We start from the raw sequence: 72,089 nt of genomic DNA on the forward strand, positions 1-72,089 counted from the left end.
TTTTTGTAGCTAAAAGATATATGTGAGGCCTTAGATATTGTTAAATCACTTAAAAAGAGAAATGCTTTAATTTATAAATATAAAAAGGATACAAGAGTGAGTGAGAAATATTAAGAATAGTCAAAGAAGATCCAATATACATAAAAGTCCCTGAAGAAGGAAACCAAAACAAGGAAATAGAAAAAAATATTAAATGCTATAACTCAAAAAGGCTTTTCTAAAATTAAAAAAAAAAAGACTTGAAACTACAGATTGAAAGAGTACTCTTGTATCTGAGGATATCAACTTGGAGAACAATCAACACTAGGCACATTTAGTGATTATGGAACATTCTAATTATGTCATTCTCTCTGTCCTTAAGAACCAGGATTCTCAGTGCAGAAGAAATACAGATGTAAGATAAAGAGTCTAAGTAAAAATCTTTTAAAAGTTCTAAATTTGAATGGGAAGTATCACTATAAATTCAAGAGGTATTTAAAGTTTAAGGGCACACACACACATTCCCTAGATCTGTCTACTGAAAAGCTCTAGAAACAGTGATCAACCCAGAAGCAGCGACACCTCGAAAGCCCAGACTCTGCCCGCAGCATACCATTTCCCTCTAATGGAAACTGTGACTGCTTAGACAAATGGCTAATTTCAGGTCAAGGAGAGTGAATGTACAAGGTTGGCCTAGAACATCTTGATATACCAGATATCAAGAAAATTATCAAAGACTGCAAGGGTGATATACATATATATACACACACACATATATATCAATAGACAGATAGATACAGCTGTATGTAGATATATAACCTAGAAGACAACTTGAAAGGAAAAGCCAATGGTCCAAAACAGGAAAAACTTGAGCTTTAATAAGGATAAGTTTACAGGGATTGAAATCCATAAATTATGCTTAAATCCATGAGTTTATAATATTTACAAACAAAAAAAAATTGGTCATCTTCTGATAATGACCAGAAATCAATTCATTATTTTGAAGATTGAACAAATAAAAAGAAAATACCAAGAATTAATTCTGTCTTCCTAAATGATCTGCATCAATAATAGATTAGACAATAATAGATGAGAGGAAATATCTCCTTATAAAATTATTACAGCTAGTAAATAAAAATACCCTGGCAGAATTAGAACGTCAACATTTTACAACCCCCACTGAATAGATCCAGGTACTGGGCATCAAAGGCATTAACAACCAGCTACAAAAAGAGCAAAAACTGGATATCATGTGCCTCCTGATAAAAAAACATAATACTACCTATGATATTGCTAAAGGATCAAACCTAAATCTCATGCTGCCTCTTGATCCAGCTGCCAGTTTTTAGGAAATACAGAAGACAAGGAAGCATGTAGAAATGCTTCTTGAGTATATAATAGTCAGGAAAATCCAGACTGTGGAAAGCTTTACAAGTCAAATGCCAGTTTCTTTGATAGATAAATTATAAATAAAAGAATGGTAAATTGTAAAATGTTAATTGTAGCTTAAAAGAGACTTGAAAGACTTTCAATTTTTTTAATATGTAAGGCTAAACTATAGTGTCTAGGGAAATGATGAATCCAATAATAAGTTCAAAGAAGTGGCCACAGCAGTCAGTAATGGTCACTTCTGGAAGGAGGGAGAGACCGTGATGTGGCACTGGGATGGCTGGAAAATTCTATTTCTTGTTTCAGATGGTGATTGCGATGGTTTTCACCTCATAATAACTTACTAGCTTTACATTTAGGTGTGATTTCTTGTACTTGCCTTTTATTTTACAATACAAAGTTTAAAAATGTAAATGTAGTATCAAAGAATACAGGCAACTGAGAAATAGAGAAGCAACTTCTTTCTCCCTGAGCTGGTCACAGGTATAGACAGAAATAAATGCTCAGGAGATTCAGAGTAGTAGAGTCAACAGTAGAATTAATTTAGAAAAGATGTTTTAATTCTTACAAAAATATGCTTAAAGAATGAAAATAAAGTCAGATTCACCAAGACAGTAAAATTCTTGAGAGCTTAATCATTTTTCCCCCATAACTGTAGCATGATTACAGGAATCAGCGGTTGGGACCTGGGAGGGAAGTGGCTATGATAATTTGTGATTGACTGACAAAATCACAAACAGCTACAACTTTCCATTAACATTTTAATCTGCACCATGGAAAATATGAGAATTTAGGCTTTTTTTTTTTAACCTTAATAATAACATTTCCGAGGTTCAGCTGAGACTAGGGGTTAAAATAACAAATCAACTATTTGAACTGAACCCCATCCTATTTAAGTAAATAAAGAAATAATAGTTAAACCCTTTCAAATAATTATTAATAATTTTATATGCTTATTTGAAATTATTTTAGTTCCAAAAACATCAGAAAATTGAGATTCTTCTCAAAACTGAATTTCCAAAATACATACAGGATCAATACTCTCACTAAATACAATCCATAAACAATTTAGACCCAACTGCTATGAAGTGAAATAAAATTGGGTATTGCCCTGAAAATATATTAAAATTAATAGAGACAGAAAGTAGATTAGTGGTTGCCAGGACCTGGGAGGAGGAGGGAATGGGGAGTGACTACTAATGGGTGTGCAATAAAAATGCTCTAAATTTGGATAGTGTGATGGTCACACAAGTCTGTAAAAAGACTAAAAGCCATTGAATTGTACACTTTAAAACGGTGAACTTTATGATATATGCATTATATCTCAATAAAGCTGTTACACACACACACATATATGAGCACCTCTTTGCTTTTTCTCTCCGCCTCACTCTTGCTCTCACCTACTCTTTTTTAATTTTTATTCCCTTGTCCCTCGACCTGAAGGGTAAGCAAATTAATTCTTTAAAAAGTCTTTTATGTGTGCTTTCTCTAAATATCAGGGCATGTATAGAGTTATAAGCAATGGCACCCTTTTATTTTACTTCAAATTCGAGCTTTGGAAATTCGTCATGCAAATTTATGCAAAATAAGAATACGAGTGTGTTACAATTTCAATTCCGAGAAAAGAACACTTGTCGCTTTAAAAAATAGAACAAGCCCACCTCACTGTTACCCTGATCTTTGTGATTTCAAGAAATAGCCACTATTTCTGATTAAAGTGCCTTCTCACTATTATATGTATTTCTAATAGACATTAATAGCACATTACACATATTATATCCATTAAAGTGAAACACATACCAGCAAATTTGTGTGCCGCATGCGTTGAATGGAGCGGAGACGGCAGCATACTTGATTAAAATACTGGGCAAAAGTGTTTCTACCCAAGAAGTCTAGGACAGATATAATTTAGTTTATGTATATATAAATTATATTAACTGCCTTGGTTTCTAAGTGTTTAAGTGTAATGCTACAGGGACTTTCAGCAACATGTACCTCTTCTACATTTCTCATGCCACTACAGATTAGATATGTCTTCAAAACATAAATGTAACACCAGAATTTTATCTAATCTTTTCATAACTGCTATCTATAAACCAAACACTTCAGGAATGTTTTCTAAATGCAAACAAGACCACTACAGTCTTTGCATTGGAAATTTTAAAGCCGTAACTGGGCTTTAATGAATTCCATCTTCATATTCTCTCTGATTATTTGAAAAGCATATCAAATTTTCCTTGTAACAAATGCTTAAAGCTTAAACATTTTATTTGCATTTGTTTCAAGGCCAGAGATTTATTGAAACAATATCAAAAAAACATTTTTTAGACTTTAGTAAATATAGTGTCTCATTTTATAAAGCAAAATACTCAAAATTTGTGCCAGTTTTCCTGTGGTTTGCAAAATCTGGTGTACAGTATGTTTGGTGAGTGAAGCCAAATCATTGGGATAGAAAATACAGTCCCAAGTTAATACATCACTTTACCATCTAGCATTTATCAAACACAGAGGAAAGGAGGAAAACAGTGCTAAATATGTTTTCCATTTTAAGGTAGCTAATACATTGGGACATTTTGTTAAGGTTAGCTGTCTTTCTCTAAAATAAACTAATTTTCATTCTTAGGGAAAAAAAGGAAATTTCTGGAAAATGATGAGAAAGCAAATTACAAAAGAGGTCTGTCTATGATGATTTCTTTTTTCCTTACTAGGAAAAAAAAATCAACATACTCACCCTATCACTGTCTTTTTGACTTTGTGATTTCAGTCACAAAGAAATTTAAAACACAGAATTTGAAATTTTTCTGTAAGGCAGACAACACTAGCCTAATGCCATGGCATTCTTATACCCTGATTTCTTCTCATGCTGGGGTACTATTTATAATAAATGCTCTGACCCAGTTACAGACATTCTGATGGGTAGCACTAGGAGGTCATAAATTTCACAAATCCTTTCTCTTGTCCCAAGACACTTTGTGTTTATTTCCTTTTCATTCCCAAAAGTTCTCTTTTTGCAAGAGCCTAAAATCTCCTTTTAATTCCATATATTTTTAATTAAACTTGCATACTTAATGTACTAGACAACTTGAACACAGAATCATGTTATGAAGCTACTAAACATACGTGAAACTGTTTCTAATGAGTTGTCATTTCATAATAATATTAAACTCAAAGCACAGTCTAAGTATCACACTAATTTTATACACCTATATACCTTTCACTTTGGCTATGAATCTTTCTGCTTAGCAAGACACTGATTAAAGCAAAACCAATATCTAGTGTGGCAAGAGGTAAACCAAAATATAAAATATCACTGTTTTATATTGCCAGTGATGTCTTCATAAAAAGCAGCAAAGCTTGCTAGAATGTACTCCCTATGTGGCAGAAACTTTGTCTCATTCACCACTCCATCCCTAGCACCTAAAACAGAGTCTGGCACATATCATGGGATCATTATGTATGCACTAAGTAAATAACTTGCTAGTGAATTAATAAGTAAATGAAATTCATGATGATTAATAACTGTATCTAAAATGCTACATAAAATACCTGAAATTTGACTGCATAGAGAGACAGCATAGAATGTGAGTTTTTAAAAATATAATACTCATTGTTAGTTTCTCTTTCATTTTTTTACATTTTTTCTATCATCTACTGCTAATCCAAATGTAAACTGATACATTTTTGGATGGCAACTTACAATATACATTGTAAGCTTTACATCCAAAAACTCAATATTTACAAATTTATCCAAAGACAATGATCAGAAGTGGGCACAAATGTTTATTGACAAAGATAATAGGGACATTTTATAGTGATAAAAAGTTGAAATGATTTATGCATCTAAAAGTAATGAAGTGGTAAAGCAATCTACAGATTTAATGCAATCCCTATCAAAATACCTATGCCATTTTTCACAGAACTAGAACAAATAATCCTAAAATTCATATGGAACCACAAAAGATCCTGAATCACCAAAGCAGTCTAGAGAAGAAAGATCAAAGCTGGAGGTATCACCCTCCCTGGCTTCAGACTATACTACAAAGCTACAGTAATCAAAACAGCATGGTACCAGCATAGAAACACACACACACACAGATCAATGGAACAGATAGAGAGCCCAGAAATAAACCCATGCATCTATGGTCAATTAATATATGACAAAGGAGGCATGAGTATACAATGGAGAAAAGACAATCTCTTCAATAAGTGCTACTGGGAATACTGGACAGCTAAAAGTAACACAATGAGATTATACACACAAAAATAAACTCAGAATTTATTAAAGACCTAAATGTAAGATCAGAAAGCATAAAACTCCTGGAAGACACCACAGAATACTCTTTGACATAAATCATAGTAATATTTTTTGGCTCCGTCTCCTAAAGCAAAAGAAGTAAGCAAAATAAACAAAAATAAACAAATGGGACCTAATTAAACTTAAATGCTTTTGCACAGCAAAGGAAACCACTGACAAAACAAAAAGACAATCTACTGAAAGGGAGAAAACGCTTGCAAATGATGTGAACAAGGAGTTAATATCCAAAACACATAAACAGCTCATACAACTCGGTATCAAAAAAACAAACAACCCAATTTAAAAATAGGCAGAAGACCTGAATAGACATTTTCCAAAAAGAGACAAACAGATAGTCAACAGGCACTTGAAAAGCTGCTCAGCATCAACATCAGTAATTATTAGAGAAATTTAAATCAAAGCAATGAGATGTTACCCACATCTGTCAGAATGGTTATCATCAAAAAGTCTACAAACAACAAATGTTGGTGAAATAGAAGGGAAAAGGGAACCTTTGTACACTATTGGTGAGACTGTAAATTGGTGCAGCTACCATGGAAAACAGCACAGAGGTTTCTCAGAAAACCAAAATAAGAACTACCATATATTCCAACAATTCCATTTCTGGGTATATATCCAGAAAAATAAATAAATACTAATTTGAAAAGATACATGTACCCCAATGTTCATAGCAGCACTATTTACAATAGCCCAGATATGGAAGGAATCCAAGTGTCCAACAGATAAATGGGTAAAGAAGATGTGGTATATATATACAATGGAATATTTCTCAGCTATTAAAAAGAATGAAATTCTGCCATTTGCAGCAATATGGATGGACCTAGAGAATATTATGCTTAGTGAAATAAGTCATAGAAAGAAATTACTGTATAATATCACTTATATGTGGAATCTAAAAAAATAAAACGAATGTGTACAGAAAAACAGAAGACACAGATATAGAAAATGCACTAGCAGTTACAAATGAGAGGAAAGCAAGGAGAGGCAGCATAGGGCTATGAGATTAAAAGATACAGCCTGCTATGTATAAAATAAATAAGCAACAAGGATGTATTTTACAGCACAGAGAATTATAGCCATGATTTTATAGTGATTTTAATGGAGCATAATGTATAAAAACACTGTATCACTGTTGTACACCCGAATTTAATATAATATTTTAAATCAACTGTACTTCAGTTAGAAAAAGAAACAAACAAATAAATAAATAAATAAATAGAATTTCAAAACAAAAGCGATGGAGTAGTTAATTAAAATATGGAATACCCATAGAATAGAATACAACATAGCTATTAAAAATTGTCAGAGTATTCAGTAACATGAAAAATATGTCCCAGAAATACTGTTAATTTAAACATTCAGAAAATAGCATAATCCCTTTTTAAAAAGTTTAATATGCATATTCATAAAAAAAGAATGGGAAACATTTCAAAATACTAATTTTAGTTATTTCTTGCTGGTGGGACTACAGGTGATATGTACTTTCAATATTTTATCACTATTTTTCAATATTTTCCAAATTTTCTACAATGTGAAAAGACATTACTTTTGAGGTCAGATGATTTTTAATTTAAAAGCAAAATACAAAAAGAAAAACGTCTGAAACCAGACAGCTCCAGGTTTGAAAACAGGCTTAGGCAAAATGTCCTCATTCTGCCTCTTTTTCTATATAGTGCCATCTACATCGCAGGCTTGGTGTAGGGCCCTGCACATAGTAAATGCTCAATAAATGATAGCGAATATTAACTACATCCAGTTAATATTACACACAAGGATCTATAGCTAAAGATGAAGAAATGTATTTAGAAATTTGTCCCTTTTTAACATCTACATCCCCATCAAAATGTATTTCATTGCCTGTTACACAGGTCAGTTCAAAGAACCATTCATTACACCTGGGAGGGCCATGTGAAGTCAGAGCCAAGGCAATCGCTAATGCAGTTCAGCGGTGTATTTTTGAGCATATTGCTCAAATGCTTAACATGTGATTTTTAAAAAATCTATCTGAAACATTTTATAACTGGCCAGCTTTTATGACAATCTAAATTTTTCCATATGGCTAACAGCTGACAGTATTATGCCAGCTTTAGTGTTCCTCTCCTTTTTTATATAAATATGAACTTTCAAAAACAAATTTAAATTATTGAGAAAAGAACCATGTATTTTTATAGAGTTCATGTTGACCTAGGGCTTCGAATTACTTGAACTAAACCCTTATACTGTATCTTTTATATCATTTTTCTCCATAGAACACATGGAGTTATATCTCTGTGAAAATCTTGAAAAAGTGGATTTAAAATCTCTTTAATATCACTGATTCTTCCACAACAAATTTTGTGCTAACAGCCTAGCTCAGTCTGAGCTTTTGACTTTTGAAGGAGATCCAGGCTTAGATTTCAAAGATCTATGTTTGAGTCCTAACCCCCTCACTTCTAACTTCGTTTCCTTATTTTTAACATGGAGATAAAATATTTGTATCACAGAGAGAGTTAAGAAGATCAAATAACCCAATGGGAAAACCACGGCACTAGAGGCTCCCAAATAATGTTTACAGTCTACCGGCCACAGGTCCACATGAAAACAGGGTTCTGTGCTCACGGGAGCTTGGGAAGCTATCTCTGCACTGGAGAATCACTAGCCACTTAACACATTAAACCTGTGATTCTCAAGCTTGGCAAGGAGGTCGGCGGAGAGGGGTAGAACTATCTCAGAGTCACCTGGAAAACATTAACAGAATCAGCAATAATCTCATCCCCACCCCAACCCCACCCAGCAACCAGATCTGGACTCACCCTGGAGGTGAGGATACACTTTTGGGTCAGGAACATAAATGTTTTTTAATTGAAGCATAGTTTATTTACAATATTATATTAAGTTGTATAACATAGTGATCCAATACTTTTACAGATTATACTCCATTTAAAATTATTACAAAATAATGGCTATAATTCCCTGTGCTGTGCAATATAGCCTCGGTGCTTATCCGTATGATACTTAGTACTTTGTGTCTCTTAATCCCCTACCCCATCTCCCCTCTCACCCTCCCCTCTCCCCACTGGTAACCGCTAGTTTGTTTTCTATGTCTGTGAGTCTGTTTCTGTTTTGTTATATACATTCATTTGTTTTTAAATCTGTTTTTTAAAGGTATCTCAGAGCTTCTGAAATATGAGCATGTCAGAGTGTTTAACACTCCTCTATTAAAGGTAAGAATTTCTACATTAATAATACATGGGCTTAACTTTTAAACTTGTGACTTCACATACTGTTTTGAGTAACATCCATTAATCCCACACAACTAGTGTTTTTCAGAACAGGCCTTAGAAAACACTGCACCCTGCAATGTAAGTTAGTATCACTGAAATTATAATTCACCGCACTGGCTTGAAAAAACCACCTTTGTCGAGAGGGTGTGGTTACTCAAAGACGCAACCCCCGCGTGGGGCTCTGAAAGGTCTCTGTGAGGTTTCCAAAGGTTGCCAGTTAAGATTTCTTCTGAAACTGGGAGGGTATGCAATCAAAATACTCAACTAAAGGAAAATATAGAAGAGGAGGTCTATGACTTTAGGATAGGAAAATCTTTCTTAAAACACACACATATCCTTAAACAAAAGACACAAGATTAATAGGTACTCTTAGGGTTAAGCAAGTCTGTTTTTCACAAATATATTGTCAAAAAGAAAATTAAATCCTTAGGTACAAGTGTGCCATTTATTCTTTCCTTTATGTGTTCATTCACCAAATTATTTATTGCAGAACAGTTTAGAGATTTTTTTTTCAAAGACATGTGTACTAGTTATCATTTTTTCACATAGAATTCCCTGCAGCAGTCATAGTCAGTATTAGGAGCTTTCAGTCAGGACAGCTGGGCAAAATTGGAAACTGTGATCTCTCTCCCAAAACTGTTCTTTCTACCCGCTTCCTTCTTCTTCACAACATGGGGCTTCTAGTACAAAACACCACCCGTATTCACATCTCACCTGGAGAGATATACATTCCCCCAAAATGACAGACTGAACACTCAGGTGAGAGTAATCACAATGCCTTGCACATAATAGGACTACATAAAGATTTAATATGATTTATTCGAGTGTTTTGGTTTTGTTCTTCAACAAGAACAGGTCTTTTACTTAAAAAATAAGTAAATGTCTTATTTATTGTAAATGTAGGTCTTTCATGTGAAAAATCATTAAAATATATTGATTTGTGTAAATGTGATCAACATAGATTATGCACCATTTTATGGGATTAACAACTAGGGGTAAAAAAGATAAAACAATTCAGAAACCTGCCTATGGGCATTTGCAGTATTTGCAGTTCATGATGTCTCGGAAGCACGCCTGCATGTGCTCCTGCAATCACGTGAGCATTGAAGCCACCTGCTCACTGACGTGTCTTGGCGTGGATGTCTTTGGATTTATACTGTTTGGGATTAGCTCAGCTTCTTAAGTCTGCAGGTTTGTCCTTTGCCTAACTTGAGAAATTTTCAGCCATTATTTCTTTGCATACTTTTTTTCAGCCCCATACTTTTCCTCCACTCTTTCTGGGGCTCGGCTTATGTGACTGTCAGATCTTCTGTTATGGTTCCATAGGTCCCTGAGGCTCTCTCCGTTCCTTTGTAATATATATTCTGTTTTCCAGATTGGGTGATTTCTGTTTTCAAGTTCATAGTCTTTCTTCTGTCCTGTTTATTCCACTGTTAAGCCTATCCAGTAAGTTTTTCGTGTTGGTTATTGCATTTTTCCATTTTAACATTTTCATTTGGTTCTTCTTCATATCTTCTATTTCTTTGCCGACACTTTTCATTTCTTTATTTGTTTCCAGTGTGTTCCTAATGGCTTACTGAAGCATTTTTATGGTGGCTGCTTTAAAACTCCCGTCAGGTAATTCCAACATCTATGCCATCCTGCTGCTGGCTTCTGTTCATTACATTTTCTCATTCAAGCTGAGATTTTCATGGTTCTTGATATTAAATATGATTTTTTAAATTGTACTCTGGATATTGTGGGTATTCTGTTCTGAAAATTTTGGATCTAATTTAAGTCTTCTGCTTTACTGGGCTTCCTCTGACACAGCACCAGCAGGCTAAAGGAGAGCTGCCTCATTTCTTCCAAGTGGGAATGGAAGTCCAGGCTCCCCACTAGGCTGGGAGACATCACCCTAGCTGGGAGAAGACTAGGTGCTTTATCACTGCTCCACACATGGCATCCACTAACACCACAGTTCATGGAGAGTGGCCCATGACCTCCGGGTGGAGGAGCAAGTCCCAGGTCCCCACTCAGCCGCTCTGGCAAAACCCTAGTGAGGAGTGAGAGGGGCGCCTCATTTCCTCCATGGGAGGGTGGGGGTCCGTGCTGCCCACCCAGCTTTGCCAGCAAGAGCGGGAGTAAGGCCATCATTCTCTCCCATGGTATTTGGCTGGAGTGGGGGGTTATTTTCTTAAAAGTTCTGTCTTGCTAGGCTGACCCTTCCTGGGACTTTTGCTAGAGAGAGCAGACTCTTGTTGGGGATTTTTTTGTTTGTTTGTAATATTATCTATTCTAGGTTCTGGGCTTCTCCAGCACCCAGTCTGGGATGTATGTGGCAAAAATAAAACCCAGGGAACTCATCCCCATATTGTTCCTTAGGGCCCAAGGTTCCCAGCTGGTGTGCCTTCTTCTGTCCATCTTTCAGAATTTGCATACCTTTGTTTTATAGGTAATTTCCAGAGGTTTTAATGGTACGCAGCCGGAGGAACAAGAAGCACATGCATCCTACCTTTTCCAGAACCAGAAACCAATGTATTTAATTCTAATATTCCATATGTTATATGTATGTTATTTCTCTGAAAATTTTTATAACTTGATACTGTTGTGATTTCATTCATTTGGAGGCACACTTAGAAATATTTTTCATAGCATTTCTTTGCATATTTCTCTGAGAAATTTTCATTGCCCCGTTAACATTTTCTTAATCTGCAATGCACATCCAATTGCATTTTCACTGCAAACCTATGTTTCTTGGAATGTGTAACAGCCACAGCCACAAAACCCAGTCTTAATGGAAGTACAGATAGTATATGATCACTCCACATGGGCAAAGGATGAGATTCTACTCATCATATCTTTCATAGACTTTTTCCAAATGCACACGACCACAGCCTGATTATTCTCTTAATTTCAGCCTCACCTGAACAGATGTTCCTGGTTGATTTCCTTCCACTTGTGCACTGATAGTCTCATTTATTCTGATTATCATTTTGTGTTTTTATTGAGCATGATCTTCTATTTGCTCATTTTCATTCCCCATTCCTGTTTGAGCACCTCCATCATCTTTCACACAGTTTGCTTTTGATGTCTGAAAAAAACCAATAATACCCACAAATCTGCTATGGCTCAGATGCTCACTACAAAAGTCTTTTCCTTTTCAGTCCATCTCCTGAAGATATTTTCCTGGCAGGCAATAAAACAACTTTGGAGAAATAATGTCTCATTTACTTCTCTCCACTTAATTTGCTTTTTAAATTTTTTGTCCTCATCTTGGGAATTTGTATATGAGAAGAACTTCACTGTCTTGAGCCTGTCTCGTGAACTAAACATAACCTTTGACAACATTTCAATGACACAATGCTCATTTGGATATTTCACTAAAAATGTAAAACCTGTTTGATGCAGCATGCTAACATTTCACGTTTGCACTATTTTGAAACAAAGGATTATAAAATCCAAGTAATCTTGTCCCTGACTGTTCTTGTTAGCAGTGGGGTTTCATGAAACTTAATAAACAGGAAGCATAAATTCACACAAGTAAAACTAATTCTTAAGCTGATTTGAACTCTGCACCACCACTCCTTGTATTTTCCACAATCACCTAAGCAAGGATTTTTAAAGAGTAAAGAATATAGGGTTAAAAAAAATCATAGAAATACTAGGCCTGCTACTTTGTTCCTTTTCTTGGCATGTATAACATTGCTACTGAAATCCTCTTAGCTCTCGTGATGTCATTACAGAAATGCCATCTTGCAAATCCTTCCCATTTGTCTCCTTCACTGCCTGCTCTGTAGTTGAAACAATTCTTTTCAAAATAATTAGAGATGGAGAAGATGGCGGAGTAGAAGGACGCTCGCAGGTCACCCTCTCCCACAAATACACCAAGACCCACATCTACAGACCCACTCAGCCAACCAGCGACCTGTGGAACTCCGACAGAACATCGCCCTCTTCAAAAGATAAAGACGCCAAAGATCTGGTAGGAGAAAAGGAAGAAAGTGGGAACAAAAGGCAAAGCAGCGCGGGACGGGTCCCCCGGGGAGGGAGCGGCAAAGGAGGACTGGCGCTCGCTCGCTGGGTCTCCCCTCTCCAACTGAGAGGCCAGTGGGACGGAGGGGGAGCCTCCAAGGCTCAGATCTGTACAGAGCAGCCCTTGACTGACAGAACTAAGTTAAACGGGCACAGAGCGTCCCCCCGACACCCAGCCTGAGACGCAGGCCGGCAGCGGCGGGCAGGGCCAGGCTGCACAAGCCGGGCGGAGGACTGGAAGTGGCTGCACGGAGGCAGCCCCCGGGGAACGCAAGGGGCTGCGCGCTGTGGCTGTGGGTGCACAGGGCAGAACAACCTGGGCCCTCCACAAAACAGCAAGGTTGATGTGCTCTCGGGGGAAGGGTGCACACCCCCATCTCTGAAAACCCGGGGAAAGTTTTCGGGGGAAGAGAGGCGGGGCTCAGGCACAGCCGCCATATCCTCCGCGCTGAGCACTCACGCCGGGGGCGGGGGTGAAACCTGCATCCGCACCGAAGGGCTTAGCAGCCTCAAAGGCCAGACTGAGACTGGCCTGCAGCCCAGGGCAGATAGGATCCTTCCATCCTGGTCCCTCAGAGAACCTGCTCCACAAAGACAAAACAAGGAGCTGGGTTCTGGCTCGGAGCAGGGACAGGGCTGTCCCTCGGTCTTCCCCGAGCCCACCTGCAGAGCGCCGACCAGGGCGGGGCGCCGACCAGGGCGGGGCGCGCAGCCGCACAGAGCAGCGGAGCTACCGGGGGCACGCAGATAGAGCGAGAGCGGACCCCCCCGCCTTTCGGGCAGGAACACAGCCCCTGACCGAGGTGCTGGGAGGGGACACGACCCGCCCTCCTACCCGGCCAGTCTGCAACATCTGACTGCGGCATCCGGAGGGGCAGCGACCCGCCCGCCCACAGCAGAGAGCTGCACCTGACCCAGTGTTAGGAGGAGGCGCGATCTGCTTGCCGACAGGTGCTGCGAGCAGCACAGAAGAGGGCACCAACGGAGGGCCTCTGAAAACAGCAAGCTGAGCTTCCAAAACAGGACGAAGACAGAAAGACTTCACATTAAAAGCACACAGACTCCAGGAGAACACCGACAAACCCCCTCCTTTTTTTTTAAATCTGTTTTTACCTGTTCTATTTTCTATTACTCTCTTAATCTTTACTTCTTAATTCATTTCTATTTCTCTTGGGTCCTGCTATTGATTAGACACAGGTTTCAAATACATCTATTCATCTCCCCCCCCCTTTTTTTGTAAAGGTTTTAAAAGGACGTCTCAACCCGATTAATACTCTGCTTCAACTCACTCTTCTATTATTCATTATACAGTTTTCAAACCCTCTTTCTCCCTTCTTTTAAAATTCTTTCTCTCTCTCTCTTATTTTTTTTTCTTTTTTTCCTAAGTTCTATTCCTAAATAGGCATCAGATAGATAAAATCCTTAAGGACCAAAATAAACAACTGATACTCCATAAACCACAGTGCCAAAGAGGTATGAGCAAGATGAAGAAGCAGAAAAACCTTTCCCAAGTAAAAGAACAAGAGAAATCCCCTGAAAGAAAGATCAGCGAAATAGACATCGATAGCCTACTAGATCAAGATTTCAAAAAAGGAGTGATCGAATTGCTGAAGGAATTAAGAGAGATAGTGTTTAGAGATATAAAATATGTCAAAAATGAAATTGAAGCTATAAAGAAGAGCCAAGTAGAATGGGTAAACTCATTGACAGAGATGAGGAATGATCTAATAGCTGTGCAAAGCCGACTAGATAATGCAGAGGAACGAATTAGTGATCTAGAAGGGAAGGCAATAGAAAGCACCCATTCAGAAGAACTACAAGAGAAGCAAATAAAAAATAATGAAAATAGCATAAGGGACCTATGGGATAATATAAAGCGTCCCAATCTTCACATAATAGGGGTCCCAGAAGGAGAAGAAAGATCAAAGGGGATTGAAAAGGTTTTTGAAGAAATCATGACTGAAAACTTCCCAAACTTAAAGAAGGAATCAGATATCCAAGTACAGGAAGCTCAGACGGTCCCAAACAGGAAGAACCCAAATAGACCCACACCAAGACATATCATAATCAAGATGGCCAGAGTCAAGGATAAAGAAATGATTCTAAAGGCAGCAAGAGAAAAGCAAAGAGTAAGTTACAAGGGAACCCCCGTAAGGCTCTCAGCTGATTTCTCTACACAAACACTACAGGCCAGAAGGGAGTGGCAAGATATATTCAAAGCCCTGAATGAAAAAAAGATGCAGCCTAGGATCCTTTATCCAGCAAGGCTATCCTTGAGGATCGAAGGAGAAATAAAGAGTTTCACAGACAAAAAAAAGCTGCAGGAGTTTAGCAACACTAAACCCATGCTAAAAGAAATATTGAAAGGGCTATTCTAAATAGAAAAGCAGCAGGATGCTACAGAAATGAGAAACACACAACTGGAAAGCTGATAACTCATGAATTACAAATAAAGTAAACATGAAATTATAAAAGAAGACATACAAATCACTGAGAGTGGGAGAGGGAGGCAGGGAAATATAGAATATTTTTTTCTTTCTTAAAATTTTTTCACAGTAGGATGGGCTTGAGATCATGTTACTATCTGTTTAATAAAAACAGTTATAGTAATGGGTTGACAGATTTACAAAAAAGGGTAACAACAAGCCAAAAATTTACAAAGGAGTCACAAAAATTAAATAAAATCCATGATAATACAAAGGAAAATTACCAAACCACAAAAGGAAGAAGAAAGGAACAAAGAGGATATACCAATTCAACTGCAAAGATAAGTTCAAAATGGCAATAAACACACATCTATCATTAATTACTGTAAATGTTAATGGACTAAATGCTCCAGTCAAAAGACACAGAGTGGCAGACTGGATAATAAAGCAAGAACCTTCAATATGCTGCATACAAGAGACCCACTTTAGGGAGAAGGACACATATAGATTGAGAGTGAAAGGATGGAAAAGGATATTCCATGCAAATGGAAAAGCCAAAAAAGCAAGTGTTGCAGTACTGATTTCAGACAAAATAGACTTTAAAACAAAGGCCATAAAGAAAGATAAAGAAGGACATTTTATAATGATTAAAGGAGTGATACAAGATGAGGATATTACACTCGTTAATATATATGCACCCAACATAGGAGCACCTAAGTACATAGAACAATTACTAACAGAGATAAAGGGGGATATTGATGGGAATACAATCATACTTGGAGATTTTAACACTGCATTAACATCACTAGACAGATCTTCCAGACAGAAAATAAACAAGGCAACAGAGAAATTAAATACTACAATAGAAAAACTAGATTTGGTGGATATTTTCAGAGTGTTACACCCCCAAAAAATAGGATATACATTCTTTTCAAGTGCACATGGAACATTTTCCAGGATCGATCATGTACTTGGGCACAAAAGAAACCTCAACAATTTCAAGAAGATAGAAATTATCTCAAGCATCTTTACTGACCACAATGCCATGAAACTGGAAATCAACAACAGAGAAACAAAGGAGGAAAAAAGGAAAGCATGGAGATTAAACAATATGTTATTGAAAAAACAATGGATCAATGAGGAATCAAAGCTGAAATTAAAAAATACCTTGAGACAAATGATAATGAAAGCACAACCACTCAAAACCTATGGGACACAGCAAAGGCAGTGCTAAGAGGGAAGTTTATAGCGATACAGGCCTTCCTCAAAAAAGAAGAACAATCTCAAATAAACAATTTAACCCACCACCTGAATGAATTAGAAAAAGAAGAACAAAAAGCCCCAAAAAGCAGCAGAAGGAAGGAAATAATAAAGATCAGAGAGGAATTAAATACAATAGAGATTAACAAGACCATAGAAAAAATCAACCAAACCAAAAGCTGGTTTTTTGAAAAAGTAAATAAAATCGACAAACCTCTGGCCAAACTCACAAAGAAGAAAAAAGAGAGAGCACAAATTAGCAAAATAAGAAAGGAAAATGGAGAAATTACAACAAACAAAATAGAAATACAGAATATCATACGAGAATATTATGAAAAACTATATGGAACCAAACTGGATAACCTAGAGAAGATGGACAAGTTTCTGGAAACATACTGTCCACCAAAACTGAATCAAGGAGAATCTGAACACTTGAACAATCCGATCACTAGAAAGGAAATAGAAATAGCAATTAAAAACCTCCCTACAAATAAAAGTCCAGGACCGGACGGCTTCACCGGGGAATTCTACCAAACATACAAAGAAGAACTCATACCAGTCCTTCTCAAACTCTTCCAGACGATTGAAAAGGAGGGAATACTCCCAAACTCATTCTATGAAGCCACCATCACCCTGATACCAAAACCAGGCAAAGACACTACAAAAAAAGAGAATTATAGGCCAATATCACTGATGAACATAGACGCCAAAATCCTCACCAAAATTTTAGCAAATAGAATCCAACAACACATAAAAAAGCTTATACATCATGACCAAGTGGGGTACATCCCAGGCACACAAGGCTGGTTCAACATACGCAAATCAATCAGTGTAATATATCACATCAACAAGAGAAAGGACAAAAACCACATGATCATCTCAATCGATGCAGAAAAAGCATCTGATAAAATTCAACACCCATTTATGATAAAAACTCTCGCCAAAGTGGGTATAGAGGGAACATATCTCAACATAATAAAAGCTATATATGACAAACCTACAGCCAGCATGGCACTCAACGGTGAAAAACTCAAAAGCTTCCCACTAAAATCTGGGACAAGACAAGGATGCCCACCATCACCACTCCTATTCAACATAGTCCTGGAAGTCCTAGCCACAGCAGTCAGGCAAGAGAAAGAAATAAAAGGGATCCAGATTGGAAAAGAAGAGGTAAAAGTGTCATTATATGCTGATGACATGTTACTATATATAGAAAACCCTAAAAGGTCCACACAAAAGCTACTAGAGCTGATTGAAGAATTCAGCAAGGTAGCAGGTTACAAAATTAACGTTCAAAAATCAGTTGCATTTCTTTACACTAACGATAAATCAACAGAAGAAGAAAGTAAAGAAACAATCCCCTTTAAAATAGCACCCAAAGTAATAAAATATCTGGGAATAAATCTAACTAAGGAGGTGGAAGAATCATACACAGAAAACTATAAACCATTGATGAAGGAAATTAAAGAAGACTTTAAAAAATGGAAAGATATTCCATGCTCTTGGATTGGAAGAATCAATATTGTTAAAATGGTCACACTGCCCAAGGCAATCTACAGATTTAATGCAATCCCTATCCAATTACCCAGGACATATTTCACAGGACTAGAACAAATCATAATAAAATTCACATGGAACCATCAAAGACCTAGAATTGCCAAAGCATTACTGAAGAGAAAGAAAGAGGCTGGAGGAATAACTTCCCAGACTTCAGACAATACTATAGAGCTACAGTCATCAAGATAAAATGGTATTGGTACCAAAACAGACATATAGACCAATGGAACAGAATAGAGAGCCCAGAAATGAACCCACAAACTTTTGGTCAACTCATCTTTGACAAAGGAGGCAAGAATATACATTGGAATAAAGACAGTCTCTTCAGCAAATGGTGTTGGGAAAACTGGACAGCAGCATGTAAAACAATGAAGCTAGAACACTCCCTTACACCATATACAAAAATCAACTCAAATGGATTAAAGACTTAGACATAAGACAAGATACAATAAACCTCCTAGAGGAAAACATAGGCAAAACATTATCTGACATACATCTCAAAAATTTTCTCCTAGAAGAAATAAAAGCAAGAATAAACAAATGGGACCTAATGAAACTTACAAGCTTCTGCACAGCAAAGGAAACCAGAAGTAAAACAAGAAGAAAACCTACGGAATGGGAGAAAATTTTTGCAAGTGAAACTAACAGAGGCTTGATCTCCAGAATATATAAGCAGCTTATATGACTTAATAAGAAAAAAATAAACAACCCAATCCAAAAAATGGGCAGAAGACCTAAACAAGCAATTCTCCAAGGAAGACATAAAAATGATCAAAAAGCACATGAAAAAATGCTCAATATCACTAATTATCAGAGAAGTGCAAATCAAAACTACAATGAGGTATCACCTCACACCAGTCAGAATGGCCGTCATTCAAAAATCCACAAATGACAAATGCTGGAGAGGCTGTGGAGAAAGGGGAACCCTCCTACACTGCTGGTGGGAATGCAGTTTGGTGCAGCCTCTATGGAAAACAGTGTGGAGATTCCTCAAAAGACTAGGAATAGACTTACCATAGGACCCAGGAATCCCACTCCTGGGCTTGTATCCAGAAGGAAATCTACTTCAGGATGACACCTGCACCCCAATGTTCATAGCAGCACTATTTACAATAGCCAAAACATGGAAACAGCCTAAATGTCCATCAACAGGTGACTGGATAAAGAAGAAGTGGTATATTTATACAATGGAATACTACTCAGCCATAAAAACCGACAACATAATGCCATTTGCAGCAACATGGATGCTCCTGGAGAATGTCATTCTAAGTGAAGTAAGCCAGAAAGAGAAAGAAAAATACCATATGAGATCGCTCATATGTGGAATCTAAAAAACAAAAACAAAAACAAACAAACAAACAAAAACAAAGCGTAAATACAGGACAGAAATAGACTCACAGACAAAGAATACAGACTTGTGGTTACCAGGGGGGTGGAGGGTGGGAAGGGATAGACTGGGATTTCAAAATTGTAGAATAGACTACACTGTATAGCACAGGGAAATATACACAAAATGTTATGATAACTCACAGAAAAAAAAATGTGACAATGAGTGTGTATATGTCCATGAATAACTGAAAAATTGTGCTGAACACTGGAATTTGACACAACATTGTAAAGTGATTATAAATCAATAAAAAATGTTAAAAAAAATTCTTTTCAAAATAATTTACCATTTGTTTTGTATGACGCCAGTGACATTTATTACAGGTGTCACGTTCAGCAAAAGATGCCCAATTATTTCTATTTAATTCATTTATCAAATGCTAAGGTTATGGCAAGAATTTAGAGGTCATGTCACTCAGTGTCTCATAGTAAGGGGGACACTTTTGTTCCCAGTCAGATGAGCGAACTTGGAAGGCTTTGGTCAAAAGGAAAGCTTCCAGAGGAAAAGGAATGGTGGCAGTGAACAGAGAGGCACTGGACAGAGGCCAGAGATTAACCACAGTACAAACAGTTGATTTGATTTAATGTCATTTTTTTTTTTTAATTTCAGAAAGTGGCTATTTTCCATTATTTCCTTAAAACTGTTTTACTTTTTTTTTCCAAACTGTTACGTTACATGGGTAAAAGTGATTCTTTGGATAAGTCCGACCCTTCAACCTCAATCATTATCTAATTGGCATACTGTGACACACAAGGTGGGATGCAATTTGAAATGCAGGCAAGACACCATGTTCAGGGTTCCTCCCTTTACCACACACCATCAAGTTTCAACGCAATGCAATATTTCCCCCAAATTATTTCTCTCCATTTGAATTTTTATTTGAAGAACTTATCACAAAATGGAGTTTATAGGACTCTACGTGTCTGTCTGCTGGACAACAGAAGTTTTTTCCTCCATGTTTGCCACTACTCACACGAGTATATATTCAAAACCATAGGCATCAGACTCTGCTTTAGTCTCACTCACTCCACCCAGTATAAGGAGACGACAGTTGTTGGATAGAACTGTAGTATGACTCCCTCGTTAGCATCTGTTCTTAACCATGTTTACAGCCCGAGCTGCAGAACTGGCCGTCCTGGTGCTTTACATGCAGGGACGCTCAACCTCAGAGAAGGAAGAATTCCAAATTTGTATCACATGACATCTTAAACTAAACTATTTTTTGAATGTTCATAGCTGCTTCATTTGTCAAATAAATAAGCAAAACTGAAAATTTTTAAAACTCAGCAAAAATTGAAAATAACCCAAATGTCCATCAACCAATGATATATCCATTCAATGGAACACTACTTAGCAACACACTCATCAGTATGGATGAGTCCCCCAAAAAATTAGGTTGAGTGAAAGAAGCCAGACAAAAAAAGGAGTATATACTTTATGATCCATATATATATATATAATTCTAGAAAATGCAAACCAATCTAGTGACATCAAGCAGATCAGTGGTTGTCTGGCAGGAGGGACGGATTATAAAAAGGAGCCTTAAACTTTTGTGTGATGGAGATGTTCATTATCTTGTTTGTGGTGATAGTTTCATGGGTGTTTACATATGAAATTGAACTATTTTTTAATTGAACTGTTTTTAACTCATGTTTCAACATTGACTATTATTAATGTCTCACGGGTATTACAAATTTACTCAAAAAAAAAAAAACAAAAAACAAAAATATAATTTGCGCAAAAATGAAGCTCTTCACTAGTCCTTACAAATAAGAAAAGCAAAAGAAAACCAGGACACGTCCACATCCTGGGAACTGGCATAACGTGTGAAATGGACGCCATTTAGAACTGTAACGCTAATGAGTGAAGAACCTCACTCAAGTCAGCTGAAGCAGGCTGTTCACATGGACTCCTAGCTGGCTAGAGAGGGCTGGCAGTCGCACACTGCTGCGTCATCATGTGAGCTGGCCTTCGACTACTGCTGAAAGCATCCTGCACTGCACCAGCACCCCAGAGTCTTCCCTTCTCACAGGATGGGAAAGTAGGAGTTCTTCATTCTTGGATGCTTACTGCATTCATGTTTAATTCTTCATGTACTATTCAAACACTTGCACGTTGATAGCACCTTGAGGTCTTTGAAATTTATTTCTGTGCATTTTGTCGTCTCTGGGCCCACATATTCCCTTTTCTTCATCCATCTGCCTTTATTTCTCCTACCATATCTATCTCTGTCTTGCAAAGAAATGGGACTTTCACATTTTCCCTTACAGTCCTCCTTCCCTGGAGTCCGTGCCGGCAAACTGCAACCACTGGCAGGCCCCAGTGTGCCCGTACGCGTCTGTGCATCACCGCCAGAAACAGGAAGAGACAGCAAGCAAGCTCACATGGCGCATCCAGTGCGGATACAGAGCTCACATCCACCACTTGGCAAGCCCTGGTCAGGGAGGCTTACTTAGCTCTCATTCCGGGATTATTATAAAAATAAATCTTTTAACATTTGTTTGGGATTAAAAGTGAGGGAATCTAGACTCACGTTTTAAAATGCACATCCTGATGAATAATAAATACACTTAGTAAATATACATTAAGGGAGAATTATATTTTCTGCAGCTTGTTGTGTTTTACTGAAAAGCATTCTCCACATAACAATGAATCAACAGAACCCAAATATCAGATGAAGACTGGAGTAGTGAGTATAATTTGTGCCATCTCCTAGAAATGAAAGAGGCTAAAACAAGAGCAGATCAAAATGGCAGGGCTCTGTGTGAGAGGAGAGAGGAGTGGCCTGCAGGACAACCTGGGCAACAAACGGGAGGCTGCCCAGGGTGTGCTGGAGAGAGCCCTGGGCTCAGGGCAAACCACGAGAGTTCTGCTCTTGGCTTGGTCACCAAACCATCCCCTGCCTCTCAGTTCCTCAGGTGCAAAATGGAATTAAAATGCCCGTGAGGATCAAAAGACCTCATCTCTCCAGAATGACATGTAAACCATGTAATGACAAACATGGGAGAAGGGCAGAAATCCTGCAAATTCACGATCAAGGAGACATCTGAGGAAAGGATTCCACCAGCGTAGTCACAAGCAAATCTGCAAAATTAACCTTCTGCCTCCTTAGCTCCTCCCCTTTTCCCAGGATCATTTCTACCAGCCCTTCCCTTCCAAGCCCCCAGAGGTGATCAGGGGCTCAGGATATCCACCTTCCCTTTACTTAGTCCTCCCTTCATGCACATTCCCTCATCTGTAGGACAACATCCTCCCCAAATCACCACATCAGAGCTGAACGGTCCTGTATACTCTTTTTTCTGGATCCCATTCTGGACCCCATTCAGGAATCAAAGAACCCACTTTCAAACTTAGTTCCTCTGCTTGTCAACTCTGAGACTTAGCAAATAACTTGGCCCCACGTGCCTGAGCCTCCTCACAGTAACCTGAAGACCCTAATAGCATTGGCTCCATAGCACTCGCGTGAAGGTAAGTAAGGAGGCTGGCATCTCTGGCCCAGTGCCTCGTGCATAAACACTTAATCAGTGTAAGTGTTATTTGATCTAAAATGTTCATAATAGGCATCAGCTAAATGTCACTCCTCCAAAGCATCTCCTGACTTTACCAGCAGCCTTAAATTAAAGGAGAGCATGGTTGTATGCTTTCTAAAACACCATGACAAGGTGCTAAGGGCAAAGGGTCCCTTGAGACAGGCTATTCCAACCTTTAGTGCAGGGGAGTCCAACACCCCAGACCAGCCCTACTAGCTGCGGTTCCCACAGTGTGTCCACACATCCCCTCCCTCCTTTGCAGAACAACAGGAAATGCAGAGGCCTGGCCCAGAACACAGACAGGAAGGTCTATCAGGACGTTGTTTACTCTGGGGCCTTGTCAAATGATCTGCTTTGTATCCAGAACTGGTAAACAGAAATACTTTTGCAGAAACAAGTAAACACTGCTCTGTGCAGTGATTTCACAAACCACTATTTAATAGTCCATTACCAGCTTTTCCAGACAAGTGGTCACCGAACCTCCTTTTTTGTGGAAAGGGCAGCCGCTGCTTTGTTTACGGCTTGGGGGGTCAGGAGAAGCAGGAGGGACAAGGGAGGTGACAGTGAAATTACTTGTCCCTCTTTGAAGCTTTCCAGGTAAGCTGTGCCCAGACTCAAGGACAATGTGTTAAGACTGACTCCTGTGTCACCCCTGAAAAGCCCTGGGAATTTTAATTGAAATTACTTTTCTGCACTGGCACGCTGCCTTATTTGCAATTTGTATTATGAAGGACAATGCTAAATAAGAAGGGTGACTTTTTTTAAAAAAATACAGACTCCAAAACTGTGTGTTGGCTCCCCTCCCCTCCCCACCTAAGAAATAAACACAAGATTTTTTTTTTTTCCACTAAAGGACAGTAAACATCTTTGGTATCGATATTCAAAAGCCAAACTGAAACAGCACAGCAAGCTGTAGTGGGAAAAGGTCCCCAAAGCAGAAAGCTATTCATGGAAATGGAAACAAGCAGAAGAACAAACAAAAAAATCTCCCCGTTTTCATGCTACATTTCAAAGCTGCATTAAAGCCACAGTTCCTCTCAACGCAAGGCATTCCCTAAGAATTCATGAAACCATAAAACAGGAAGTGCAGACTTTTGCTTTTTCATTATTATTTTTCCTTCTCAAGTCAACTTTACTTTATTCACTAATTTAACAGGATCATTTTTTAAGACAAAAAACTGGTAACTTCCCATAAATACCTCTCCTGCCAAGGCCCTTGCTCCTGGCTCTCATCTGTGGAGATTTCTGAGCTGGTGGCCTTGCTGCTTTCCGATGACTCAAGAACAGTTTTCCCCAAAAGGAAATACAACCCTAAACAAGATTCATCTTTTCAAAAGTGCAACTAAATTTAAAAACATGATGCTTACCTAATTGTGAGACATAAGCATATCTTAGAGGGAAAAAAGCCAGATTCTGCTCCTGAGAGAGGACAATGGCAACATACCTTCCAGCTTCCCAGTGTAGGAACATGGACGCCCTTTCCCAGGGCTCAGAGACGTGCCAGGGATGATCCGCCAGGAGAATCCTTATTTCCCCAACATGGGCCACTATGATCACCTCTCCCATTATGAGTCAAGCCGTTGAAACTGCAAAGGTAAGCAGCAGTGAAACAGCTATAAAGAGTGGGTATCGAGGATTTTCAGGAAATAGGAAGAGGTGACAACACTGTGAAACCCATTGCAGAAGTGAATCCCTCAGTGTGAAGACTTGTGTCCTAAAGGGCAGGTCCTGAGCCGTCTCCTTTTTCTCTCATGACCCCCTCTCTCCCCATCACTCCCTTTCCTTGTCCTTTTTCCTCCCATTCTGTGTTCATTTTTCCAGTTTCTTTTTCTCTCTCCCGACTTCCGCTGCCTCGTTCCCTTCCCGTCTTTCCCTCCTCCATGCTCCTTTTGTCTCCCGTTTCCACACGTCTCGTTAGTCCACCCCCGCCAATGACATGTGCTGGAAGTTTACTGTAAGCTCGGTTCCCTAATGTCATTTTTTAATCAGCTGAAATTAATTATTTTATATCACTCTTTCTGCGTCCAAAAGGAAACCAAGTTAAGATGCGTTTGATTTTCACGCCTCTCTACCTGAAAAGCTCTCGTAAAACGACGGGGAAGCGGAGGAGGTACAGAATAAAACCTTATCCTTATCCTCAAAAATGCCAAGGCTCTGAGGAACTCTTCAAAGTAGACTCCTTTTACTCTATCTGCTTTGTTTCCCATGTTTTTTGTTTTTTTAACATTTGATCATCATGTATTTATTGAGTACTTAAGGTTTGCCAGGAAGTTTAAGCATTCAAACAATAGGTTAGGTTGCTGGAAGGATTATAAGGAAATGAGGAAGGTTTTTCTACTTGCTCTTCCCAAATTTATTCCTTTTCCTTATGAGAAAACCAGAGCAGAAAGAAACACAAGGTCAGGAACACCCACCCCGCCCCGCCGTGGACACACACACACACCCCCTTCCAGCAGGAGGACTTGCTCGTTCCTCCCTCCCCCAGCCCCTGTGTTCCTCACCCTGCGACTTGGCCTTTCTTCTAGGAACACTGAAGGGGAAAAAATGGGGGGGGCAGAGGCGAGGGGAATAGCCAGATTCTTTCCTTCCCAAATCTAAAGAACTTCGGGCAAAGGTGCAGATAGGCACTTAGCTGGCGGAACTCTGACAGGTACCTGTGCCACCTGCCCTGCCAGGTGGATGTCCTCATTCTTGAACATTGAGTTTCAGGGAGACGGAACACTTGGCTCAGCAAGGATCTAGCAGATTCTAAGGCAGTTATCTGACTGCCAGGCCCACGCTCGTTCCACTCTGGTCCACGGCTGACGCCTCTGCCTTCACAAACTCCGCCCGGTTCCTTAACACTCCATTAAGTTTCCTTCCCACTCAACTGCTCCTTCACTCTCTTTCCTCGGATCGCTGACTCTACTTCCATCACTTACTACAGATGACAGTTATTTACACCTCACTTTCTTGACCACTCACTTCTGAACTTCTTCAGGGCAAAGTAACCGTCTTGCTCATCTTTGCAGCGCCCAGACCCTCCATGGAGCGCCTCATGCAGAGGGGGTTTAATAAATGTTGGCCTCATCGAATCCAGTGGAATACCAAAATATGGTAAAGGATATCGGATTTAGAAAACCTACCTTATTCTCAAAGATTAAAAGGCAAAGCAGTTACATTACCACAGAAGGAAGACACAACCCAAAATATCACTTACGCTGCTTCAGACTGTGGGGCTCTGTCAAGAGCAACAATTTCTCAAGAGAAACCCACCAGATACAAGGTCGAGAATCTGGTTGGTTGACCTGGATTGTAAAGTTGATAAAGAAGGCGGAAGTCGTGTACTGCTCAAGCCTAACAAGCCCAGGAGGAAGGTGGGGAAGACGTTCTCTCATCGGTGATTCTGGAACAACATCTACCCGCGGGGGCCCTGGAACCCTTGGTTACATCCCTGTCCTCCAAGCTGCTCGTAGCCTAAAAGGTAGATGTGTGCCCAAGTTATCTTCCAGGACCTCCAGGGTCAGCAGAGTCTAACTTGAGCTGAGCGGAGGATCAGCTCTGCCTGGCCCAGCTGCACTGGTTAAGACTGGATAGGATGTGCCAGGCTTCAACTGGGCATGCGCGGTGCCGGCTAGGCGGCCTTCTGACATCAGAGGGCAGAAGCTCCACCCTCAGAACGTGCCGCCGCCTGCCCACGCCTGCCCACGGACAGCTACCACAGCCTTGCCCAATCACCTTCCCCTCCCCCGACGCTCCCCACGCCTTGGACCGCCCTGCTTCTTTATTGACCATCTTGTAAATACCCCAAGCCCCCTGCCTTGACCAGGTGAACTTCGGATTTGTTCTCCTGTCTCCTCGCTTGCCTGCCTTGTTAATAACTCCTGTCTGCTGCCAATTTCCGTGTTTTGGAGTTTCTGCTTGCTGGGCGTCCAGCAACACAAACCTGGCTAAGTAACAGTTCTAAAGTTATGTCCAATGAACTGGCCCTCTGAAAGGCCTATAAATAACTAATTATTATTTTGATTTCTTGAATATGTGTAAGCACATCTGATTGCCCTTTATGATTGGATTACTGCATTCTGTTGATTCTTACTTTGTGTTTGGCCTTATTCCCTTGATAACTATGTAAGTTTAAAAAGCTAAAGCTCTAATCTGTCCTTAGAAATAATAATTAGTACATATATGTAAACTAAAAAAATGTGCAATATACTGTATACATGTATTTATAAGCAATATAATGTATGTGCAGTCTAACTATAATAATTCTACCTAATAAAACTGAAAAAGAAAAAAAAAAAAGCCTATAATGTCTGACACACAGACCGCCCCCCCCCCCAGAGACAGACAGAATTTTTCTTAGCCAGTATTTTTTTTTCCAACTCTACTGAGGTATGATTGACAAACAGTATTTTCAGATATTGGAAGAATACATCGTGGTGATTTGATACACGCTAACGTTGTGAAAGGTCCCCAGCATCTCATTAAGGAACACACCTCTCACTTCACACTTACATCTGGAGGGGTGCTGAGAACATTAAAGTACTGTCTCTTAGCAAATTTCAATTAAGTAATACAGTGTTATCTACTTTAGTCAGCATGTTTCACATTTGATCCTCAGACTTCACTCATCTAATAACTGAAAGTTTGTGCCCTTCGTTTCCTCCACCGCCTCAGCCCCTGGCAACTGCTTTTCCACTGTTTCTAGGAGTCTGACATTTTTAGATCAGTGACCATGCAGTATTTGTCTTTATTTGGCATATTTCACTTAGCATAATGCCTTCAACGTACATTCATGTTATTGCAAAAGGCAAGATGCCTTTATTTTTTAAGGCTGAAATAAGTCACACGTATACATAAAACACTTCTTTATCCATTCGTCTGTTGATAGACACAGGTTATTTCCAATTCTTGGCTATGGTGAATGATCTTAGCTGATGTTTTAATTCAGCTTAAGCTCACAGGGCTGAAGTCCCCACCCTTTCCAACTTAACCGAAGTTTGAGAAGATCTTTAAAGCTCTCTGAATTGAATCAATCGTAGATAACAAATGCAACCTTCACTATGAAGTGACATCACTTGTCTTATGGCTTTTGTTTGGATTCCTACTACTTTGAAGTATTCCTCAACATTTTGTCAACACAGGTGATGAACTCTTATCATTGAGATTATGTAATTCTGCCAGAGATTTTTTTTTGTTTTAATTTGGAAGAAAATGTCATTGATTTCACATGAAATGTTTTTGTGTATGCTATGTTTTTGTGCAGTGCTGTGCTTTTGTGTATGCTTAGTGTTCTAGCACAGAAGATTGAAAACCCAGTTTCATAGGTCTGCAGAATAAAATGGATTTAGAAAGATAATTTATTTAGAATGGAGGGAGAATGTGGTATTTTGGTTAACTCGGTGTTTTAATTAACTAAACTATCCCTAGTCACCATAAGAAAAAGACTGATTCTCAAAACTTTGTGCAGTATTCTAACAAGACGTAGTGAGATTTTATCTGTCTTGACTTCATCAGGGTATTGAGTTCTTAAAATGTCATTATTACAAACATTACAAATCGTCATTACAAATTCTCATTATACAGTGTGACCAGGGTAGAAGTTGTAAAATCCTAGCCATTATCCATGAACAAAAGGTGCACAGATTATTTTAACAGCCCGAGGGCTGGCATTGTTGGAAGAGACCTACCCGGGTCCTGGACAAAGCTGGGAATAGTTCATTTCAGGTACCTCCTTCCCACCCTCATCAATGTCTCCGTTCTTTTCTGCTTTCCTCCTCCCATTCTTGCCCCATTCCATCCCCCAAATTCCTCTAACTTGCTTTATGTTACGGGTAATCACTGCTGAAGTAATAAATAAGATATTAGTTAATAAGGGATGAAGATGAGATTACCATGATCCAGGGATATTTGTCCTCTCCTGGAAACTATTTAAATAGGTGCCCCCCAGACTAAACAGAGAAATGACTTATCCTTAATTTAATACAAAAGCACTTCCTGGTCTGACTCCTAACTTTGTAGTTCAACCTCCCAGCACTCCCTGGCACAAACCTGTGGCCACGTTTCCTTCCGTTCCATGCCTCCTTGGCATCCCACATGCTTTACCTTCTACCTGGTGAAGCCTCCCTTGCACCCACGCCACCCCATCCCATCCCAGCATCACCTTCTTCACCTCAATGACTTGCCCTTGGAGGTAGGGCTCAAGTAAATACTGCCGGGAGAAGCTTTCCCAGGCCTGCCAGTCCACTCCTCCAGGCACCCCTGGTGCTCCACGCGCTTTAGAACGCTTACCATTTCGTACGATAATTATTGGCTCCTTTCTGTTTTTCCCACTAGCTAGACTGTAACCTCCTTACAGCCTTATCAGTCTTCCTATTTTCAGCGCCTAGCAAATTGCTGGGGACTCACAGCGCATTAGGGTTGAACAAATGGAAGATGGCAAGAAAACGAAGGAGGTTTGGGATACCGCTGTTTCATGGGGGGTGGAATTTTTTAAATGCTGGAAATGCTCATTTAAAATGTTGTCAACCTCCACTGGAGAATATAGGACTTACTATGCACTGAGCCTAGAGCCCTACAAAGTTTCCTGGTTTTTTTAGTTTAAAAAAAATCCTGAAAACTAGCCTATTAACTTTTCATCTCACTAAAGAGCACAAAACAATCCCGGTATTCAGGGCTTCCCTACTGTCCAAGTTCCAGATAAATAGGCTTACCGAGTATTGTGTGTGCTTTTATGCACTTTAATCAATATATTCCCCAGTTTGAACAAGACAATAAATTAATTCCTGTCTTTTTTAAACTAGTTTCCACTTACTCAAAGATGGCACTACACAACTTGGAAACAGCCTTTGAAGAGTGAAAAAAAAAAAAAAGAAAGAAAGAAAGAAAGAAAGAAAAAAACAGATTCCTTAGAGAAGTTAGTACACCTGCAAGTTTTAGTCCTGGCTCTGCCTCTGGCTGACCCTGTGGCCTTGGGGAAATTACCTAACATTCATGGACCTCAGTTGCCTCACCTATAAAACATAGGAGTTGGACCAGTTGCTCTTTAAGCACCCTGTCAGTTTTAAAATTCTATTATCATATAAATCTTTAATTCTGACCTACGGCAGGTGGACCCTGAAATGTACTAGAAATGACAATACTGTACTGTCACACAAAGAAGATTATCTCCATCACATGCAATTCAATGTAAAATTCACGGAGAAGTCAAATTTGCACGCACTACATCTGAGAGGCCAAGAGTAATAAAACACATACATGGAGGGAGCAGGAAGCAGGGGGGAGAGGACCCATGCACTCCGGGAGACAGCACACAGCCTAAATGTATTTTCTCACACTGATGTATTTTAAATTTGTGGCTGTGAACATACCACAGTGAACAGCTTGAAGTTCTTTTGGAACAAACATCGTCTCTTCTAAGGTCACTCCTGAAGGAGCTGCAGTAATAACATTTGGCATATGTAGATAGAGTGCTTTGCAGACTGGAGCATGGAGAATTATGCTCTCCATGTTTCAGGAAAGATGATCCAGGATTCAGGTTAAAAAAAAAAAAAATGTCAGGTACATTTCTGACAGTGGCAACAAACCCAAACAGTGTAACATACAACCAATATGGACGCCCTCATTAAAATCCCCAAGTAGCTGTGAGTTTGATTTTCAGCAGGTCTGGATAGGAATAATGGATTTGGTGGCCTGGAGGACCATTAGAGGTTTTAATAAAAGGAACTTAAAATTACCAGCGTTGGCCCTGGTTCCAAGGAAGCCCTGGCTCCGTGTCCGTAACAAAACAGGAATGAACCTAATTCCTTGCCTCTCAGATTCTTACTCTTCGGTTTAAAAATGCCATTTTATATACAGCCTGAGCGTTTCTCCTCAAAAATACACGCATAAAAATTGCTTTAAAATTCCTGATCAATGTTTTCAGTTCACATAGATATTAAACTGAATTTCCTAAAGCCTGAAAAGCTAATTATGCATTCAATTAGAGTTTCTTAATAAAGATTAAAACTCTGAAGTCTATTACAAGCCCATATTTAATTCAACTGCCATTTTATCCACGCCATGGAAGTGTAAGTGGTAACAATGAATATAAATTATAATACATGCCATAGAAAGAATGCTATTTGTCCAAGTCCGTTACTATAAAGAATTAAATTTGCTATCAGTTCCACCATCTAGTTAAAATTGGTATTCTTTATTCGGTCTTTCAATGTAGTCCAATTTCCTACTTTGAAAAACAAATTCTAGGGAATAAAGAAAAGAGATTAATTTATCATTAAGACTCTGCTTAATTGAAGTCAATTCCGAACAAACTTGAATTCAATTTCTGCTCATTAAATTGAATGTGCTCTGCGTTCCTCTCTGCATTGCTTTGAGCAAGCAGCTGAGAACAAGGGACTAACATCAAAATTATTAAATTGAGGAGATTTTATTTGGTCTTCACATGCCAGAGCCGCTTTGATGAGGAGCTGTTTTGGCACTGAAAGGAAAGAAGAGCAGCTGGAGGAAAAATCAAATGAAACTAAGCCTTGGAAAATTGAAGAAAACGCAAGCTTAGTAATATTTAATAATTAAATTTCCACAAACAATAGCGGCAAATGAAGTAATCTGCAAAGTCTGCGAACTCATTTGCATAATTGATGCCGGTCCCCTGTAAATGAATAATGAAGATAATAAAAGATGTTGCTAAAAATGGGCACAATAACAGCAAATTTCATCAAGCCGCGCGCTCTGATTAATCTGCTCTTGCAAATCAGCAGCGAGAGGGGAGCGCGTGATTAACCGCGCCGAGGCCGGCAGCAGGCGGCGGCGCTGCCCTTTCTCCGCGTGTCTCTGGGCGCGTCCGCCCGCTCCCCGCGCCGCCCGCGCGCCTCTCGCCGCAGCTGCCGCGGGAGCCGCCCCGGGCGCCGCTCCCCCGAGCGCGCCGCCTCCGCCGCCCGCGGGTCGCGCCTCCACCGCGTCGCCGCTGCCTTTTGTCGCGGCCGCTGCGGGGCGATGGCCGCCGACCCGCACCCCGCCCCCATCCCCTCCGGTCCCTCCCGCGTCTCCGCCCCGGGGGCTTCCCGCCTGCGCCTCGGTGCGGGGAGGCCCGGGATGGATGCGCCGGCGGCCCGGTTCACTCCGTATGCTGGATAAACTGGGAAACAATTAGCGAGCAGGGTGGGGAAGGCCGGTGGGCTGCGCGCCCCCGCGGCCGCGTGGGGCTGGGAGCCTGGGCAGGTGGGAGTTTCCATTTGGGAAAGAAGGCGAGAGTTCCACGAGGGCGGCCGCGCTCGGAGAAACGGGACCGGCGCCGTGAGATGCGCGCGCCCTCTTCCTCCCCGCTCCCCATCACGCACGAAAGGAGAGGGCCTTGAAAGGGATGAGTTTATTAAGCACTTTTAAACAACTACTAGAAAAGATCAGGACGCACAATTAAAAAAAAAAAAAAAAAAAAGCTCCCCACCCCACCAATTCCCTTCCCTTGAAGAAGAAAAAGAAAAGAAAGAGAAACAGCCCACAAAGGTAAGCTGAGCATTTTCAGATTTTGTGGGTTTTGCTGTATTTACGTGTTTTCTTTGAAGAATCAAAATAACATTTTCCAGTTTGCGACTTACATTTCCGAGTGGATTTTTCTCCGGGCCAACCCAAGGGGCTAACAAAATCTGTGAGAGCTGCTAGGCTCAAATACATGTTGTGTGGGAGTTTGTGAAAGCAACTTTGCCGGGTACAAACCCTAGACGGTGAAACTGAATTTACTTGGAGAAATCACACGCTCCTCTCCCAACGGCGGGCAGCGCAGCACTTTCCCAGCTCTCTGGGATAAAGTTGTCTCAGGAAAATAAAAACTGTTGATAAAGCGTGGTTCTTACTCATTTTACAGCCCTCGGTTTGCAGTCTATCATAGCTTGGGCCTAACAGAACTGACTCGGGCTTTTCATTTGTTTATAGTGTGCGCAGTGTTTTATGCCTCAGATGCACTATGTCAGCTATGTAGAATAATGCATTATTTCTGTTCGCATCCTGAGTCCACCTCAGCAATGGTTTTTGTTTAAAATAAAGGCTGTGATTATGTTCCATTTTTATGGAATGGAAACTTCCATCCTGGACATCTAACATTATCTTAAAAATCCAGTACCGGGTTGGGAAAATCAGAGATGCTCCTGATTGCCTCATCTGTGAAGTGTGATTGACTCTATTTAACTTGACCAGTTTCAATCCAATCTAATAAACCACTAGAGCTTGCTTCTGCTTCAAAAAAGCCACTATGCCACCCTGAGCCCCAAATCCAATCTTTCTCAGTGCAGTGTCAGGCAAACCCGTGACTCCCTTGTTTTTGCTAAACAAATAGCTCATAGGTGGCAGACAGTCCATTTTTCTGGTGCAACAATCACCATGTAATTTTCCCTAATTCCTCTCTGCAAGCACAAAGAAATCCTAAAATCATGGAATTGTGAGCCACAGGCAACGACCTCACTATACAGGGGAAGACATGGAGACAGAGAAGTTGAGTACTGGCCACTCTACCCCATCTCCACCACCGCACTCCAGGTCTCCCTGCTCCCAGCCTCTGGTGGAAATCAAAGCAAGGAACCCAGAAAAGGGCTCAATAGCAGTATTTCAGGAAACACAAGGAAACCAAGGGAACGCAGTAACAGAATTAATGAGACATGAGAAAGGTTAGAATGATAAATTTAGGTGATAAAATGACTTTCAAAGAATCAGGAGCCATATGGTCATGTAGAAGCCATGGACGGGAGGAGGCTGTGCAAAAAAATTAATCTGGTAAGATAAGGAGTGTGGAGAGAAAGGAAGTGGTCTTTAAGATGTGTCAAACATGGGATCAAAATTAGATCAAGAGAAGAAAGGCGAAGCCCATGGAACGTGTGTTGACAGGCAGGAGGGAGTAAGTGAACTGATGTCCAAAATGTTCCTTCTGCGCGTTGCTTCTGAGGAAGAAAGGGTGACACGCCGCCTGGTGAGAATGAACTAGCAGGGGGGCCCGGGGACACCGGAATGGTCGCAGTCAAGGTGAACTGTAGGCAGCTGGGAGAGTTTCATCCCGGGAGCATGATGAGAACGCCAGGGCCTGACCCACATCGAGGGTGCTTCATCCACCCGGAGGTGGAGAGTGTCGTAAACCCCGTCAGCCCTTAGATGAAGAAGCATAGAGAGAGGCAGGGTGTCCAGCATCACCCAGCGGCCCCCCGGCAGGCAGAGAAAACTCGGGCTCTCTGACCCCCATGCGAACCTGCCCTGGTCACACCACTTTCCTTTCTTAGGGTTTGGAATTGTTCAGTTAGGTGGGGCTCTGAAGGGAGGCCCTCACAGTTCTCTGCTGTTTCCTGTTTCAGATCACCCTGACGTATAAAGTAAAACTGTATTCTGCAGTGTTCCTCTATTTATCAGCTCTCCTGTAAGAGAGGAAAGATTCTCATTGTCACTTGAAAGCATCCACAGTTTGGAAATGCCCAGGCTACCTGAAAGCAATAAAGACAACGTTTATTTCAATTGGTCGGAACCGGAAGTAAACCGACGGCCGTACTTCATTCTAGTTATTCCTGGCTAACATTGAAGAGGTGGAAAAGTAGGTAAGGTCCTATAGCCAATTCCTTGGTTTTTTTCCTTTTTTTTTTTTTTAAATAGGACTAACCAGTCTGGGCAAGGGCCTAACACTCTTTGCAGGTAGAGTGTGCAGCTGTGTTTCTAAAACCCTGGGTTCTGGGTTACTTGATGGAACCTCCGGCCCTTCAGTGGCTGTCCTTACGAGGCCAGGAATCCAGCTGAGTTCTATGTGGGTGAAAAATGTAATGCTCTGTTTGCCTGGTTACTCCTGCTAACCGGTGGTGACTACATCCAACATAAACCAGTGTCTGATTCTTAGAAACTTTAAAGGCTATGGAAGGAGATGCCAGCTCTCCTTACATACAGCAACAGGCACAAAGTGTTGGTAATCTGACAAGTGACAGTCTTCATACCTTGTGATGTTTACCATCTGTTCAGAGACTGAATCTGCACACCGTCCAGAGTTATCATTTCCTCACAAATATTTCTCTCTAATGAATAATGATGTCTTTGCTGTGAGTCCAGGGCCCAAAGAGCAAGTTTTCCCTAATCACGATTATCTACAAGTCTTACCTGTTCTCCCATTCAACTAAGCTTTTCTTACAGAAACAAAAGTTTGTTAAAATAGTCAGAAATCATTTAAAAATTAGCATATAAACTAAAAAAGGCAATATTTAAAATATTTAAGTAGGAGGCCCATAAGCCATTTAAATCATAGTTTATGGCTATCTTGATATTTTAAACAATTAGGAATTCCCCCCCCCCCACTGGTTATTAATTCTTCTTAATGATGGTTTTGCTGTCTCTGTTCCTCTCAAGCTAAAAAGTACAAATTTATTTATCTTTCCTGGTTTGGTCAAGATTTTCCAGGATTTACAATCCCCAAAAAACAGTGTCAAAACCCCTGCATCTGCCCTATTTCTGTTTACTTTTTCACCTTTGTCTCTAGCCATAAGGAAAAGGAACTAAAAGAGAAAAGCCTGCAATTCAAAATGCCTTATTGGCACTTCTTTTTCTGCCCACCGTGTGCAATTGAATCATCATGTGCAGAACACCCACCACGTGGCAGACTCTGAGGAAGCAGGTGAATGAACATGGGCCCAGCCCTCCAGCTTACAGCCACCAGGAGGATGCTTCGTGGACACAGATAGTGTATATTTAATATAGTTAGTGCTATAAGCACTTAGACCAGCTTCAAAACTCTGGGATGTTTCATAAGAAGAGGGAAAAAGTGGGGAAAATTGTTTGATACTAAATTCCTGACCTCGTGAACCTCATGATGATCCCTTTCCAGTCACAGCCATCGTCCTACAATAGTCCCCATCTCCAACAGGTAGTAGAAAATTCACTGACTCCCAGTTCCAGGAGGCTGTTGGCAATCACAGTTTAATTCTGCATGATTCCATAGAACACACTCTTTCATACGGCTTACGTTTAAAAAAAAAAAAAATCCCAGGCATGCTCTGTTTAGCACTGAGCTGGAGGAAACTGCTTTGTTAGAGTGCTGTATATATGAGATCTATTTTAAATGTGTGTATGTGTACGCCTAAATATATAGATGTTTCACTCTGGATATTATATTACAAATTTTATGGTGACTTGAGATGCCATTAAGATATTGGTCTAAGAACCAAAGACCCAGGGCTTTTCTCAGTAGCCAATCCCACTCCCCTAATTGTCTTTTTACCAATTCAAGTTGGGAGAAAGGAAAAAAAAAAAATCAGCAATAATCCCCAGCATTTGAGCTGCTCCGACGTCAGGGGCCGGCAGGGACAGTGTGCTCAAACAACCCAGGGGGCTCTGGCCTCAGAGCTGTGGCTTCCCTGGCCCCGGGGACCTCACTGCTCACTGGCAGAAGTGCGGGGAGGGGTCCCGGGCACAGGAACCGAGGGAGAACACACTCAGACCACCTCCAGATCCCTCAGCCACCTGGAGGGGCCTGCGCGCAGCCCTGCCCTTCTTCTGAAACGTGCCACTTACCAGGTGAGCCTCCAAAAGGAGGAGGGGAGACAGCTGTCTCCAGCAAGTCATGCTGAGATCCTTTGAGGGCTGGGGAGGAAACGCCAAAGGAGTGCCTTCCCCATGCTCAGAGCCACTTGGTGAGGACCTCCGGGGACAGCCTGGTGCTGCTCAGCACACCCCAGCAGCAGGTCAGACCACTGTGATCAAAAAATGTGAATGAAGTTTAGACTCAGTTTTAGGGGAGCAGGATGAACTACCACCCCACCATTTGTGACTTCTCAAATTTCCCACTGCAATTTCCATTTTTTAAATAGGAATTTTCAACCCCACATGCTTGTCTGATGTCTTCTTGGAACAATTCGAGATCCTGTTATTGTTTTCAAATGCATGAATGTTAAGATGACTCTCCAAACCAAGGGAAAAAATAAAACTCAAAAAAGCTTTGTGCAAAAAAGAAAAGAAAGGAAGGGAGGGAGTGAAGGAGAGGGAGAGAGAATGATAGAGAGAAAAAGAACAAGGAAAGAAAGAAAGAAAGGAAGGAGAGAAAGAAAGAAAGAGAAAGAAAGAAAAGAGAAAGAGAAAATAAAGAGAAAAAGAGGGAGGAAGGAAGGAAGAAAGATCAGTCTAAGATCAAATGTAAAAATTATCAGACAATTAGAAACTCGTGGAAGTTCTTGGACTTTATGAATAGACTATAAACATCACTGTAGCCTAAGAGGATTGGCCAACAAATGAATGACCAGCAGCTAGAGGAAACTCTGACTGGAGTGTGTCATGACTTCAAGGATGTGGAGAGAGCATAAGAGTCACAGCCGAAGCAGAGTTCTAGGAATCTGTATTCTCAGAAACTGCACTCTGACAAACCTGGTGGATCAGACTTTATTGCCTTCACCTGTTTGGACCAGGAACCCTACTCAACTGGCTTAACCGAGTAGGAATCTGCTTTTCACTTAGTGGGCCAGGGCTGGCCCAGTCACCCTGCAATTCTACAGAAGACTCAGTTTCCTCTCTTTTCTGTCATCTAGTTTTTCTTTGTTGTTTGTTATGGTCACAAGGTGGCCCCTTTACCATCTTATTGTAAATAAAACAGAGATTTTTACTCCAAGGCACTGTGTATTCCAAGCAGCAAAAGGGAAGGGCAAAAAGTATGTGCCAGCTGAGTTTGCCCCTTTTTTATAGAAAAACAACAGTTTGCCAAGAGCCTCACCCAGTAGAGTTCTTCATACGTACCATTGGCTAGAACTAGGTCTCGTGGCTTTAGCTGTAAAAGAATCTGAGGAGGTGAGACATTTTTACTGGACACATAGCTGTCCCAAGCAAATCCCAATTACCTTGGTTAGTTAAAAAGGAAAACTGGATACTGGGGAGAGGACCAGTGCTGAGGGTCTGCAGTTCTAGAAGGTGCTGGCCCACACACTAATGCGTGCAACTACCCTGTATTTACATGCAGCGTAGCACTGCCGTAAAATAAAGGTGTCAAATAATTTTCATCTCCATATGAGATATGACATCTCCATACTTTCCTTTGGTAAAGAGGTAGCATATTTGTAAATGTTTCAAGTGGCCTGGCCATTTTTAAAAGCTGTCAAGACACCCAATGTTACTATAACCAAAGATATTATACTTCACTTCATGCTGGATCTTAATCTCACACTACACGATATTTTAAAGGGTTTTGCATCCTCACTGCTGGAAGTTTATTTGTGGGCTTATAATAAATGCATGGGTAACACACAGTGATGGTTTAATACACAAGACAGGTATGAAGATATCTGAGCGACCTCAGGAATTGGGATCTGAGTCAGTGATGCGAAAGGATGAGTAGGATGAACAATGTGTTTTTATCATTGTATATCCTTATCATTAAAAAGCGTTGTTAAGCACCAACATGCACATATCACAGAATAAAATAAAACAAAGAGATGTTTTACTTCAATCAACTCTTGATTTTATTTATCCTGTTACCTATTTTTCATAAACTTTTTTTTTCCACTCAGCGGTACCTCAGCCAGAATAGGGGTGGGGGTTAGGGATGGGGGGGGCAACAAACCTCAAACCAGTCAACCTAATTATGTTGTTAGTTGTAGTTAAAAGTTTGCTGAGGGAGGAGATTGAAGCTATTTGTAAAATGAAGTGTGCGTTTGTCTGTGGATTTCAATTATCCAGGCTATTCCTAGTCCCTATTTCTGTGGATTATCAAGAGTTGGATGAATCGAAAACTGTTATTTTGGAGCAAGATTTGATTGCTACCTGTCAGAAATCATAATTTGTGTAAAAAGCATTTATCCCTCCCTGCCTTTCTACCAGGCATTGTACTAGCTGGTAGCAGTGGGGACGTTTGGAAAAAGCAATGTCATAGCAGCCCCCTTACCATGTGCACATTTTCTTAGAAAAAGCAAGTAATGAGCACATGAGTGCCTAACCTGCTACACGATGGGAGGGAAAGTACAAGTATTTTTTTCCTCAATAATTAGATTCAGATTCTTAGGAGTCTGGCCGAAGGCATCTGCAGACGTGTATCGTCTCATCCAGTTATCCCAAAAGGGAAGTTTGAACGTTCAATTTACACAAATGTGTTGACTTAGGTTTTGCAAATGAAGGACTTTCTTTAAACATCGCGGGCTCTGCTCCATGTCAGACCCTGCTCCCTGTCTTCCTTTGCTTGCATTGCAAAGAGGCTCTGCTCCGCCCGTTACTACGTGACCTCAGGCAAGTTGTTCACGTAACCTTAATGGGCTTACCTTCCTTCATCTTTAAAATGGGGGCAACAAAATCTACTCTGCAGGGTTGTTATGGGGAAGAAAAAAAGGTGACTTTGGATGCAAAAAGATTACCGTCAATGTAATGTGCTATACTAATGTAAGGTATGCTTTCATTAATCCAAATGAACCATTGAGGAATCTTTGTCTCATGTTGAAGTCATTGAGCATTTGAATGACTTTGAGCTTTGAATAATTTTGTTGAAGTACCACACAATCTCAAAGACCGGCCAACACTGGTCAACTAACTGAGAAGAAGCTCTGGTTTTGAAGTGAACGCCAAGGTAGCATACAATGCGCTTCTGCTCCAGAAATCCTGCTCAGGGCATCCTACTTTGGAAATAGTCACAAATCATTTGCCACGTTTGCTGAATGACCCTGCCCGCAGCCTTCGGAAAGAACAGATAGGCAGCAGACATAGACGTCATTCATTCACTTAGCGTAGGATGTTACCAATAGCTGTGAACTGTGTCAGAAGAAACCCTCACATTTTTATGTACATTTGCCCTTTTAAGGAATGCACTAAAATTAAGATGTTGCTCAAGTGGGTGGGTTAGTCTTCACAAGTTGCTACCACCCAAAATCTGGTTATTGTTTTTTTCCTTTATAACCGAAGTTTCAGCTTTGCTCAACCCAAGGGACCCCCAACAATGAAAACCCCATGTAATTCTTGTCTAATATTTTGCATCAAATCATCCATGTCCTTTCAACACTTTCGTTGACGTCACTATAAATCTTCTATTGGTTACCCAGTTTTTATATCAAGTGTATACAAATTGCATCAACATTTAATGGAAAGGTTTGGGGTTTTTTTCATTTCTTCCTAAACTTCTATACTTCTAGTGATTCGTAGTGGCAGGTTCGTGCCAAATAACACCAGGTATTGTACTAAACTATACTCCAGGGCATGCTTCCAAATATTTGTGGGTGATTTCTAAAACCTTTCGAGCAGAGGGCCTTAGAGAGGAAAAGGTATCGCATCAGTAGTGTCCCTCCTCGGCTAACTTAGCCAAGTACCTTCCACGGCCCCCCCAGGTCAGTGTATTAAGCAGATGTGGTCTTTGTCCATCTAGTAAGTTGAGTTAGCCCTTTCAACACTCTGCAGTCTTTTTATCACTCAGCTGCCAAGTTCCCTCGGGTAATCAGAGACAGCTTGTCAATTTAATTGCAAAGAAACAGGCTTTCTTGTGACCATTCCAATTTTAGCTGCTACTTTAAATTGTACATGATAGTTCTTCCATGCTGTCTGCCCTTTAAACAGTGTGGATCTCTGCAAGCCTCTTTTTTCTTAATGGTGATGGGAAGAAGAGACAAGGCTGAAAATCTGGCTTGCTGATAGAGCCTCTGTGTTTCCTTAAGTTGCTGCTTTGGGGAAAGAAAGCTTTTCCTTGAGTTCTGTATAAGTTGCCGTTACATCGCCAGTGCTAAATTATTTTTTTTTCTTTTCAATGTTCCACTTTCATGCACATTTTCTTCCTTTCTGGGTGATAGAGGATTCATAGGCCATCTGGATTCTGAAACATCTGGACACTGAATTTCTGCAGAGAAGAATCAGAGGGAAGAGACGATCAGTGGGACTGGGTGTCTCTGGAGAGATTTAAATCAACGGTGATATTTTGGTTGTCTCCCTTTTGGAAAGTGAACACAAAAAGTGAAAAGAAATAACAACACATCACAGGAACCCAGTGTTCCAAGAATACCAAGCATATGTAAGAAGGTAGGACTTCCTGCTATGAATTTAGGTCAGTAACTGTCCAGTTACCGTGTATTAGCTATCTCTCTATTAGAATACCATTTCCGGAATTTCCCCCTATTTTTTCAATTGCCGTGCATTTTGAGGTTTAATTTAGTTAGATATACTGTCTAACAGTGCTTAAATTTGAATAGTGCATCATTTAAGCACACTATTTTTTACCTTAGATTGTATAATTCCGTTCAATAAACTTTTACTACATGTTGCTGTGTTCAGCTTGATAGAAAGACTGGACAGGGCACCACTTGGGTAAAGCAAGAACAGTCACTTTTCTAAAATATACAGAGGAAAATTAGAACAAAGAGAGGAACAGTGACTCCCATGACAGTCATCATTGTACGCTTCTGGACCCAAAAATCCAGAACAAAGATGACAACACATGAGTGAGAGAGGGTCTCATCAGAGCTTTAGAAAGTTCAACTGCCCTCCTACAGGCTCAGCCTTGTCTGTGCATGAGAGAGAGTGTGTGTGTGTGTATTTGCACAGAGATGGGGGCTGCTCTGGAAATGTGCAGGGGACCACCTCTTCTGAGCCATCAATCTCGGTGTCATACCATATATAATATGACTGCACAGTTCAGTACAGTCTAGTCAGGCGTGAGTGCAGTGCTTATTTATCACACTCACCTTTCCTCGCTAACGCAGCCTGGTCCACGGTCTTCCCTGAACTTGAGATGCAGAACCAGAACAAGGGCCAGCTGCCCGGACTGTGCAGTGGCTCACAGCCTCGGGCCCTTAGATCACTCTCCAAGCACCTCCTTTGTCCAGAGGCCCTAGACTTAGCTGTCAGGCAAGTACGAGGAGGTGTTTAGATCCTGTGATTTATTTCTCATGCTACTGCAAAATTTCATTTTTTCTTTCAGTATATTTTCTGGTAAATATTTGGGCTCAATTAATACATGTTCTTTCCTGGGGGGAAAAAAAACTGGAATTACTACATAGTACTTTTTAAGAGGAATGAGTTTGAAGCATCTAACGTTACGCACCTTCATGAGGTTTTCCTGAAGTATGTGATGTGCTGCTGTATATAAAAACAGATTAAACTGTCGCTTTAAGTTGATTTCTAGGAAACCAACAGTAAAATTTTAGTAACTATTCAAAAGAAAAAGAATCCAACTGTAAAATTGTAGTAACTTTTTTTAATTAGGCATACCTACATTTAAACATAATAACTCTCTGAAATAAGGGACCACAGGCATAGTCTCTCGTTTCTGCTAGTTCATCGTGTCCTTAATTTCCTCTAACTGCATCTTGGTGAGCCCCACAATGAAGTACAATATTAGATGTTCACTTGTATGATATCACCCTTGTATGAAGAGAATGAATAAAAAATGAAGTTCTTAGCTATGATCTATTTCAGATTAGCAATTTTCATTTCTAAAACTGTTTATTTTACTTTGTCAGCTTGAAGGTCAATCTGACTTCAAATTGCATATTGCAGAATTTCAACAAAGATACGAGGCCCATCTCTGCTTCCTTTAAAAAAGAAAGGTAAAAAGAAAGCTGTCTTAACTGGGGTATTAGGCAAAGCTTTATAAAATGGACCCGATCACACTGATGTAAGATTTACAAAGACACTTCCCACTTTGAAGTCAAACATCAGGGCCTGGACAGGGTGGCAGGTGGGGTCAGGATTAGCGAGGACTAATTGTGGACAGTGGCCAGGGCAAGCTAAAGAGCATATTCGAAGAAACAAGGCAAGAATGAACAACATCAATCATAATAGCTACCATTTATTTGAGTACTTACCATGTACCAGGGACCACTCTATTCAATTTTTAGATAGATTCTCTCACCACACGTCTACCATAAGTTTTGGTACCATAACAACACTGTTGTTACCACATCTTACAGATGAAGAGGCTGATGGACAGGGAAGTTAAGAATCTTGACTAAGATCACGTAGCAAGTACATGAGGAAGCAAGGATGCAAACCGAGGCAGAAGGACTCCCAAAGCCGTATTCTGAAGGACGAGGCAGTGTGTATGTGCGGTGTGGAGGACCTGATGGAGGCCACAACTCAGCACGCCCAGTTACCAACCCACACTCTGAGAAGACCCAGCCCCTCCTGCGCACACACATGCAGCCTCTTACATGGGCCCCCTTTACTGTCACCCCTGCCCCACCTGACTGTAAGCATCACGTGGACAGAGATCTTGTCTGTTTTGTTCATGACTGTACTGTCAGTCCCTAGCATTTTACCTGTCACGTTGTGACCTTTGGATTAGTATTCATTGACTGAATATTTAATAAATAGATGTAGTGGCTATTGATTGAAATGTGATTTCTTGTGAGCTACCACCCATTCCTTAGGGTGGTTTTACGTAAGACCACAGAGTCTAGTAAAAAAAGACGTGGGATTCAGTCCCCAGTAGCTTCGGTTCTAGTCCTAACACCGCAGCATCCCGGCTCGGAGGCCCTGGACGAGCCCCTAAGCCTCAGGAGTCTCAGTTTTATCATCTAACCAGGAACCCAATAAAAACAACATTTCTAAAGCAAGTTTTTGGTGCCATACAAACTGTCGTTCTTATAGCTGTGGGTTCGTCTATTTGATGATGAAATATCTAAAAAGATAGATACAAATAAGGAAGCCAAATCTTTTCATGTGGATTCTGGGGACAGGAACACAAAACAGGAAGCCACGAATGCTAAGTGACCATCTCACCGAAAAGACCCACTGTCCTCAAACTCGGCCTCAACAGACCTGGCTGCTTTTCTTGTCACCTCCCCCTTGCCAGTACTGGTTCTGAAGCAAACGGCGGCCCGGGCAGACCTCTGGGATTCAAGCACTTCGTAACTGAGTCAGGCCATCAGCCTTCTGCCCCTTAGGATAGGCTGGCTATTAAATCACCTTTCAGTGCACCCCAGTCTTTGTCCAGGCATCTTCGAGCTTTGACTCAAGCAGGCCTTCTCAACGCTCCAGCCCATGCTTCCTGAGGACACTGCCTCCTCTTAGGCCGGCTTGTTCCAGAAGCAGTCTTTTGTCTCCAGTGAAGAAAACAGTTCTGCTTTTTGGCATATTTTCCTTTTCTGAAAGGCCAAGCTCACAAACGATTGCGAGATCAAATTATGGATACACTCTTTCACGTGGAGGGAGCCCAGATTTATTTTTTCTTTGATGGGAATTTTAGTAATGCCCACAAAATTTATAGCTTTCCTAAATCAGTCAGTTACAAAAAAAGGAAGTATGTCTGTATCTGGCAAGCGAATTTAAAAATGGATTCTCATGTTGTAATAATCCCTTTATAAGTGGGATTACTTATTAAAATAATTTTACCATTTTAACCTTACCTTACACCAATTAGTAGTCCATTCGGCCCCAGCTGAAACCCACAGCTTTTAAAATATTCTTTAAAACCAAATTTCACTATAACAAAAACCATGAATAATTCTTTGTTATGAAGTATAATAATAGCTGACATACTTTTTATGATCACAAGCATTGCCAATATAAAAACAGATTTTAAAATTGCAAACACATTTTAAAAAGTGACCTATTCAGGGGTTCTTAACGTGTGATCTATGCATAGAATTTTAAAAGTCTTTGAATTTGGATAGAAATAAAAATTACATTTTTATTTTCATAACCTCTGATTAAAATGCTGTGTTTTCTTCCATTATGAATTCCAGGAACCAACCACAATAGTATTAGCAGTACCTGTGATTTTGTCACCAATAAAAATCACAGACATTTAAAGTTACATTATAATGACTGCCAATATTTTAAAATACCATTTTCACCCATAACTACATCACAATTATGGTAGTTATTAGACAAACTACTAGAACATGTTATTTAATGTGTTAGTAATAAAGAAACATATATTTCTAGATCACAATGTTCTAATATTTTGCTAACCACCTTTCCATACAACTGGTTTCCTTTATAATGCTATGTAATTTTCATTACGCATTTAAAAACTTTATTCTGAGGAGTCTTGATCAAACTGCCAAAGGGATCTTTGGCACCGAAAAGCATTATGAACCCCTGTTTAAAACCCATATTAAATAAGTTAGAGTATGCTTTGGACTGACCTGTATCTGCCCCAAATTCACATTCATATGAAACACCAACCCCCAGTGTGACTGTATTTGCAGAGGAGCTTTTTATGAAAGTAATTGTGGTTAAATGAGGCCAGAAGGGTGGAGAGGTGACCCTATAGCGTTAGCGACCTTCTAAGAAGAGACACCAGAGCTCGTCAGTCTTTCTTCTGTGAGGATACAAGGTGATGGTCAGCTACAAAACAGAAGGAGCGCTCTCACCGGAGCCCGACCACGCTGGCAACCTAGTCTTGGACTTCCACCGTCTAGAACTGTGAGAAAATAATTTTCTGTTGTTTAAGCCACACAGTCTGTGATATTTTGTTACCGCAGCTCAAGCAAACTGATACAAATCAATACTAGATTTTTCCTTTTTGAAAACTTCCTTGCTACTTCCTTTAGTTGCAAACCTGGGTGCTATTGGGGAATTCACTGTGTTGCTTCACCAGGATTCAGGACTGAGAGCCACTTTCAAGCCAAAACTCCTATGAGGTGTTATTTAAATAAATATCACAAGGAAGAACCAACCTATTCGACAACACTAAATAACATTTTAAATATTAGAAGTAGGGGCAATTGCTGCAACAGCTATCAGAGTCTACCTCCACCTGCAGTGTTGTTCTTACAAGCCCTCTGAGATCCACCTCCCTTGTGAGACACTCAACAGCTCCTGCTTTACACAGTGACTTTGCAGGTCCTTGCCGCTCAGGGGCCACCGCAGTCCCCCCAGTTAGGCAGCTGGACGTCCTGGCTGCAGGTAGCTAAATGGTGAAAGGGATTTTTGTTAAGGATCCGTGTTCTTACATCATTACTTACAACCTGCTTCAGGAAACACGCCATACCATTTCTGGTTAACCTTAAAACAATCACGTTAAAATAGAGGACTGTCAGTAGAGCGACTTTATAAACAGCCAAAATTAAGCAGAGCAAGACTGGCAGCATTAATGCTTCAGCAAAGAACCGACTTCCTGCATCTCATCGAGAATTCATGATAGCAAACCGCAGTGTGTTTATTATACATTAATTCAGCACAGCATTCAAAATGAATTTATGCCCCAGCTGAAGGGTGCGATATTGAAACTAAATATTATTTATTATCTTAATATTAGTAACCATACTAAAAAACTTGTGTTAACAATTCAGAGTGTTTAAAAAGCTAAGGATATCATAGCCCTACTTACCAGCCAGCTGCTCTGGCTTTAATTTATGCAAGTGTAGCCTATAGCTAAAAGCTTTGTATATTTGTTTCCCCATGGTATTAGTGCTCAAAAATAGGACACTCTTTCAAGGGCACCTTATAAACACAGAACTATAATTTATTTGGCAAATTAAAGCTCATATAAAATGTGCACACAGAGGTACAGATTAACATATTTAATTTCAATATTACCTGCAAACCTATTTTTTCCCATACACTGTTCTAATTAGTCATATAAAATCGAGTCTGTGTATTATAAGCAATTATTTTAGTGGAAATAGAAACTGGATCTGAACTGAATATACTGTAAAAAGACAACAGTTTTATGGAAATGAATATATCCATTTGTATCTAGAAAACTGTGTTCTAGTTAAATGGCACGACAATGTTGAGCATTCAAATCTGATTGTAGGAAAAGTTGAGACTTTATGATTTAATATAATAATAATACAGAATAATATATAATCTTGATAATATACAAATATTTATATTTTGATGATATTTCCAAATTTCTAAGTCCCTAGTAACCATTACATTCACTTTATGCACTGGAATTTTCTTATTATGAATATTCACTCCCCCTACAGTTGAACATGCAAATTGTTTGTGAACATTTTATTTAACAAATGGTTCTTCTCTTATAAGCCTGTACTAGGAATTATAGCGGTGTAGGTATCAAGTTTACATTGCATTAAAATAGATGCAAATTCACGTTAATAAAGGATTATGCCTGTAAATAAATTGAAGCTATAACTTTAGTAGCAGGATAGTGAGGCTTTCTAGAAGTTGTCATAAACTGACAGAAAGGCTTCACCATTTAAGATTTTTGAAAAGAGCAGCATTCAATTGAAGCCACTTGACCTAACACGGGGCATGTGACTGGAGATGCCCTCAGACTGTAACCTTCTCATTCTCAGGTCTCAGGTCAAATGCAACCTCCCCAGAGAAGTCCTCCCTGAACCCCTGGTCTCAGATGGCTCCCCTGCCCCAGCCCCACCCATCACTCCTACCTCCCCACCTGCTGTGTTTCCTTCGTGGGACCAGTCAAGCATTAGCTCTGCTCCAAGCACCTAGGAGATCAGTTACCATTTTTTTGAACGAATGAGTGAGCAAGCTAATGGGATTTTTCTTTAAAACATTTCTATAAGATAGTTCAGTACTTGGTTGTCAAGAAATCTTAGACTTCTTAAAAGGTTTTTAAGATATTCCCTTTGATTCAAGATTAGCTGTCCATTGTATTCACAAAAACACGGGCTGGAAGAATCATGTCCTTCTCCATCTGTGCAGCTTCCCGAACAGATGAGACTCTGCCTCGTAGGCTTAAATCATCCTGTGAGGAGAGCCCGCAGAACTCCCTGAACGGTGCCCTGTTGTTTTGCAGCTACCCCGGGTAACTCTTCCTGCAAAACACCGCAGATCTCCGCCTCTCCCTTCTACCTCTCTTCTGTGCTAACTTTGCCATTCTCATCGCTCCCAGCCTCCTGGAATGGTTTCCTACTTGGGGGCAATTACAGCAAAGTCTAACCAGCAAAATACACTAAGATTCATCATAGTTACTTATTTTAAACATTGTCAACCTTCAGTCTGTCCAGCCTCTAAAGACTTTCAGAAGAGACAAGTCTACAAATATATTACATTGTAATAAAAAATCAAAAAAGAAAATGTGTCCACCTACCTCTCCTTAATCCTTAGTAGGTGCACTTTTTCCTTTTGGAGTCTCAGGGTAGATAGAAAACAACTTGTCGCCACTCATTAACCAGGACCTGTCCTAACAGCGCGATGCAGGACAAACAGGACCAGCCTCCTGGTCTTTTCCATATCACTCATTATTCTCCATGCCTGGTTCTATTTTTCTTTTTGATTCAAAAAGTCTCTGTAATTCTCAGTCTGAGGATCACACCAACATCCCTGGTTTCCATTATTCCTTCCCCGCCTTTTGTGTTTCTTACTTTATCTTTTTAAAATAGCGTAACGGTAATATTAAATACTACTCACATTCCTGCCTGGCTTTGGTTGAAATCGTCGCACCTCAAAAGCTTGTTTTGCAACTTTGCCATTCATCCTGCTTTCTCTCCTGTCTTTCACATACATTTTAAGCAGAAACTCCCATTACACTGTCCTTGAAATGCTTCATTATTAACTTCTTCCCAGCTAAAGATTTTTAAAGCATTGTTCTATAGGTTTTTTTTCTTATTCTTAGCATTTTGAATGGCTTCCCTTGCTCGTAAGTTCAGAGTCCTCACATGGCCTGTAGCGCCTTGCTCGGTCTGGTCCCTCCTGTCCCCTTCAACCTCATCTCATGTCACCCGTCCCTGGCAAACAAAGTTCCTGCCACTTCAGCTTTGCACTGCCCCGTCCTTGGTCTGAGCCACCCCGCCTGGACTGCTGCCTGAACCTCCAGGCTGGGCTCGCTGATGACACTTGCTCTTTGCCGTCTAACTCAACACAACTGGGTGGAAGTTTTAAAACCCAGGTGAGATGTTATCATTTGTCTACTTAAAAGCCTGCCACAGCTCCCCATTTCCCCCCAAGAAAGAATCAAAGACCTTACGAAGGTCTGCATCATCCCTCTGACTTTCTCTCTTCTTTTGCTCTGACCCCGCCAGCCACCTGCATCTCCTCAAGCGGCCGGCCAGGCTCCTGCCTCGGGGTCTTGGCGCTGACTGAGCTTTCATCTTGGAGCCCTCTTTGCCCGGCTATCCCCATGGACAACCCCTCACCACACTGAACGCTTTTCTTTTTCTTTTTCTTAGCAATTATCACCTTCTAACATTCTGTATAATCTACTCATTTTTTTAGTCTATGATTTATTGTGCATACTCCCCGCTGGAGTGTCAGCTCTATGAGGTCAGGGAATCTATTCACCAATATATCCCAAGTGGCTGAAATATGGTCGCTTCTCAGCTAATTGTGAATGAATGGAGGGGGCTCCTACACAAACTGCAGTTTGCAAGTATTCCCGAGGCTGGTTTAAGGGTACATGAAACAGTGTGTGTGAAAGTGCTTTGTGAGCCAAAGTCCTCTTTAACCAATACCCCGATCTTTATTCCTTCCACAAAAGGCACCAATGGACCAGTGGTGCATTTTTTTTCCTTTAATCTATGTACATATACTCTTAAAACACAGTATTATTTAATATAAGCTTTTAAAATAGTGAACAGTATCACAGTATTGAAAAACAAACATCCTCTACAACATGGAAAGTTCTGTATGTGTGTGAGATTATTGTTACTTGGGAGCAGGGGTGAAGGGACTCTCAAAACAAGTGATGAATTACAGACTTTTGCAGTAACCCCATACCTTAACTCCAGCATGACCCTTAAACATACCTCTTCTGAAAATAAAGTGCTCTATGAAGATAGAAATAAACGCAACTTCCTTCAGGTTGAGGCAAAGACTGAGGAGATAAAGTTCACTTTTCTCAGAGACAGCCTATCTGGTTCGCCATCCCCGTGTGTTCTGAGGGGATTCTGGTGGGATTTATATTCAATTTCTGAAAAACTGCTGAGAGCCCTGGACTCAAAAAAGGACAAACCAGGTCATTTTCTCAGTCTTCTAAATGTTTAATTCCTATGTCTACTTCTCATTTCTAGCTTCAGAGTTGGTGTCAATTATAACTTATTGCTGCTTGTTTCTAAAACATTCGACTATTTTTAGACCAATGAGCGTGCTGAGTATTTCATCTTTATTATCCACATATAATAACGGTTCAGCACTAACTTCAACATTTTCTTGAAGGAAGAATATTCTTTGGTTTCTTTGAAAAGTTTTTCCCTACTCAGTGCTGCTTATTTACCTTAAAAGTAGGTTATGCCTCTCTCTCTTTTAAAAACTTTATTATTTGTTTTTGTAACATTGCCAACTTTTATATAATTTTTGGTCTCCATCAAGATTGTTTAGTTAACTATGATTTCTAAACAAGTTAAGACAGGCTTGTAATAGGTTCATTGTCTTTTAACCCAATAAATCTAGCAAGTAAAATTGAAAGGTTGAGTCAGTGCAGAAGCCATGCTGGGTTATTATTGCCGATCAAAAGTAATCCATTATGATACAGTTCATTGCAAAGTACACTTAACACATTAATGATTAATCCACAGTCCAAAGCTTTTACCAAAAGCCTGCCCTTGACTGCTTTGTTTTCCCAAGTAGTTAGATTCCACAGTCTTGTAAGATTAGTATTTGGCGCCTTGATCAAATTCCCAAAGTTCGGTAATGTCTCTTTTTATTGCCAGTAAATCCAGATGGAAGGGCTTTTAGTGTTGTTATTAAGTGTGAGTTTATTACCAGTATCTATTAAGCCCGCACTGCACGTTGTCCATGTAAGAACTTTCACAATCATACTTGATAAATGAACCACACAAGTCCAGAAGGTTTAAGAACAAAGTGAAGACTCAAGCGTATAAATTAAAACACTGTTGGCGCTTAAAAAGCGTCTTGGACACAGAGTTCTAACTCATATATTAGAGCAGAGTTTCTCATCAATAAAGATTTTTAAACTATAAGCACAAGTTCCCAAAATGGATTTTAACTAAAATTCGTGGAGGAGGAGGACAGAAGTGAAACAAGTCAAAAAAACATTAGCTCCTCGCATGGGAGAAGGGGTGGGGCGTGACTGGGCCTGCAGCAGGGTGCGAAAGGGAGCTGAATTCTAGAGGCAGCCGCTGTTATGGAACATTGCTACACAAGAAATCAGCATCAAGTTAACAGGACCAACTCCTACAGAGTCGCCCAGAAGATAACTTCCACACAAGGGCAGGGTATGTGTTCTCCAACTGTTGATAAAGACCCAAAAAGAGTCATTCTATTCACTTTTCCCAAACTTAACTCACATGCTAAGAAAAGATTACAATCATTAATAGATGGAGAGTTTGAAGTGTTGTATGTCCCCAGCTTTTCCTGGTATTATTTTCCTTGAATGAGTTTGCTTTAAAATCAAGTCGTTCATTTGAAAAGCTAAAATCAGACCCGTCTGGGGCACCGTCTGACGGGCAGTGGGACTGGAGATAAGCCCCGTCTTTCCCTCCACCCCCACAATGTAGCCGGTGAGCTCAGCGGAGAACAGGATAGTGTGGACGGAGGAGGGTCAGGGCGGCACGGGGGTCGGGCTGAGTCCCAGCCTCAGGGAAGGGGCTAGAGAAGAAGGCGGTTTTTAGAACAGCATGTGAAGAGCAGCAGGATGGACCTCAGCCTGCACTCCACCCTTACCTCTGGGCCAAAGCCAAAGCCACAGATATAAGGACACTCTACTGAAGAGCACATACCAAGAACAAAGCCCTGCATTACTGAAGTCTCTGGAGGAAACAGAGCGCACCGGCAGAGCGCTCCGCGACCTAGAGCCGGGGCTGGCACGGGTGCGGGGGACAGACGCCCCCTCTGTCCGGGGTCGAGGAGCTGGCGTGGCTGCGCGGCTACAGCAGCACCTCCGGCGTGGTGGTGTCACAGTCCCCTCCCAGGCCTCGGAGTGCCAGCTGGGAGCAGGCGGTGACATTGGAGTAGAGGAAGTCCACTTCCTTCACCCCATCCCCACCCAAGGGCTTCCTTCAATCATCAGAAAGGATTTACAGCAGGAGTGGAGAGACTTTTGAACTGAAATGTACTTTTTGACTCTTCTTGGGACCCTATTACACACCCTGACTGTGTGACACAGAACATTCACGTTGCATGCCCTCCTTCGCCGCTAACACGTAGCATCCTTGAACGACACCTAACTGAGCATTCAACCTGAAATGTGGAGTCCAAACAGAATCCCCAGTTAAACCAACACACTACTCCCAGAAATTCAGTGCCCCTGGAGTGAGAAAAAGTCTGGTGAACAGAGTAAAGTATTCCCCTCCAAATGTTTCTCCCTCAGTTAGGTATGTAGTATTCCCCCCTTTCTACAAGGGATCTGTCCCAGGACCCCCCACAGCTGCCTGTGACATATACAGGGTGGCTATGCCGGACAAAGGGGCAACTCGCATCCCAGTCCCAGGAGGCACAGAGCAGGAGGAGGCAAGATCTTAGCACATTCCTCAGAAGGGTGTGCAATTTAACATTTATGAATTGTTTGCTTCTGGAATTTCCCATTTCATATTTTCAGATGATGGTTGACCACAGGTAACTGAAGCCACAGAAAGTGAGACCCAACAGGTGAAAATCAAGTAAACAGCCATCTAATGGTCTCTCCTACCCACTGATCCGTGCAAGTTCTTTCCGTCTTCTGTTAAGGAAGCCGAATGCAGCTTCTTACCTGCCTCCGTGAAGCGTTGCGGAGCATGGCTCTGCAGCCAGTCATTTGCTTAAACTACTGTCATCATCAGTTTGGGATGACCGGTTTTTAAACCTAGCTCCATCCTTTGCCTCTCAATTTTCCAGTCTTTGCTGCTTATTGACAGTTTTTAGGTGAGAGATAATTTATCTTTAAAAAAAAAAAAAGTCAAGATCTGTTACTCGCATTTTACCAGCAGGATTCATTCCCAAAGTCCTAGGTCAAAATTGCTCTGGGCAGCTGTAGGTGACCTCTCTGGCCATCACAAGGGTAAAATGAGCCCCCTCCTTTTATTGTAAAGAAACTCAAGACATGACAGTTGAACCAATCCCTCGCCATAAAGTACAAGGGGAGTGACAGAAAGAGTGACAGACAAATTAGAGAGTTCGTTCTGTTTAGCAATTTTGGGTGACAGCACTTAAAATTTTTAGCTCCAGGACTGTTTAGGAATGACAGTATGCAGCTGAGAAAGGCAGCCTACCCATTATAAAAAGGAATTTGTGTGCGAACTTAGAAAAAGCAGCCCTCAAAACCGGAAAAAAATTCTTCACATATGTTATTTAAATAGTAACCCATTAACCTTTTACACAGCCTTCAAATCATCTGTTGCCACATTTCCTTATCAGCCCAATGTTTGAGTCAAGGCTTTCAGACAGATTTTGTTTCACTAACCCTATAGAAATGTCACTAGAAATTGGACCCCGCATACCTCCGTTGTGGTTGTCGTCAACATTGCTGTCATTTTTCCAACCCGTGGATTGTGCTATCGCAAAGGTCAGCTACTGACCAGAAGGCACCAGGACGAAGGCTTCCCTTAGTAAGGTGCTCACCGCAGGTGACAGCAAATGGCACCAAGACTTGCATTGCGCTCATGAGGGACAGTACTCACTTACTGAGTACTGTCATCATCTATCTCTGACATACACAATGGATGCTTATTAATGTGTGTTACTAGAAAGGAGGGTAAAAGAAGGAAAGAAAGGAAGGAAGGAGGGAAGGAAGAAAGCTTCATTATAATTTACAACCTTTATTGAGCATTTACTTTTTGGTTGGTCATTTTAAGAACTTGAAAAACAAATCATTGAACGAGTGGAAATATCCTTTTTTTTTTCCATTGGGATGTATTGAAGCAGGTCTCAAACCTGGCCAGAAACATGCCCAAGTTGCCTTTTGATTTTTGCACTTCCAGCCTTCAGTCATGAATAACTCTGCTGCCAACAACAAAGACTAATAGCTCAGAAGCAAAGAAGCACACAACACCATTTTCCTCACTGCAGAGAAGCTCTGAAAGGGATCCAGTTACCATCAGCTCCTTGCTCCGCCTTTGCTCTGAAGATTTGAAGTCAAGAGGCAAGCCCTCAGGTGTAAACAATAAAGGATTCCTCACAGACGGTTTAAACAGAAGATGAGTACAGAGCGCCAGGCCAGGCCCCACTGTCATCCAAACAGAGACATCAGCTCCAAAGCCGTTCCAAACACTCATTACAAACAGGCTCCAGAATATTTTGTTTGAGCCGGGTTTTTACCTTGTCCGTAGCCCCAAAAGATGATCCGTCCCAGGGCCAGGAGCTTTCAAATAACAGTGAAAATTATTTGATTATCAGAAAGAAGAGAAAAAGGAAATGACCAACCTCTCAATGACGCACACAGAGCCCGAGCAGTGGGACAGGCTGGCCCATCGGGGAACACACGCCACGTTACAGGCTGAAAAACAACAAACCGTTTCGTGTGGTTTTGTGACTAAGCATGAAATTGCAATCAGACTGCCTCCTGGGTCAAATTGTTATGGACATTTTCCCTTCGTTATTTCAGGATTGTTTGTATGCTGGTGCTTCCTATAAGTTCACAAAATTACTGCACTTTATAAGGTACAAAAGGAAATCTATGTCCTTCTCTTTGTATTGTGTTGGGAGGGTGTGGTGGGGAATGTCATTGTTAACTATTAGTGATCGTGGTGGTGTTATTATTTCAAACTTTAAGCTAGTCCTCCACATTCACATCGTTTTCATCCACGAAACAATACAGGCAAACAGTCTTTGGATGTAATTTGTGCATCTCCCTTGGTCCCCAGCCCAGTCTGATTCCAAACTGGTTGCCACTCACCTCCTCACCCACAGCCTGAACGTTCAATTGCTGCTGATTGCTACCCTTAGGAGCTCAATATTGGAGAATGAAACATAATTATCTTAAGAAATGCAAGGGAAAAGTATTTAATACTCATTCAAATTTAACTTTAAAACCCCTTTAGCAGCCCTAGCAAAGCAGTGAACTTGCCGAGGATCACACAGCTAGTAAAGCCACAAAGATCAGCATCCAAAATCAACAGACTCGCCCTCACTACAAATAAGTCGCAAAACGTAACGTTTAAACAGATGCTATTCAGATACATAAACTACAAGGTGCCTTGAAATAAACACAATAAAAAATGTTCACAGTACAGTCAATTCTCATTATTGGTGATAATTATGTTCTATAAAGTTATGGCAAACGCTCAAGGAGCAAATAGTGAACCATTGCTCCCAGGGGAAATGCATGTTTAGTTCCTGCAAGTCTCTGGTCACAACATTTTCACCAACTGATTAATATATAAGCTTGTTTCATGTGTGTTTCTGTTTTAAAGGACCTTATTTAATATATACTGTTGATTCATTAACACAGAACTCACAGCCAACAGCACCGTAACTCATGCCTGAACAAAGCTTATCTAACATATGTATTTTCTCCATAAGGCTAGCACAGCCTTCTTGTACTTAGGGCCATCACATAGCAGTTCAGCGCTCTGCTTGGAGGTAGAATCACGAACAACAAAAAAAATCACAAATATGCAAATATGTGAAAAACATGGCACTAAATAAGCTACAAAAAAGACATATATTTACAATACGAGAAGTAAAACAGCAAGACACAGCCTCACTTTGTTGGAACTGAGTTTGCTGGAACTCAGCTGAGCACATGCATGCGTGTCAAGCAACTCAAATTTTTTTTGCCACTCCACACATTCACAAATGATCATGAAATTACACTGAGTACTGACACTGGAGTCACAAATACAGTTTAGGAAGTAGGTGAATCCAGGAATTCCACAAATATGGAATCTGTGAATAAAGAGGACCAGCTGTATTTACGGAGAAAATTACAAGACCTTATAAAAGGACCTGAAAAAAAAAAAAGACCTAAATGGATGAAGGCAGTTGAAGGATACAAATTCCCAGGTATAAGATAAATAAATACTAGGGATGTCATGTGCAACATGATAGATACAATTAACACTTCTGTATGCCATATGTGAAAGTTGTTAAGAGAGCAAATCCTAAGAGTTCTCATCACAAGAAAAAATATGTATTTTCTATTGCCTTAATTTTGTCTCTTTATGAGATGATGTTCACTGAACTTACAGTGATAATCATTTCATGATGTATGTAAGTCCAATCATTGTGCTGTGCACCTTAAACTTATACAGCACTATATGGTGATTATATCTCAATAAAACTGAAAGAAACAAGAAATGGAAATAAAATATGGTCATAAATTATATTATAATTGTAAAAAATTATCATTATATAAAATTACAAAGATGTCGATTTTATCACAAATTAATTCCAGCAAAATCCCAAGGGGTGTTTTTGAGAAACTTGACAAGCTGATGCTAAAATTCACAGGGAAAAGTAAAGGACCAAGAATCACTAAATAAGTTTGAAAAATAAGGTGCATAGATTTATTCTACCATGTATTAGAACTTAAAATAAAGTTATATTAGTTAAGATAGCATGATTTGGACACAAAGCTAGACAAACAGGACAGGAAAACAGAAAAGACGACAACTGACATAAACCTATATAGAAAAGTTGTTTGTGTCTGAGATTATGTTACAAGCCAGTGAAAAAGGACTAACTATTCAAAAAATGTGGTCAATACTAGTAAGTTATCCAGGTAGAGAAAAATGAACCCCTACTTCACATCATATCAAAAATAAATTGGGACTAAATGAAAGACTCAAATGCAAAAAGCAAATGTTAAAACATTTGAGAAAAAATGGAGACTATACCTTAATGATTTCCAGGTAAGGACAGATCTGCTTAGTAGAAGAGAAAAAAGCACAAATGATAAAAGAAAATATTAATAAATTTGACATTAAATTTTAAAATTTCCGTTCAATGAAAGACACTATATAAAGTTAAAATGCAATCGACAAGACTGGGAGAACGTATTTGCCACACACAAGTAACAAAAAGTTAACATACAATACTTGTATAGAAATCCTCAAAATGCATAGGAAAAAGACAAAGTGCATTAGGAAAATAGACAAAGAATATGAATGTACAAAAGATACTCAACCATATTAGTAACGAGAGAAATGCAAAACTCATTAAATTTCATTTCATGTTCATTTCATTGGCAAAAAAGAGAAAGTCCAGTAATTCCAATTTTTGGTAAAGATGTGAAGGAAAAAGAATTTTTAACACTGCTGATGGAAATTGAATTGACAGAACACTGAAGTCAAAGTTGTGTGTTTCCTTACTCTCTGCCATTCATCTTCTAGGTACAGCCCCCAGGGAACCTTCACATGTGCACAAGGGGACGTGTATAAGAGCGTTCTTTGCAGTTAGATTTGTAACAGCAAATATCTGGTTATTACCTAAGTATTCATCAACAGTAAATTCAATTAATTATGGTTATACTCATATGATAAAATACATATAGAAGCTATAATAATTTATACAATAAAAAGCAGAGAGATATGTAAGAATTCCATTTATATAAAGTTTAAAGCAAAGCAATATTATACACTATTTATTGACACATACATGCAAGATGGCACAAAACATTCACGGCAATGATGAACAAGCAATTTAGGACAGGAGTTTTTTTGGTGGGAGGGAACAGCATTGGGAGGGCTAGTCAATTGTATCCACAACTGAGTATTGTAATTTTTTAATCTGTAGCAAAAACGGTAAAAGGTTAAGAGTTAATACGAGAGAGACTGGGTGAGTGTTTGTTGCAGTCCTCTCGGTAACTTTCTGGGTGCCCAGCATCCTTTAATGTAAATAAAAAATACTGAAGTCTGTTGAAGTTAGAAGGAACTCAATGTCAGTTTAAGTCCTAAATTCAGCACTTGCTGTTAAAATTTAGAGTCTGCTATCAAGTTCTATAAATAAGATAATAGAATGTAAGAATTATACTTAATCCTCTAATTACTCTCAGCTTTAATCAAGCCTTTATTAACATAATGTGTCTAGCTTGGGGTCTTAAAACCTGAGAGGGGATTTAGGGAACTGTAATCAAAACAATGAAAAATAAGTAGGCGTATAAGGAAAGGCAAAGGGAGCTGGGGTGTTTAGATTAGGGACAGAAAGCAAAGGGGAAAATACGTTGCGGAGGATTCACAGTTTGCTCCTTTTATATTGACGTCTGTGCCTCAACTAGCGCCTGATTGAATTAGCTGTTTTAGTTATCTGTTACCACATTAACAATTCACTCTAAAACAGAATGGCTTAAAGCAATAATAATCATTTATTTCGCTCCTGGGTCTGTGATTTGGTAGGACTTCGGTGAGGATGGCTCTTTGCTGCTCCACGTGGCCTCAGCTGCAACAGCTCGCCTGGGGCTGGGTGATCCACTTTCTCAAGGATTCCCTGGCCTGCCAGCAAATGGGTGCTGGCTCTTTATTGGCTGGAGCTGCACCAGGACTGTGGGCCAGGGTGCTCAGTCCTTCTCCTGTGGGGCCTCTCCAGGGTCTTCCTGGACGTCCTCACACCGTGATGTCTGGATTCCAGGAGCGAGGGTCCCATGGGGCAAGTGCACAGCGTTTTAGAAATGCTGTCCTCAGAATTCAGAGTGTCATTTCCACTGGGCTCGATTTGTCCAGAGAGTCACAGACCTATCCGTTTTCTAGGGGACGGGGCGTACACTTCACCTCTTGATAGGGGAGCAGCATGGTGGTAAAACTTGGGGTGGGAAGATATTATTGCATTTATCTTTGTATAATACAATTTGCCACACTGACCTCATAGCTCAAATCTCTCTCACAGTCAATCTATTTTTCTCACTGCTCCCAGAAAGAGATCTGATCGTACCATTCTCTTGTTCAACAAGGAGATGGTTCTCTGCTCACCATCTTGCAAATCTTCATGGAGCCAGAAGGTATATAATAGTTATTGAAATAGTTATTGATGGAACATTCTCTTCTATGACCAAAGCTTAGGAAAGATTGACCAAAAATACTGATGTTTCAGATGCTTTTCCCCTTGAGTTTAGCTGAATAATGTGACAGGACGTTCGTATTTCACGTGACCTGGCGTCAAGCCCGCGTGCACACATATCAGCAACCCAGGTGAATCTGGAGGAGTTCACACAGCAGTATTTCTGCCATACTCTAGACATTCAAACAGAATGTCATCAATTGCATTAGATTTTTAAGTATTTTTCTTAACCCAGAGTAAGACAGGATAGGCCTTGTACAATTTCTCTTTGAAGTTCTTTCTTTAACTTACTGATTTGGATTTTTTCGCTCAACAGTCAAAAGTGGTATTTGTCAATTCAAAGATCCGCTAGTTGGTCACACCATTAGGTTTCCATTTTCACTCTACCCACCAAACGAACACATTGCCTTCTTGTTTTTTAGCAAAACTGGAAAATTAAGTACGATTTTATGCCAGAACGAGTTCTATCACTTCTTCCTTGCTGCTGTTGTTGAGTGTGCCAACTGAGCGGATCCCGCCTAGAGCTGACTGGCAAGCGAGACCAGTTTGTCCTGAGGCCAAATGTGACTAAGACGCTTCCTGGACTCTGCCTCTATTGTGCTGACCTATGTTAGACTGCTGAGAGTCAACCAGTGTTGGCCAACAAAAAAAATAAGAATTTCAGGTTTTTCAATATATATGCATTGGTCACATTGAGAAGTGACCCAAGAAGTCAGAGATTTGATTCCAGGTCGGTCTAGAGTGAGCCCTAACTGAAGACTCAAACTGCATTTCCATGTACACAGTGTTTTGATGTAAAAGGCCAAGAAGGTGGTACCAGTGACTCTTCAGTGAGTCAACCAGCGGAGTCCACTCACGGGGAAAAAAATAAGAAGCCCTTTTTAATCTACACTGTTTTTCCACTGCTTGTAAATTAGTCAATAACAGTTAAATATGGCAGCATTTAAGAATAGGTTTGATGTTATTAGATAATGCCTCTGTGGATTTTTTAATGGACCAAATTTAACTGGAATGTTCGAAGATTTTTGTTCCTTACTGTGAAGTGGAAAAACTAATCCTGATTTAGCCCAGAAGTTAGAAGCAAGGAAAAGCTCCTTGAGCAGTACCTAGTAAGTACTTAATGCTGTAATTAGTATTCGTAAAGTGGGTATCCACAGAAAGTACGACCACGATGAGTGGGAATTATGATTAATATAGCACAGCAAGAAGTCTGGCAGAGTTTAGAAGGTAACCACCTATTTCCATTGCTAAAGAAAAAGGAAAAAAAGCCAATTCCCATGTGCTAAGAAAATTAAAATCAAAGAAATGTATACTTTTAAAATACATTAGCTTCATTTGATATCTTTAGGAATAAACATAGGTTTAGGACAAAGCTTTTGTGGCTGTCTGGGAGGAGTACAAAGTTGGTCAGAATGGTTAAGGGTTTCTGACTAAGTGTTAGCCTTTCTCATGTCTTTCTGGAGCCTCAGTTCTACTTGATGTGCTCCTAGCTGAGTGACTTAACAATGAAAGGGTTAAAAAGTCCATTGAGTTTAATATGCACAGTGTTCGACTCTACACTTCTCTTCCAAGTGCAGCAGGTAGACAGCAGCATGGCCCTCTGGGCGCCTGAGGAAGACACGCTGTTTTGTACACACAGCCACGTAATTCCATCCCAATGTTCTCTCCAGTCACAACAGTTCATCCAACCACATTCAAATCCGATTTCTTTGAATTCCTCAAAACTTATGTATTGTTTGCTCTATATTATCTTTAAGTGAACACATTTAGCAGCATTTCTGAAAATGTGCTCTCCAGAAGTCTAGCCCTACGAGATGTCAATAAAATTATTATGACATAAAAGTTACATGTCAATGCTGCATTAAGCAAATTTGTTTATTGTGATTCTCATCAGAATTTTTGTTTGTCAATACACATTATAAATCTCTTAGGGTGTATTTCCCAAAGCTATTTCAATCATGGAAGCCATTTTGCAAAAATATCTCAACAAACTGGAACACAACTTGTGAAAGTCGGATTTAAGGGATTTCTCACAATATTTTCTTGATACAAATGTAAGCTCTGAGTTTCTTAATGATATAGCTCCTGTCCAAGCTTCTTGGATTCTAATAATGTCTATCTATTTGGGACTTTATTTATTCAATAAATACTTACCAACTGCCTGCTGTTTTCCACGTACTATTGTGAGTTTTGGAGACATAGAAGTGAACAATTTTTTAAAGGTCCCTTGCCTTATGGAACCTACATTTCGTTAAAGGAGGTATCAATTTTCACATAAGCAAATAAATGTCAAGCTTGCAGATAATGATAACTGCTAATGAAGACAAACAAAAATAAGATGATGAACTGGAGAGTTTCTTGGGGGTAAGACGAGTGACTGTGGAATTTTAGAAAGGTGATCAGCACAATTGCTTTGAGAAGGTGACATGTGAACTAAAAGAATATGAAATGAATCTTTTCCTTTACAATCTCCCTCATCCTTTACATTATTTTAAATCAAAATAATACCTGTATGTGGTAAATATATTTGCTAACAAAAAAACTGCTGTCCAAACCCTCTCCATCCTAGCTCTAATTCCAGAAGCATCCTCTTTTAATAGTTTATGATTTTTGTTTTTCCAACAATTATCGTTATATGAAAGCCATAGGTGGAGGTTGACAGAGCAACAGATGGAAAGGTCCTGGGTTCCTCAATGATCTCAAAGCCACCATCTCAGCCCTGAAATTCCCTTCTTTCATGTGGGAGAAAAAAAATCTATCTTAAGCCTCTGTGGTTTGGAGGTATCTGTTACTTGTAGCCAAATCCTAAGTGATACAGGCTCCAACGCTGTAACCCCAGCAACTCAGAGGAAAACAGTCCTAGCACCAAGGTCAAAGCCTTACGTTTTCTAACTCTACAGTAATTGCTCAGAATCATGCTGCATTTTAGTTTGCTTTCTGTTTGTATTGTGATGTCCCTGTACAGCTTTTCGTTTGTCCTTTTCTAATTTTCTTTCCTGTTATCTTAAGAGAAGAAACATTCCTGCTTCATCCTGTCATTCATGACATCAACTTTTAATCTATTCTAATTTTTGGAATCTGTTCCTTTCTTCTTTCTTTTTGAGTCATGCTTTAAGGGGAGACCCAGAAGCTTCTAGGACAACTGTCCTGCTGTAGTGTCATTTCCTTGCACTCTTGGTTGAATTCCATAGTTCCTTTTATGCCCCATTTTTCTCTTCCATGGATTTTACCCTTATTGTTCCAGGGTACAACATAAACTAATTTTCTAAGCAAAAGTGCCTGCAAGTAAATGTTCCAAGTCCTTGTATATTTGAAGAAGTTTTTTTTTCCCCTTTCCTACTTTGACTGGTTGTAACTTTTTCTCAGAATTTTGCAGCCTTTGTTTTGCTCTCTTGTCTTGAAGATCCTACACATTTGGGATGACCAAATGTCAGCCTGATTGGCGCTCCCTCCTTTTTGACCTGGATTTTTGCTCTGGGAGCTTCTCCAACATACTGCTTATTCTTGACATCTGAAGTTTCATGATGCTGTGTTTAGATGTGTCTTCTCATGCTCATTTATCTCAACATCAGGTGGGATTTTTCAGTGAGAAAGACTTGCCTTTCTCTTCAGCTCTGGATATTTTTCTTCTATTGTTTTGATCAATTTTTTCCTACTGCTCTGGCTTTCTGGTACATTGATTAGTTAAGGTTAAGTATCTGGATGGATTCACTGTATCTGAACTGAAGTTCCTCTAGAGGTTTTCCTGGCAGGTCAGTTCTTTCCATTGTTTGAGTCCCTGCTTCCTTGACTGGTATTTTCTCAATTAAAAAAGAAAAAGTCCATCAACAGGCTTCCATCTTCCACAAATTAGTTGACATGCCAGATTCACAAATGACATCCTTCTATTTTTCTTGTGTTCCCTTGTACTTCCTATATTTTCTTTTATTTCCAGACCTTCGTGTTCAGTCTGCCATCTTACCAGAACTCTTGAAGTTTCCCTTGGGTGACAGAGTTGAAATAAAACAGCCACACCCATATCTCGGCAATGCTACTTTTAAACACAAGAATATGTTGGACAACTTAAGTAACACCAAAACACAAGTGTAAATATTTCAGTATTTTACCACTGTAAAATAAGATACAAAGGGAAAAATGCATCCAGGTTTTCCTTTTCTTAAAAAATAAAAGAATGAATAGAGTGTTCTTCTTCTTCTGTTGTTATTTTTCATTTTCATGTAGAATGTAGCTCTTGAACTTACATTGCTTTAGAAACGTTTTTTAAAATTTAGGTGATATCTTAAAAGCTTCGCTGTAAAAAAAAAAAAAGCTTAAATGATTTTCAGTAGCAATTTTCCTTGTGTCCTTGGACCATTTCTGATTCTTTTAAGACATCTTACCCACTTTGATATTAACGTATTACTGTGAGAGTTGTAACAGCAGGAGACAGGCTTTCTCTTCCTCAGGAGAGCGAGAAGGGATGTGTGCCTGTACTTTGTAAGAGCGTCTCCTTGACATGTAGCTTACACTCTGGGCAGAGTAAATGCTGCAGCGACGTTTCTCCACTTTAGCGGGCTTCTAATGAACTCAGGGATATGTAAGCAAACCTATTTCTACGTGTCTATAACTCCCATTACTAGTTGTTTACAGATGACTGAAATATACTTATTCAACAGACATTTGTGCTGAGCACTACATTTTGCCCAGGGATACCACAGCGAACAAGACAGCATGCCCTAAATAAATAAACAGCCAGTTTCCAAAAAACATGATTAACACCATCATGGAATAACCATAAGAGGCCAAAAGGTCATATAAAAGAAAAAGTGAACCCCGTGGAAAAGGATGGGCAGTTTAGGTGAGAGATGGCTTCCTGGGAAGGTGACTTCTGAGCTGAAACTCAAAGGACCAGCACAAATCAGCCAGGGGAAGGAAGGTGAGGTAGAGAGGATAACAGAATATTCCGGGTGTTCGGAACAAGATGTGTGAAGACCAGGAGGCTGGACCTGTCATGAACCACAAATGAAGAGGGCAAGAGATGAAACAGAAGAAGGAAACCAAGGTCAGATTCAAAGACATTTTCAACTTACTGCGTCAAAGAAAGTGGACTTTCTCCTGAAACCAGCAGAGGGAACTATGCGCAGTATGGGAGCTAATCCTTTACACCTTCTTGGAGCAAGTTCTGATTTTTTTCTGCAGATGAAGTAATAATGTGACAAAAACTTTCATTGCAGGTTTACTGTGTGCAAGATCGCATACTTGGCAGGCAGGAAGCGAAGGCATTCAACCTCAGGAATCAGTGTGAAAATAAATCAGAATATTTGGGGCTGCTGTGTATTGTGATGAGAAGGGGACAATATAGAAGAAGCTCTGGGTGGTAGAAGATAAAACTGAAACAGTATGTCACAGCCTGACACCACAGTAAGGACTTGCATTTTTAAACAATAAATATGCTACCCAAGATTCTGAGCAGGGAAGAGACCTGACTATACGTGTGCTTTACCCAAAATGTAGATTCCTACTCTTTATTGTACTGAATACGTCAGGAAATATGTCACTTGGCTTGAAGCAACCTCAGCTCTGCTTCTCTTTCAGTTAAGGACCTGAGTTATGTAAATGAGCCGCTATGGCTTATTTTAAATATGGATTCCTAGTCGGCACTCTTTCCAAATTCAGTTCAACATTTGTTCCACTTGCCCTCAAGGAGCTCACAGTCTAAAGTCACAAGCCCTATCATATTTTTCTCTGTTATCATTCAAGGAAGGTGAAACTGAAAAGGCACCCAGTCTCATGGGAACCCCTTGATTCTTTCCACGTTTCACCAGCCCCTTCCCTGGGCTTCTCATTCAGTTGGCAAGTAAGTTAAAGGCAGTGGCTTAAGGCAACCCATGTTTCTTCTCCCACAGAAACTATTAAAATATCATTTGTCTCCTAAAAGCCCAAAAGCCCTTTCTACCTCCTTCGCATAAACATGAGCAGATTCAGGTTGTGTGGACATGGACGTGAACCTTACTCATTTAAGGGAAGGGAAGGACTCCTGAAGAAAGCAGAATACAAAATTATGCATATAGATTCCTAGCTTTGCTCCTTGGAAGAACTTACAAGCTTCCTTATAAATAAAGGGCCAAGCTTTATTAGTTTCGTGGTAAATTCTCCTCTTGTGAAGAGCAAGTGTACAAACATGCAATGTACTTTCAAGAGTTAGCACTAAAATTACACCTACATTAGCCATTTGGTTATAAAAAAAAATAACAAAAACACAGAGGACCATTCAAAGCCCCTGCTTTCTGCCATAATCACCCACATTTGCCAAAACCATCTGAATATTCAGTCAACAGGATTTCTTGCCTGGTCTGTCCTCCCTCGCGTGCTCCCTGCCTTCTCACTATTTTACTGATTCTAGATTCTAATCCCCGGCACTTGGGCAATGAACCTTTGTTTCATGTCTGTCCTTTCAGTAAGTTTAACCCAGAGAGCTGGGGCCACTTTGAGATGCTGGCACCCACAGAGCTAAGATAATAAGGAAGACGAGATGTGTTTTATCAGGTAGAAATAAAACAACAGGGAGGAAAAAAACTGTTTGGGGCAATATCCTTAGAAGTCTAGTTCTGGAGCCAGTGTTGGCTGCTGCATTTAGCTGCTTAGTTCCGTGGAAACCAGTTGTATGACTGTGCAGATGAGAGGCTGCAGACCTCTGGAATACAAGCAAGTAGCACCTCATTATACAAATAGAAGCGATTCAACTCTGCATGCCCTCAAACTGAGCTCAGCGTTCTGCTGCATTTCAAAAATATCCATCTGTTCCAAGAGAAGAAACAGGAAGTGTTGTTAATTACCTCTCACAACCCACTCGTTAGTTTCCAGAAAAATCACTAAAGCTATCTTTCCGGAATAAATGTAACAAGTAAGTTACAAGATGCAGCACAGTAGATAAACCTTACGTTACTCCTTTTAAATGAGCCACACCTATCTGTTGGCCAGTTGCACACTCGCGGCCCCTCAGCCCCTTCTCGTGTCTTTAGCACTCAGCAGACATAATTATCTTCTGTACATAACTTTTCTTCGTACGACAATATTGATTAATACAGCAATTCACACTAGATGCATGCAAAACACTAGATATTATGCAAGCACTTGAGAGATATTTTCTGATTTATTAGCATTAAGTACCATTTGCTTCAGGGTTTCATTAAAATATCTCACAAATTTTCACACTGTTAGACAAAATAAATTCATGGGAAATATTTTGTTGTTGGTTATTAGCTAATTTAAATAGGTATCTCTAAAACTTCTTGCCCAGTCTGATTATGTCTTCTTAACTAAGATCCCATGGCAGAGAACTATAATGGTATTAAGGATACACATGCCCAGCTGGCCTCCTGCCATCATTCTATAAATCATTACCAATTATGCCAATAAAGCAGCCTGGACAATGATTGATTTCTTAGTTACGCTGTCAGCTGTTCTTTGACACTTTGTCTTCCTTCAAATGTCTCAACCATGGTCTAGTTTCCTGAAACCATGAGGGTTTACGTTCCCCTCAAAGAGACATTTGTACACATCTGTTGGTGAGAAAAAGAGGTTAGAAATTAAGTGAAACCTCACTAATTCCACCTAACTCTTGGCAGGGATTACCCCAAATTGTGAAAGCTCTGAGTTGTGAAAGATTTTTTTTAAAAAATACAAACTGGTTTTTTTTTTCTACTTTAATACATCCATAACATCTCAAATCAAGCTAACAAAGAGTCACTTTTTGAATCAGAGTCTGTGAAATATATAGTATGTTTATAAAAATGTAACAAATACTTAGCATTATCATGGCAATTGACTGCCAACTAGGGCCACATCCTCACTAGCAAAGAGAAGCATAATGTGGAATCTTTGAAGCAATCAGCTCTTTTATTTTTAGTAGAATTAATTATTTGCTAAAACTTAAATGTATTTCTCATCAAATATCATGGATCAAGGCTGGATATTTGATATTTATTCAGACATTAACTACTAGACCCAGCTGGAAAACAAAGTGATAGAGTAGAAAGCCAAACCTGGGTTCGAATCCCAGCACAATCCTTCACAAGCTTTATAAGGTTTATCTATTAATTCAGTCAATAGATAAGTACTGTACCAGCTACTCTGGGCTGCAGATTACAATGGTGGTGGCAAGACTCAAATCCCTATTTCGTGAAGGTTAAATTCTCTAGATGAGGAGAAGAAAATAATCAAAGAAAGGAAGAAAACCACTTCAGATGGTGTTAAGTCTGTAAAGGATGAATGGAGTGGCTGCTGGTGTGGGATGATGTGTGATAACTCAGGGAGGGCCTCAAGGAGCAGACGATGCCCCCACTGGAGGTCCAGTGACATGGAGGGCCAGTAACACCAAGGCTGGGATGGGGCCGATTATTTAAAGCAAAGGGGAAAAGGACAGTGGTCCCAAGGTGCAGCAAGTCTGGTGTGTTTAAAGAAAAGAAGTAAGGCCATGGCACTTACTCCCTCTGAGTGGCAAATACCCTCAGGCGTGAGATGGATGTAATAATGATGCCAATTTTGCAGGACTGTTGTTAGAGATTTTGTTTGCAGAGTCCCTCCGTGATGCCCAGTACATCTTAGACGCTCAAAAAAAGCAAATGCTATTATTATCATTATAGTTGATGTTTGGGGCACTGAAATACTATAAGAAATTCAATATCCATAAAACCACTCAGAATTATGGATAATTTCCAAGTAATTCCAGCAAACTGTGCTTATCTAAAGTGTCAACACTGAGTTTTGCTTATATCACCTCGTAGAAGCAGATATTCATGTTTAATTTCAAATACCTGTAAGTATGTCTTTTAATGTTAAATACCCAGGAATATATGTCTGCCATGTTCCAAACATGTTAATAAAAACTAGCATTGAAAGGTGCTCTACAAACTTTGCAGATATGCAGTGAAAAATTGGTATTAATTAGGTGGCAATTTATCAGTAAGTTAGGTCATTTATAAACATGCATGTTCTCTGCATTATCAGCATAAAAACGTTCAAGGTTATAGACTATGTCAGAAATGTTGCACCACTGCAACTAGAATTAAGTGTTCATAATACACTTTCTAGAGTAGCAGCCTAAACCTGTTAATTGTACTAAGCATAATTAAATTCGTAAGCATCCCTCTTAACATTTACCTTTAAGTCACCCCTGGGTGGCAACCAATTCAATCATGCTATTTCATAATCGTCGCCCTAATATTTACCAAAGCCTAAGCTACTTAATTCTTCCAAATAATAAAAATGTCTACACACCAGCAAAGCTACTTGCAATACAATTCAAATCAAATAGGCAGAACCTTGGGTTGTGAAAGAGAAAAAACAAATCGTTTCTAATTCAGTAAGAAATATTACTAATTAAAAGAAGCCATCGTCTTTATTTAAAAGTGCTAGTTGTCTAGAGAGAAAAGGAAAACTTGCCGCATGCATTCCCTTCTCTCTCCAGGTTCTTTGAGATCCACAAGCCATGGAGAAAATAAATCATCTCATTCTCACTTAAACATCTGTGTCTTAAAACCAAAAATCAAAAATGAAAATAAATTTGACAACAAAATAAATAAAGTAGCATTGGATTATAATCCAGCATAGAGAGCAGGTACCCATAGAGAGCAGATACCCATATGGATGTAAATAAATGATTGATTGAATAAATAAATGGGGGGGGGGGGGAGACAAGTCTCCCCTGCAGAAGAATTCTAGATAATTTACACAGATTTTCCCTCCACAAGGAGATGAAATGTAACTCTTTACTTCTTGAGTGTGGGCTACGCAAGGTACCTCCCTCCGAAGAGTCAGTGCAGGAAGTGGACCAAAGAGTAACTTGACGATGGAGAAATCTGACCAGCACTTCCTCAGCCAGGTCAGGCAGCCAAGGTCAATGTCCAGAGTGATGAGTCCTGCGGAGAGTATGCACCTCTGAGGCGACGCCCTGAGAAGTGACGTACTGAGAATGGCACTTTACTTCTCTGGTCTTCTTTCCAAAACTCCATAATAATCTCAGCCTAATCATGAGAAGAACATGAGACACATCCCAACTGAGGGACAGTCTGCAAGATACCTGACCAGCACTCCTCAAAACTGTCAAGGTCATCAAAAACAGGGACAGTCTGAGAGACTGCCACAGCCCAGAGGAGCTCAGGGAGACATCATGACCAAATGCATGTGGTAAAATGGATGGGATCCCAGAGCGCAAAAAGGACATTGGGTAAAAAAGGGAGGAAGTTTGGTTAGAATATGGACTTTAGCTTAAAAAAAAGAAAAGTGTGCATTCACAAGTCTCCCGAATCTTTTGAAATGAGCCTAAGACTTAAATACACTGATTGATTTTCTTTTTTTCTAGCACAGATTATTGGTCAAGTTAACATTAAAGTCTATCAATAGTTGAGAAGTAGTATTTGAGAAAAGCATCAGAGTTATCAACACTGTATCCTCATAAGGTGTCTTCAAAACTTACAGATTTAAGTAGCAGTGGTAACATTTGTGAGCGATCTAGTCAGAGAAACAAGAAAAAAAGCTCAGAAATCTAAACTACCCCCTGAGAATTGCTCTCCTTCTGTGGAACTTTTCCTAATGTGAACCATTATGGAGAAATAACAATATTAAATATTGGCAGATTTTTATTTAGCACTTACTCTATGCCAGGGGCCATTATAAATTCTTTATCTCTGTATTAATTCAAGTCTGTTATCATCATCATCATTGTTCTCATCTCCACTGCACTAATGAGAAAGCTGAGGCACTGAGAGGCTAAGTTACTTACCCAGTGACCAGACCAGAAAGTCACAGAGCCAGTTTTTAACCCGGCATTTGCTTTTTCTAAATGGACTTCGTGGCACCCCCACTTCTTTCTCCTGAGGCCCCTGTCTGGGCAGCCAGCAGTCGCCCTGACGGCCTCCCTTGCCCCATTCTGAGGGCTCCCTTTGTCACCCAACACCTCACACTTCAGGGAAACAATAGGATTTCTGAGTCAGCAGATCAGTTTCTGGTCCAGGACAGCTCAGTTCTCCAGGAAGCAGATCCTGAGACAGAGTCTAGTGTGCAGGGTGTTGATTACGGAGTGTCCAAGGGACCAGAATGGCTGGAAGGGACTTGTGGGCAGAGGGAAAAGTCAAGGTGTGATGCAGACCTGGCCAACCGCAGCGGACTCCATGAGGGCTCTGGGTCTAAAATGGCCCTTAGAGTTCTCCAGGTGCGCCAGGATGGCCAGATTTCCATAAATTTGCATGATAAATTGCCTGTCACCCAACCTAAGACCCACCACAATCAACACAGAAGAAACCAACTCTGGCCCCCTTGGTCACTGTGTCTATTCTCGGGTATGTGTGCTGGGTTTCCCGGGGGCAGTCCTGCCCAAGCAGAGCCCGTTTCAACTTGTTATTTCATCTGAAAATTATCTCCCTCTCTACCTATGTGTCAAGCATGAAGTTTGAAACTCTACCATTAGAAATGCATTATTTTTTCTACTTTGAAGTTTGGGGTCATCAAAACACTTTAACTAAATTGCAAATATCCCTCCAAAAAGGCAGAATAATCCATTTTCAGCTAATCTTAGTGGACCTTAACTGATTGTAGCTGAAAGTAGAAAGGAGAACCCTTAGAAAGAGAAATGGGGCACTAAAAAAAGAAGTCAGAGGGTGCCAAAAATAAATACCACCTTACTTCACAGCTTTACTGAGAGGTAACTCTGCCCCTGAGTTCTCACAAAGGGGCTACTCTCTTCCCTTTTCCGACACGTCATTTCAGGGCCCTCAGGCCCCCAGAAAACAGCATAAAGACACGTCATGGGGCATCATGTGCTTCCTAGCTGCACTGCAGTGCATGAAACAGAGTCTCGTCTTTCTCTGAAACTGATGTCCTCCCAGCTGGGCGATGTGTTTATTCCTACCTGGATCCTCTTGATTTCTGCTGCACGATGCCAGAGAGATCTTTGACACAACTTCCTAGCCGATCATGCACTCCACAAATATAATAAAGGGTTTAACATGTGCCCTTATATTTACTGATGTCAATGCAAGTTGAAGATGTGAAATTACTGGAAACCAATTTACAACAGCTGAAGCAATTTAGGGCTTTAGGGCTCATTGCAAACTTAACAAAAAAGGAAGGAAAGAAAGTAATGGAACAACCAGCTCCAGGCAAACCATATGTGCCACCCCAAATCTTTATTAATAGAATTAAAGGGAATTTCATTCTTACTAGGGATATGCTAGACTGTAACCTTTACTTTCAAGGTGAGTTCCCCCAAAATTGTGCAGTGATTTAGAGGCAGTTTCTATACTGGCCTTACACTCACATGTTTGAAAGACCTCTACATTATTTGCTGCACCAAAAAAAAAAAAAAATCAATGTTCTTTTTTAAATTTGGGAAAATTATACATTTTATTTTGCCAGTATTGGAAAACTCAGTTACCTACAAAGAACTATTCAGAGTAGTTGGCCTATATGTCTTGACCACAACTAAGAATGTTAGCAGTTACCAAAAAGTTACCAGAGCCTGAAACGCTGGTAATAGGTCAAAAGCCACCTTCCAATATTAGTGATAATCTAATGGCATCATCATTTCTGTACATATTATGAGACTTTGTCTAGAGAATGTGGCACCTCTGAACAAAAATGAAGGCCTAAAGGAATTTTCTGCTCAGATGACACCAGAACTGACCCTTCAAATGAGGAAATCATGTAGCATCTCTTACCAGCATCCAATAACTGAAGCAGGAAAGATTCTATGCAGGCATGTCCCAAAGGTCGGCTTGACCTCACGAAGGTGTAGTGAGTTGGAGTTGACTCATGAGCCCTGCTCAACTCTTAGAACTGATCCACCCATTTCAGACTTTCTCTGTAAGATTCCCCACCCCTGAATACTCACATTTTGCAAAATCAGCTTAGTGCAAAAGAAAAAAATATGGAAATATCTCTGTGGCTTAGAACTGAGCATCTTATTAGTGTGATCGTCTTCTGACTCTTAACCTGATTCACGTGCTTAATTTCCTCTGGTTAAACTTTTTAGCTTCCAACTGGTCATTCCATATGTGAAAACAAAGCAAATTGCCAGGTTTCTCTGACACTTACCTAGCCAACGACTACACTTAAATATTCAAAAATGTTATTGACAACTACAGTTCACTTGAATTAAAATATCATTAAAATAACATTGAAGAAAGATGCAGATTACCCAGTTGCCCTGATGATTTGTTAACTATTATGAGCAAAAATTACATTATAATTCCTATAAAAATGCCCTGATTTTATCTACCACATTTGAAGTGTACTTGTTGACATTCCTTATTA

General features: G+C 40.1%; 3 long non-coding RNA genes across 3 annotated transcripts; 2 read left to right on the forward strand and 1 right to left on the reverse strand.

Annotated features, from left to right (window-relative positions):
- Nucleotides 1-31,961: 31,961 nt before the first annotated feature.
- LOC116668132 lies at nt 31,962-38,530 on the forward strand. The gene is made up of 3 exons (XR_004325207.1): nt 31,962-32,600; nt 34,430-34,666; nt 35,590-38,530. It is a non-coding gene; the product is annotated as an uncharacterized LOC116668132 (long non-coding RNA).
- Nucleotides 38,531-38,533: 3 nt separating this feature from the next.
- LOC116668133 lies at nt 38,534-49,107 on the reverse strand. The gene is made up of 3 exons (XR_004325208.1): nt 48,028-49,107; nt 41,741-42,022; nt 38,534-40,899 (listed from the first exon to the last, which is right to left on the reverse strand). It is a non-coding gene; the product is annotated as an uncharacterized LOC116668133 (long non-coding RNA).
- On the forward strand, nt 40,817-43,543 carry LOC116668134. Its single transcript, XR_004325209.1, has 3 exons — nt 40,817-41,078; nt 42,518-42,604; nt 42,968-43,543. It is a non-coding gene; the product is annotated as an uncharacterized LOC116668134 (long non-coding RNA).
- Nucleotides 49,108-72,089: the final 22,982 nt, after the last annotated feature.

Source organism: Camelus ferus, chromosome 13 (genome assembly GCF_009834535.1).
Source record: "Camelus ferus isolate YT-003-E chromosome 13, BCGSAC_Cfer_1.0, whole genome shotgun sequence".
In the NCBI taxonomy this organism is placed as follows: Eukaryota; Metazoa; Chordata; class Mammalia; order Artiodactyla; family Camelidae; genus Camelus; species Camelus ferus.